General features: G+C 36.1%; 6 protein-coding genes across 6 annotated transcripts; 4 read left to right on the top strand and 2 right to left on the bottom strand.

Annotated features, from left to right (window-relative positions):
* The first annotated feature begins 6,855 nt into the window (after positions 1-6,855).
* On the top strand, positions 6,856-7,800 carry LOC122103937 (olfactory receptor 2G3). The gene has a single exon (XM_042674621.1). It carries the CDS (start codon positions 6,856-6,858, stop codon positions 7,798-7,800), a length of 945 nt encoding a protein of 314 aa, XP_042530555.1.
* Positions 7,801-12,870: 5,070 nt separating this feature from the next.
* On the top strand, positions 12,871-27,896 carry LOC122103936 (putative olfactory receptor 14L1). Its single transcript, XM_042674620.1, has 4 exons — positions 12,871-13,042; positions 16,016-16,962; positions 25,484-25,543; positions 27,783-27,896. Exons 1-4 carry the CDS (start codon positions 12,871-12,873, stop codon positions 27,894-27,896), a joined length of 1,293 nt encoding a protein of 430 aa, XP_042530554.1.
* Positions 27,897-27,976: 80 nt separating this feature from the next.
* On the top strand, positions 27,977-28,900 carry LOC122103935 (olfactory receptor 8U9-like). Its single transcript, XM_042674619.1, has one exon. The coding sequence runs from the start codon at positions 27,977-27,979 to the stop codon at positions 28,898-28,900; it is 924 nt and encodes a 307-aa protein (XP_042530553.1).
* A 7,310-nt stretch (positions 28,901-36,210) lies between these two features.
* Positions 36,211-37,134, bottom strand: LOC122103932 (olfactory receptor 14I1-like). The gene has a single exon (XM_042674617.1). The coding sequence runs from the start codon at positions 37,132-37,134 to the stop codon at positions 36,211-36,213; it is 924 nt and encodes a 307-aa protein (XP_042530551.1).
* Positions 37,135-44,019: 6,885 nt separating this feature from the next.
* LOC122103931 (olfactory receptor 14I1-like) lies at positions 44,020-45,000 on the bottom strand. Its single transcript, XM_042674616.1, has one exon. The coding sequence runs from the start codon at positions 44,998-45,000 to the stop codon at positions 44,020-44,022; it is 981 nt and encodes a 326-aa protein (XP_042530550.1).
* A 14,142-nt stretch (positions 45,001-59,142) lies between these two features.
* LOC122103930 (olfactory receptor 14I1-like) lies at positions 59,143-59,730 on the top strand. Its single transcript, XM_042674615.1, has one exon. It carries the CDS (start codon positions 59,143-59,145, stop codon positions 59,728-59,730), a length of 588 nt encoding a protein of 195 aa, XP_042530549.1.
* The last annotated feature ends 12,359 nt before the right edge of the window (positions 59,731-72,089 follow it).

Genomic DNA, 72,089 nt, shown 5'->3' with positions numbered 1-72,089 from the left:
GCCACTTCCGGCTTTTTTCTTTTTGTTTATGTGGTGCTGAGGAATCGAACCCAGGGCCTCAGGCATGCAAGGCAAGCATTCTACCACTGAGCCACCTTCCTAGCCCAGCCTTGATTTTCCATAGTTCTTATATTTCTACATTGTGCTTTTCATGTCACATGGATACAATGTTTGTTTAATATGGTGGTCTTAATGGCTAACTTTCTCAGCAGGTCTCAGTCCCCCACTACCATTCAGTATATGAAAGCCTACAGCCAGCATTATACTTAATGGTGAAAAACTAAAGCCATTTCCTCTAAACTCAGAGGAAACATAGCAACAATATCACCAATTCAAAAATAAATATAGTTAAAAAACAATTGTAAATGATATTACCCACATTATACTGCCACAAAGACAGATAGATAGAACAAGGCAAAAGCATCTGTGTCCAGAAAATTAATTCATGCAGCCCAGGGCCATCTGAGTGCTAATAGTGTGGCCTAAACCTATGATGTAGAAATAGTATTTTCTATAGCAAGTTATGCTGAAAGAACAGGATATCCATGTAGATAAGACTGAAACTAGATTCCTACCTTTCATTCTGTACACAAACCAACTTTATATTGGTCAAACACTTTTGTGCAAGAAGTTATATCTTGAAACTACTGGGGAGGGGGGTGGGGGTATAGGGGGGAGACAAACTACCAGAGAAAAAATAAGTAAATAAGTTGAGATGTAGGCATAAACAATGACTTTTTTCCTTTTTCTTTTTGTTTTTTAGGTCCAGTCGTGGGGTCTGAACTCTGGGCCTGGGCGCTGTCCCTCAGCTCTTCAACTCAAGGCTAGCACTCTACCACTTGAGCTACAGCGCCACTTCCGGCTTTTTTCTTTTTGCTTATGTGGTTCTGAGGAACCAAACCCAGGGCCTTAGGCATGCAAGGCAAGTGCTCTACCACTGAGCCACCTTCCAAGCCCCATAAACAATGACTTTTTGAACAGAGCCTGAGATTACATAAAATTAACTACTAAAAAGCTGGAAGTGGAAGCCGGGTGCTGGTGGCTCATGCCATAATCCTAGCTACTCAAGAGGCTGAGATCTGAGGATCACGGTTCAAAGCCAGCCTGGGCAGGAAAGTCTGTGAGACTCTTATCTCCAATAAACCACCAGAAAACTGGAAGTGGCGCTGTGGCTCAAGCGGTAGAGCGCTCGCCTTGAGCTGAAGAGCTGAGGGACAGCGCCCAGGCCCAGAGTTCAAGCCCCATGACCAACCAAAAAAAAAAAAAAAAAAAAAGGCTGGAAGTGGAGGTGTAGCTTAAATGGTACAGTACTAGGCTTGAAAAAAAAAAAGCTACAGGGCAGTATCCAGACCGTGAGTTCAAGTCTGGAGTTCAGCACCAAAAAACTCAACAAAACAAACAAATCCTACACCACCATTGCCACTACCACCAAAAAAACAAAAACACACACCAACCCCCTCTAAAAACAACAAAAAAGAAAATAAAACCCTAACTTCAAAGCCAAAAATGTAATGCATTAAATGCTATTAATTTTTCTGAAATATTTCTAAAATTTACTACATTCACATTTTGTTATTTCTGTGTTGTTATGATCTGATCTTTTTTGTTGACATTTTATTTAGGGACTTTTCACTCAGTATTTGCAATTGCTTTTGTTTAATTTCTGTGCTCTGTGTGACTTGATTTTTATTTATTTAAATGATACTTTTTATTAAATTTTATTTTCTGGCATTTTAATAAAATATTTTCCATAGGTATTGCTTAATTTTTACCATGTTTAATAAGTGTTAAGATTGAATATTGTTTTGATATTCTGATTTTTAGCCTATATTAGATATACAAAGGGATTTCACTATAATATTTCCATCCATGCATATAATTTACTTTGCTGTATTCATCTCACTAAATATAATAAATTCCAAGTTTCCCAGTTATCTAATCTTCTATTACTTTCAGTTTTCAGTAATAAGATGTAGTAAGTAAAAGTTCTATTATATATGCAAACTTTCATCAAGATTCAATAAGTAGTCATTATAAACCTTCTATCACCAGCACTTTTTATATTATTTGGGGCACATACTGTTAACATGTGTCTTTAATACGTACTAAATAACATATGGTCTCTATATAAAAACATATGCCTTTATATTATTTAGTGCTTCATAATTTGTTAGCATGTATATTTAATGTGGCTTGCGAAACATGGTTATATCTTTTCAAATGATTTCATTCCTGAGAAATAGGTTTAAAAGCCCAGAGTAAATAGTTTCCTAAAATTTTCTAAAGACTTTTTGAGCTCAGTTGTAACAAAGCTCAAACAAAGTATTTAAAAAATAAAAATAAGATACTGGGCATCATACTGGTAATTCTAGCTATTCAGAAGGCTGATATCTAAGGATTGGGGTGTGAAGCCAACCTGAGCAGGAAAGTCCATGAGATTCTTATCTCTAATTAACTACCAAAAAAGCTGTGACTTAAGTGGTAGAGTGCTAGCCTTGAGCAAAAATGATCAGGGATAGCATCTAGGCTCTGACTTCACGACTCAAGTCACACACACACACACACACACACAAACAAAAACAAAGTAAAATAAAAAATAAAAAACCCCACTCCTAACCAAAGAACAAAAATTGACAAAACATAGGAAGTAAGAAAGGGAAGGAACAGTTTAATAGTTTACAATGAACTGTCATATGGACTCATGAGAAAAAAACAACTTTTTCCCTGTGACAGTGGCTATACCTATAGGACTAGCTACTCAGAAAACTGAGATCTGAGGATTGAGGTTTGAAGCCAGGCAAAACAGTCTAACTGAAGAGACTCTCATCTCCAATCAACCAGCAAAAAGTTGAAAGTGGAGGTGTGGCTCAAGTGGAAAGTGCTGGCCTTGTGTAAAAAAGAATAAGACCCTCAGTACTAGCCCCAGTATGAAGAAAAAAATTGTTTCTTTTTAATAACTAACAAGTATGTGCCTTTGAGTAGAGACTGAAAAGTCTCAAGTGGATTTTAAAAATTAATGCTATTAATATCTGGCATATTACAACCATTTACATTTTCTCTTAATTTTGTGAAATATATTATGCAGAAAATATTTCTTTCAGCTCAGAAATTATCCCAAACTTCCCTGTGATTGTGAAGCTAAGATGTGAAAAAGTTGAGATATTTAGGTGTTAAATCTGTACATATAACTTGTGGGATACAGGAATAATGATGAAAAGGTCACTGAGAAGCAATAAATGACATAACTCCTTTCTTTTATAGACAATATGGTGTCCAAAGAAAGGGCTGAACTTTGAAAAGCTATATTTGAAGGAGAGACAGTACACATGTACACATGTATCTGGCCAAGTAAAGGAATCCACATCTAAATAACGTGATGAGCAATGAGTTAAATTAGGGAAAGGTGGATATTAAGAGATGAAATAGTGGAGCAAGAGAGCTTTCAAGAAAAAAGATGAGGTTACAAGACAGTAAATATAGGTCCCCCCAAAGAGTTGCATTATAAAATTACTTTGTATTAATGAAGAAATATGCTCATAGAGTGACCTTGGTGCAGGAAATGCAAAATAGAGTGAGGGATTAGCTATTAAAGATACGAAGAGACTTTCTTTATTATAAATGAGGGAAGGAGGAATTATATAACAGAAGTAATCTTGCTTTTGATGGTATGTAGTTTTATCAATGTTGGAAAACTCTGATGGATTCTATTTCCCTTATGAAGTAGGAAATCTCAGAGCCATATTCAAGAAAGAAGAACTACAAGTATTCTCCTTGGATTTGGCCCAGAAGTTAATCAGTTCTTCAGCTAATTGCCTTCTAGGGATATTGGTTTTCCCCAAAGAATTATTAGCCATGAACAAGTTATAACCTTTTCATGAGGTTGTAATTTTCATACAACTTTTACCTTCTTTCACAATTCTCATTATCATTAATATAGGATTTTTCTGGCTTGGCTCATGTTAGAAATATGAGTCTCAATATATGTTGTATTCCACTCAGCTGTATTTTTGTTCAGGAATTATTTAGACATGGGAACACAAAACTAGAAAATGTTACTTCACATTCCTTCTGAAGATATTAAAAAATGAACAAATTTAACTATCCCTGAAAGTAAGTAAAATTCATTCTGCTTAACCATAATCCAGTGTTCTTGTGTCTTGATGGGATATATAAAACTTAATGATGTAGAGGTGTTATAATTTCTTTCACAGTTGAGTTTGTTTTTATCACTGAAGTAATAGTGATGTTTGGTGAGACAGGTAAACTATTTGAGATTCAAGTTTTTCCTATCTGTGTATGAATGAGCCCTTTTTTGTTATTTTCCATAGAATAAATTGGCAACATATGAATAATTAATGCAATGTCAGCATATTTGAATTAGATATTTTTATAAGAACACTACAATTGAGGGTGAAGATGATTATGACACAGTTTAATTTATACACAGCTGCATAGATAGCTATATAGACAGATTTCATTATAAAGTAATACAAATGTGAAACTCAGTGGGTCCCTAAACAAATCAATGGTTTTAATCTCTCCAATCTCAGAAAGATTGGTGGGGAGGAACACTACAAGGGAGTTTACCATATGGCACCACTGCACACTTCTGAAATCTAAGCTAGCTAACACTGAGGCACAGGATCAACACAAGCTAACCAGAATGACTGAGGTTTTAAGTGATCAGAAATTGTTTATGGGTATCAGCAGGACTGCACTAATCAACACCTCCCAGTTTAGCCAGTCCATGGTAGTCTGGGCAATGCCAGTAAGTTTTAGTTTATTCAGAGTTAAAGTTAGAACAGTCTGAATATAGAATTATTCAAGACTTATAAAGACCACCAATTATCATTATGAGACTGCTTTAACACTTCCAGTAAAAATTTTAAAGGGGAAGACAAAAAAGAAGGAATCAATGGAAATAGAACCTAAAATCTGGAAATGTGTCTTAGTAGTAGAATGCTTGACTAGCATGCGTGAAGCCCTGGGTTCAATTCCTCAGTACCACATAAACAGAAAAAGCCAGAAGTGGTGTTGTGGTTCAAGTGATAGAACACTAGCCTTGAGCACAGAGAGGCTCAGGGATAGAGCCCAGGCCCTGAGTTCAAGCCCCAGGACCAAAAAGAAAAAGACAACAACAACACAAAAAACAGGTCTTACTTTTTGTGCTCCTCATGCTGTCATTGGATCATAGTGACTATGCTTGGTGTTACTCATGGTGATGATCATTGCTCTTTCTAAACCTTTCCATAGCCCCAAACAGAATGCCTTCAAAAAAGGGAAATTCAATTCTGTTGCTGACAAATGCATTCTTTGTTGTTAAAGTTATAAACCCACACAGAGGTCTATCACCTGGGAGCTGGACTGTCAGAGACTATGAGAGGCAGTTGTAGGTGGAAGGACCTGGAGGGCCTCTGGGCTGCCAACAACAATCGCTCTTTTGATTAGCAGGTGGTTATGCAGGTATTTGTGTCCACTATGATTCATCATGCTACACTCTTATGGTTATGTCCTTTTGAATAGATGTTACCTTTTGTAGTATTAAAAAATGGTTCATCTCTCCACTTGCCCCTGAATTTTGCTATCAATCCAAATACATTCTAAAACCAAAGCTTCAAGCTTATAGTTGAAAAAATAAAGGCAAATAGAAAGTTTAAATAAAAAGAAAAGAATCAACTACATTTAATTGAGTAAGAAACAAATGTCTTGCAAAGGGTAACTCTCTGTTGACTCTTTGAACACAATGGTCTCTAAGTCATTCTTGCTAGGGTAGTAGTGTGAAATTTCAGGAGCAGCAGGGAGCAGAATGTTCTTGGCTTGGTGTTGCCTGCTCATACATTAGACTAAGTACTTTATTTTCTTAGGTTGATCTCCCAGCCCGGCCTTAAATTTTAAGAGATAATCTTGGGTATTCTGAAATCATGGATCTTCTGTTTCCTCCAATGGATGGAATTACCACAAGACCAGTGTATCTGGGAAATAACAAGACCAGAGGAATATCTTGGTCCAACTGTATTTTTTTCCAAAGTGAGAGAAGTCTGGTTATTTGCCAAACTCTCCCTCAAACTTGTCACATGCACAAGGTTGGAGAGAACAGGGCTGCATGGCAACACAATGCAGGTCACTAAGGAGCTAGGTAATAGTTAAAAACCTATGTATGTTTTTATTTTCAGGCACAATCAGAGGCAGCTGGGAAGTCTGCTTGGCAGCCTCATGAGGAAGCTACTGTCCAGGAGACCTGCCACACAGCCAGTGTGTTCAACACCAAAGGCAGCTGCGATCAAGGACTTAGGAGCCTTAACCTGCTCATGTTCTTCCACAAATGGACATTTTTTTGTCTTAAGCTTCTCTATTCCTTATTCTCTTTATCTGATGTTTAGAGTCTCAAGGACTCCTTCATGTATGTATTCCAGGGTATTCTTTTCTTTATAATGTCTCCTGTAAGGATGCATGTGGGAGGGGTAAAATGGAGAGGAGTCTCTTTTCCCCATCTGTGACTAGGATCAGATTTTTTCCAACAGTTGAAATCAGTGGAGATATTGCTCTTGTTTATATTGAAAGATACTTATCTTTAGGCATAAGTCACTGCATTTCTTGGTATTATTGTAAATATGTACTTGGTTGTTTTTATTCATCACTCCTCCGACTGCTTTATAGTTGTAAATATTCTTGATTTCCATTTGGCTGGAATGTTGAAACATGAATCTGTGTCCCTAGTCAGTGATACACTGGGGTGAAAAAAATAGTTTGGATAAATCATCTTCCATGATCAGCTCAGCTCTTGTGTTTTGTTTTTCTGCAATAGACTACGTCAAAGGTACCTGTTCCGTTCCTCCTTTCATAGGTGCAGAAGGGATGGGATGGACCAATACGAGTTCGCTGGAGGGTTTCATCCTTCTAGGCTTCTCAGAGCACCCTCAGCTGGAGTCTGTGCTCTTCATATTTGTCCTTTTCTTCTACCTCCTAACCCTTGTGGGGAACTTCACCATCATGATCCTCTCTTATCTGGAGTCTTCTCTCCACACGCCAATGTACTTCTTTCTCAGCAACCTCTCCTTCCTGGACCTCTGTTTCACTACCAGCCTTGCTCCTCAAACTTTGGTTAATCTTCAAGGGCCAGAGAAGACCATCACGTATGGTGGTTGTGTGGTGCAGCTCTATGTTTCCCTAGCACTAGGCTCCACTGAATGCATCCTCTTGGCTGTCATGGCCTTGGATCGCTATGTGGCTGTCTGCAAGCCCCTCCACTATGTTGTCATCATGAATCCTCGGGTCTGCCAACAGCTGGCTTCCCTCTCCTGGCTCAGCGGATTGGCCAATTCTCTGATCCATGCTACTTTTACCTTGCAGTTGCCTCTCTGTGGCAACTGCAGGCTGGACCACTTCATTTGTGAAGTCCCAGCTCTCCTCAAGTTGGCTTGCGTGGACACTACTGTGAATGAGTTAGTGCTTTTCATTGTTAGTATCCTGTTCCTCATCATCCCACCCACCCTCATCCTCATCTCGTATGGCTTCATTACTCAGGCTGTGCTGAGGATCAAGTCAGTGGAGGCCAGGCACAAAGCCTTCAGTACCTGCTCCTCCCATCTCACAGTGGTGGTCATTTTCTATGGCACCATCATCTACATGTATCTGCAACCCAGCGACAGTTATGCCCAGGACCAAGGCAAGTTCATCTCTCTCTTCTACACCATGGTGACGCCCACCTTAAATCCCCTCATCTACACGTTAAGGAACAAGGATGTGAAAGAGGCACTGAAGAAACTTTTCTCAGGAAAATTGTGCACCTTACGGACGTGATATGCAAGGAAGTGATGATGAGGTTGGGGATCTCGGCTTCTAGTTAGCCCAATTCAGTTCTAAATTTCCCTTCAATTATGTTACCACACATTTGCTTTGCCTTCCTTGTAGATTTCTCCCTCTTATGTGTAACTAAGTGAACTGTATACATATTCATTTCAGGGAAGAATATGGGGCATGGAAAAGAGATGGACATGTGTGTAATTGTGATATTCATACAATGCCATGTTTTACAACCAATAGTTGCAAGGATGTAAAAATATTAAATTAATAAATGTTTTCCAGCTTTTTTCTAAGTTATATATATAACTTTTTTAAGTTTCAGAGAAATCCTTAGTTTTCTCTCAAAAGAGCAATGTGTATTTACCATATAATGCTACATTAGAAAACAAGGAAGTTGCATATACTTCCTTTATCAGTGAAGCTCATTGTTCTGATATATTGGTAAGGAAACTACTATATTAAATATTCTTTTTCATTAGTCATATCTTATTTTAAAAGACGTTTCAAACTGGGCAAGAAAGTGTATGTCTGTAATCCCAGTCCTCAGAAAGCTGAGGCAGACAGGATTAAGAGTTTGAGGTCAGCCTGGGCTACATATCAAGTTCAGGGTCAGCCTGAACTACATAGCTAGACCCTAGGTAAAAATGTACAAAAATTCAAAATCAAGAAAGGTAAAAGAAACTACATGCAAGGAACATATTACTTCTCAATCCTTAATAAGTACATCTCCCTTGTGGACAGAAGATACTGTACGCATGATGGGTACAAGCCTTTTGAAAGAAAAGACTTTTTAAAATTATTTTATATCTTTTGATTAGGTCAGTAGGAATGAAGAGAATTCAAAAGACATTCCTTCCTTTTAGAAATGTTGCTGTATTCTGATATAATTTACATAAAACAGGGGTTTATAATACACACAGGTGAATGAGTTGCCTTAAATATACATTTTCATGAAAAGACACCTACATTAAAGGTAATATGCATATACCTCTCTGTCTGTGTGTCATTGTATTGTAAGAACACAGTGAGATTTGTCCTTTTAGTGAATGTTGACATGTGAGCACAGTGCTGTCTGTCTTGGACATAGATTGCTCAACCACAGGACAAGTCCTTCATCTCATACAGCTAACCTCTGCTTATTGAAGAAAGACTCTGTCATCCATCCCCAACAATCAACATTCTTCTTTCAACCTTTGTATGATGACTAACTTGGATACATCATTTAAGAGAAATTATATGGTATTTTCTTTTTGGTATATATTTTGTGTCTGTTATTTTACTAACTTTCAGTTTTATCCGTATGGTCATAAACAGTGGGATTTTTGCCAGGCATAGTGTTTGGGTGACTATTTGGAATACAAGCTTTTGGGAGGCTGAGGTAGAAGGTTAACAAGTTCCAGAATAGTCTGGGCTTGGTAGGTCATCCCAGTCATTAAGAAAAGATATTAACTGCAATAATTACTTTTATTTTTTAAGGCAACACTTCATTCTGAAAACATATCACTTAACAACCTCTAGTGAAAAAACTACAAAGAACACAAGGTCCTGAGTTCATATCCACACGCACACATGAAATGAAGCAAGTTCTAAATGAGAAAATATCTGAAAAGCAACAAAATGACCACAAAGACCTCTCAATCCATGGAGGGTAAGGAATGCCACCAAATGACACAAGGAACTAAATCAGGATCAAGACATTCAAGTGACACAAGTTTTATGCCTGTAGTGTATGCCTGCAATCCCAGTCCTCAGAAAGCTGAGGCAGACAGGATTAAGAGTTTGAGGTCAGCCTGGGCTACATATCAAGTTCAGGATCAGCCCGAACTACATAGCTAGACTCTAGGTAAAAATGTACAAAAAAATTCAAAATCAAGAAAGGTAAAAGAAATAACATGCAAGGAACATATTATTTTTCAACCCTTATCTCCCTTGTGGACAGAAGTCATTGTATAGTTATTGGGTAAAAAGAAATTCCACTGACTGTTCTGATGACAAGAGTAATAGATGGTTTTATATTGAAAAAGATGTTTATCTTTCTGTCTTTGTTTTTCAGTTGTGATAAAGTCTGTGAATATTCTACTAGTTAAGAAGATTAGTATGAAAATATTAAGAATAAAAATTGTATCCCAGAATCTAATCTGTAGCTTAATTTACAGTGTAACTTTAACTATCTTTCCTTCTTTTCTTCCTACCTCCCTCCCTGACTCCCTCCCTCTCTCCCTCTTTCTCTCCTTCTCTTTTCTTTCTCTCTCTTTCTTTGTCTCTCTTTTTGTCCCTCTCTTTCTCTCTCTTTCTCCTTTCTTCCTTCCTTCCTTTCTTTTTCTCTTTCTTTCTTTCTTTCTTTCTTTCTTTCTTTCTTTCTTTCTTTCTTTCTTTCTTTCTTTCTTTCTTTCTTTCTTTCTTTCTCTTTCTTTCTTTCTTTCTTTCTTTCTCTCTCTCTCTCTCCCTCTCTCCCTCCCTCTCTTCCTCCCTTCCTTCCTTTCTTTCTTTCTTTCTTTCTTTCTTTCTTTCTTTCTTTCTTTCTTTCTTTCTTTCTTTCTTTCTTTCTTTCTTTCTTTCTTTCTTTCTTTCTCTTTCTCTCTCTCTCTCCCTCCCTCCCTCCCTCTCTCTCTCTTTCTTTCTTTCTTTCATTCCTTCTTTCTTTCTTCCTTGTCATGGGGCTTGAACTCTGGACCTGGGCACTGTCTTAGCTCTTCAGCTCAAGGCTAGCACTCTATCTCTTAAGCCACAGAACCACCTCCATTTTTCTTGTGGTTTATTGGAGATAACGGCATCATGGCCTTTCCTGCCTAGGCTGACTTTGAGCTGTGATCCTCAGACCTCAGCCACGTGAATAGCTAGAATTACAGGTGTGAGCCATTGGCACCCAGCTTGTATTTCATTTTTAGCACAGATTCTTTATCTAAACCTTTGGTTATGAGGAAGATTGTGCTATTCAATTAGTTTCATATTCTCTTATGAATTATAAAAGGAGATATCTCTTTCTTGCTATCCATTAGGATTAATTAACATTTTGCTTTATTTATTTCTCTCAAGGAAAGTATTTTGAACAGTAGGCATCTTATCCCCAGAGACTTCAGAATTGGGAAAAATTTCCCTCACTAGACTTCAGCTATTACCCATGTTGTTTACACATAAAATCAGCAGGACCATGGCAAGATGAAAATCAGATGTGGTCCTCACCAATTTTATATTTCTTAGGTGGGGGAAGATAGAAATATTTGCAGTTGTAACCTAAGGCTGAGGAGACACTTGGCAATTGGGTCTGATGCACATCAGAGTCTGAGCTTCCTTCTCAGATGAAAACCCCCAGGAGTTTGGAATTATAAATAACCAACATTTCTTCATGACCCAATTCAATAGAAATTGGTCCACATGCAGTAAGTACGATGCCATTTCTATAATTCCATGAACTAAAATTGAAAATAAATTTAATTTTTGAAATTTATTTTTTCCAGCCCTTTTATTCCTTAACATCTTAATAAAAGACTATTTCCCAAAGTTTAAAAAAAACCTTTGAAAAATAGAGTTTTGTATTATTTACACAGCAGGTCCCCAAATCAAATGAACACTGCCACCTTAGAAACACAGTAGGAAGGTGAGATGTAACTCACTGCCTTCAGATGCAAAGAGTGACAAATATGTTCGCATATTTCAACAGCCTTCGTTACGTATCCTGATGAACCATAAGGTACGCGAGAGGCTGGAAGACCAATGACAATTTGAACACCTTTGACTTTTTGTGATCTTATTTTCAGATTTAAAAGTTACTGCATTTTAAATTTCTTTACAACTTCACAAAGTAAAGCTAAGCTAGCTTTCTTCTCATTATTCTAGATGATCTATTGTGAACTATATGAATTGTTTCTCTGTCTACAACTCAAACATTCAAGCATACAATGAAGTTGTGTAAAATATATATGCCCACCGCTTTGCGAACAACCTAAATTCCACTTAGAGAAATGTCAACTCTTTAGTCTCCATGCTATTTCTAAAAAAAAAAACAAACCATAAAATAGACTGCCATTAAATGGTATAAGTCGATTATAAATTATTCAAGAAAGCTAAGATTAAATATTCTAAATCATGGGTTTATTTGTATTTACAAATACACTGGAAATTCTGTACATGCCCATGATCAAACTAATTTTCACTAGACAGGTGCTTTAACCAGCTAAGCCATGGCACCTCAAGCTTATTTTCTATGTACACTACTTCATTTTTGATGTGTGATTTGTTCTGACAAATCCCTTTTCAAGCTGAACACCAGGGAACAGTCTTCCAACCATAAGCATCTCTGATGAAAGCTATACAGCACCTCAATATCTGAGGACTGATAAATGCTGTTAGTATAATTGAAAACTGGAAAAAAGAAGCAGCCACCAAGATTAACTTAGCAGCAGTATTTATCTTTTTTTTTTTTTTTTTGTCAGTGGTGGGGCTTGAACTCTGGGCCTGGGCGCTGTCCCTCAGCTCTTCAGCTCAAAGCGACCACTTGAGCGACAGTTTCACTTCTGGTTTTCTGGTGGTTTATTGGAGATAAGAGTCTCATGGTCTTTCCTGCCCGGGATGGCTTTGAACCGTGATCCTCAGATGTTAGCCTCCTAAGTAGCTAGGATTACAGACGTGAGCCACCAGCACCCGGCTTGAATGTTGGTTTTAAACTAGTAGAAGTATATAGCAAGGATTGGAACCTAGTGTTTAAGGTGGTGAAAGTATTCAATATCTAACATAAAAAACCAGTGGCAATCAACATTACATCTCTTGAAATGATCATATAAGTTGGTGGTATTAGAATAAGGTCTGCATAGGGCAAGGTAACATATAAGATACTGATAAGTATTTTATCAGCAAGAGGATCGAGAGCATTTCCCAAAGCTGATTTTTGATTGGCCCAATCCATCAAACAAACCAGCCTAGCTAAAGCCAAAACTCCTAGGGTAACATTAAAATCTTCAAGTATCAAATAGCCCAAACCTGGGGCCAGGCCAGTTCTTGACATTGACAACATATTTGGGATTGTCCATGGATTTTCACACAAGCTGGTGCTCAGGTGCTGAATGGGCAATGGTCCACTCGCAGCCACGCAGGCGCCAGGCTAGCATGTCCCTGCAGAGGTGCCATGGCCCACTAGCAGCATGGAGCTCAGCAGACTGCGTGTCCAACATGCTGCTCCACCTCGCAGGCCCGGCGATCACAGAGAGGCATGGAGGCTGCGGCCTGTACGGATTCTCTAAATGTATTTATTTTTTAAAATATCTTTAAATACTTGTTACAGAGTTGTTTCCAGTTTAACCTGTAAACATATGTATACTGGATCTTAGTAAGTGTTACTCATTTGATATTTCATTTTTAACCAATGAATTGTATTTCTGACTTCTTCTATTTGGGCTCTGGGTGTATACATTGAATAAGATGAAGGTACAAGGAAGAAAAAGAGTGTTGTTTGACACGCATCTTAAATTACGATTCAATTTTTCAGTGGTAAAAGTTTTGATGTATTTATGAGTGGCATGTTGGATAAAAGCAATGTTTTGTGTATACCTTAAAGTGTTTGCACTGGTTTAAGTTAAAAACAATCTTGAATGGATGAAAGAGTTGAAATTGTGATGTACTGTACCTACAAACTGAGTTATTGTAAAAAATTATGGACACTGTAAAATTATTATAACAATTTCTCAATATATTTATAGGTCTTAGATACAATCTCTTTGCACAACTACTTGACAATAAATAAAAATTAAAAATTAAAACCAAAGGAGTCTGTACAGTATGTTCACAAATAAAATAAAATTAAATTAAAAAAAAGAAAATTAAAAATTAAAAAAATTGGTTGATCAGGCAGTTCCAATAACTTACCTCAATTCTTGCATGTTAGCCCTTGACAGTAGAGTTCTTGATATCTATCCTGATGATTCATGTCATAATATAGTTTATTAATTTGTTTTGAGTAAAACAATTGTCCCTTGATGAGTTGCAATGAAATTATTTTTCCTGTTCAAAGTAAGTGCTTCATGTCCGTCTAGCAATAGGTCAATAGGCTACATAGGCAGTGTAAATAAGCAAAAACTGTAATAAATACAAGATTTCCCCTTGCAGGACATTCAATTTACTCTTTGTTGGTTTTCTTTCTCAATTTCATTGTTGACCAGTTTAATAAGGGCAAGGAAACTAATGGTTGCCTAGAATGGAAATTGGCAGTGTAAAATATTACATACCAAGATATTTAAGGAATATTTTTATAGAATGTAAACATGTTGCTCTAACTAATGGTGGTACACTGCTGAGATTGTACAATTACTCAAGTTCCTAGAATTGCATGACATAAATTGATGGTATTTATGCTGTATAAGTTATTTCTCTACAAAATTGAAAAGGCAAATACATATTTCTGAGTTTGGATTACTACATTATACAAATTTAAACTCAGATCCAAGTTTATGGGATTAAATCAAAGCAAAGAAAGTATAAAAAAGAAAACAGACACTAGAAAAATTATTACAGCAATTTCTCTATCTAGATAATTTGGACATATAATAAATACTCGGTTAATTTAAAGTCAGTGTTGAAGATGTAGTCTGAATTCCAAATCCATAACTATATTCTAATAATATAATAAATATTTTATTAATGTCTTTATTAGTTGGATTCTAAAAGTGCTACTCCAAAAAACCATTGGGTAATATATATTTCAATATCTAGCTATCATCAGGTCTTTAAGTTTTCTGTGAGTGACAATACCAACAAAACCAATCTTACTCCCTGATGCAATCAACTGTGTCCCTGTGCCTCTTTGTGTTCAAGGCTAGCGCTCTACCACTTAAGCCACAGCTCCCTTAGGGATTTTTTCTTGTAGTTTATTGGTGGTGAGAGTCTCATGGACTTTCCTGCTTGGGATGGATTTGAATCATGATCCTCAGATCTCAGACTCCTGAGTAACTAGGATGAAAGTCTTGAGCCGCTGGCACCGGACACTTGACTTTTTGGTAGTTAATTGAAGATAAGAGTCACATAGACTTTCCTGCTGGGGGTTGGCTTTGAACTGTGATCCTCAGATCTCAGCTCCCAGAATAGCTAATATTACAGGTATAAGCATTCTGTGCCTGGCTCCTTTGTTCTTGTTAATCAGCCTCTTCTGATTATTAGGTTGACCATTAACTTGCATAAGTTTTATTTAAGAATTGTTCCTTATGAACCATTGAACCCAAGATCATGTCAATTTGTTACTACATGAAATATGTAGTTGATGTCACAGCATTTTTATGTTTGTGACTGATCTCACTGAATAGTTGTGAAATAAAAATGTTAATAGATTTTTAATAATGCTTTTTCTTTGCAATAAAACTGAGAGGAACTATTGCAAATGACTTGCCATTCTACAATTTCACATAGAAACTAACAATAAAATTCATAATAAATCTGTATAGAAAATACATATAAATAATATTGGTATTTTATTCAAGTTGGAGGCATCTTGGTGATGCTATATATTTTTGCTGTATATTATTAACTCTTGTATATGCAAGTATATCTTAGATACAAAGTCCTATATGTATCACTTAGATTTGTTTGAGAAAGCTTCCACATTTACATATGTACACTCTTGATTTAATTCAAGTAAGGAGATCAGTTCTTGCTGGCACCATATTGGCCACATGGTGGATTGTAGGGTCTGGCATCTTATCTTCATGATGGGGAAAGGAAAAGCCCCTGCCCATCACCTGCCTCCCAGGTGATAGGCATGCCTGGATCCCTGGAGAAAGGGGTGGGCATTTGGCTGATAGGTTACTGAATCTGTCAGTCCAGTGCCTGGCCTGGGAATTTCCTGTAGATCTCCTGCCTACTTCCAACCCTATTTGCCCGGACCAGCCCAGCTGCCAGGACACCATGCCATGTGTGTCTCTGTGATCTTATCCTATGTCCTGTCTCCTGGCTTGTCTCCAGTCATCATGGCATCCTAATTCTACCCTCCATTGGAGCTGAATTGCCTTGTTGGTATTGTTTTTGTATTTCTTTCCTTTCTAGTATGTTTCCTAGCTCTGTTATGTGTATTTGCATACTGCAGGCCTTTGTAACAACTGGTGGCCTGCAGCCTGTTAACTGTATAATAAAGACTCCAATATTCTACATTTTAAAATGTGGCTTCTGGGATGATTTACTGTACAATACATGATCAGATAGATAGGTGTAATTTACTCTCCTCTTTTCTTAGGTAGAAATGAAATGGCTACAAATGATGGGAACAGAACTGAAGCTGTTGAGTTCTTCCTTATGGGATTCTCAGACTCTTTGCAGGATCAGATCACACATGGCATTTTATTTTTGCTAGTTTATCTGGCAGCTCTTACAGGGAACCTGCTCATCATCGTGCTTACCACTGTGGATATCCACCTGCAAACGCCAATGTACTTCTTTTTAAGAAATTTGTCTTTCTTAGATTTTTGCTATATTTCTGTCACTGTTCCTAAATCAATTGTCAATTCCTTTACTCATAATACTTTCATCTCTTTCTTTGAATGTGCTCTGCAAGTATTCTTTTTCATGGACTTGGCTTCCACTGAGACGGCCATTCTTACAGTGATGTCCTACGACCGCTATGTGGCCATCTGCCGGCCCTTACACTATGAGGTCATCATGAACCAAGGTGCCTGTGTCAAGATGATGACCATGTCGTGGCTCAGTGGCGCCATCTCTGGGTTCTTACATGTGACATCTACTTTCTCCTTACCATTCTGTGGGTCCTATACAATTCATCATTTTTTCTGTGATATTCCACAGCTGCTAAGCCTCTTGGACTCCAAAGTGATAATCAGTGAGATTAGAGTCATGGTTTTTATAACCAGTCTTGTGATAATCTGCTTTGTTTCAATTACTGTCTCGTATGTGTACATTTTCTCCACCATCTTGAGGATTCCATCCAAGGTGGGTAGATCAAAAACATTTTCCACCTGCATTCCACACCTTGTGGTGGTGACACTCTTTCTAGTATCTGGTAGCATTGCCTATGTGAAGCCAATTTCAAATTCCCCTTCCTTTGCAGACCTTCTCCTGCCTGTGTTCTACACAGTTGTACCTCCCACCCTGAATCCCATCATCTACAGTCTGAGGAATAAGGACATGAAGGCAGCTCTCAAAAGGCAGCTTGCTAAAGCAAATTGGGTCAGGGACTCATATTCATGATATTTTCTTCTAGCCAGGCAGTTGGAAAGCTTCCTGAGCGTAGATTTCCAACATACTGATGAGCCCTTTCCTCATTGTTAATTGGAAATTTTCTGTAGTCTAGAAATACTATGTTGGCATAAATCCAATCCTTTATTACAGTAGAAAATAATTTGGGTTGTGCAAAATATTAGACCTTATGAACAAATATTCATCTTAGCTGTTAAGTACTTCAATGTTTTATTAAGTTTACATTTCCTCTTTAAGTATTTTAGAGTAAAATTATACTTACATTAATTTTTATTTGGTATACATGTACTAATCCAGTAAAATAAGATTTATATATATAATAAAAACAACCAAATAAAAATAAACCATTAAGTGAAGTAAGCCAGGCTCAAAGAAATAAGGTCCCATGTTTTCCCTTGTCTGAAATAAATAGTATATGTTTGAGACAAGCAGAAAAGTCAGATAAGTTCATGTTAGGTGAAATGAACTCCAAGATAAGGACTCAAGTGGTTTTTCTTTCTTGCTATTGTTTCTAATGTATTTATAAGATGATTATTTTGTTGCTTTGTATGCCCCTCCCCCACGGTATAATCCCTGTTTTCACTGTATTTGATGTTGGTATAATTTGGGGAGGGAAAGGGAAAAACAAATTGTTTAAATAGGGAAACAGGTGGACTCATTGCAATAATTAAATGTACAAGATGCTATGTCCAAAAACAAACTTTCCAACTTTGGTAGGGAGGGGAAATCAGTGTAGTCCTGGAGATGGGAGGGCCCGGATGGTAAGGGAAAAACAAAGGAGGAGACAAACAACAATGCTTGATAAGAAATGTACTCATTACCTTGCTCATGTAATTGTAACCCCTCTGTATGGTATTTTCACAATAAAAAACTTATTAATAAAAAAATAAACCAATTGTAGTATGTACTTAGTTGTTTTCCATCATTGGAAAGTGTGATCAAATAGGCTGGGACCAAATCTTCTAAGCTCAATTATTAAACTTACATAGGAGGAAAATTTTATCTTCAATAGTCTGATAAAGAATCAGGGTTTATACTTTTTGAACATGAAGGTTCAGGTGAAAGATACTTGTTTTGATTTTTAATAAACATAATATTGTGTTCAGATAAAATGTTCTCTATATTTCTCTGCACTTTATTTCTCTAGAAAAGAACTTCTGCAAGTTATTGAGTGTCACTCCTAAAATGCTTTAAGGTATATTCTGGGTATTCACTTATACAATACAGAATATCATTGTTTGAATATGTAAAAGTTTATCTGACTAGTGCCCTTATTCTATATTTTTAAACTTTGTTTTAAATTTTATTTCTAATAGACAAATAATTGTATATGTTTATGGAGTATAGTATAATGTTTTTATAGATACTTAACCATGTAGAGTGATTAAATCAAGCTAATTAACATTTCCATAGCTTCTGATATTTATTATTTCTTTCTAGTAAGAGTATTTGGAATTTTATTTTCTCTATTTTGAAAGATACTGTATTAAATAACCATGCTGTGAAGTGCAATAGGTCATCACAAGTTACTCTTATTACTTAAATGTTATAACCTTTAGAAAAATCTTATTTTCCTCTCCTTTCTCTGGTTATCAATTCTCTATACTTTTGTGTTTGAATTTTTATAATTCCATATATAAATGAGATTATCATTCTGTTCTCTATGCCTGGCTTATTTCTGCCACCAAAATGTCCTGTGGGCGTTATGTGGAAAAACGAACTTTACAACTTTGACTGTATACAGTGGTGGGGGAGGGTTAGAGGCGAGGGGGAGGTGATTGGAAGGGATGGGAAGGGGAAACAAAGGAGGAGGCAACAGTGCTTTATAAGAAATGTACTCATTACCTTGCCCATGTAATTGTAACCCTTCTGTATGGTATTTTCACAATAAAAAAAAAGTAAAAGAAAAAAAGAAAAAAATGCCCTGTGGGTTTGCATATTTGTGTCATAAATTTCAGAATCTCCCACTTCTTCAAACTAAGTCATATTGCACTGTACATGTATAGCACTTTATTTGTGCAACTCATTTATCAGTAGGCTCCATAGATTATTTCTGCATCTAAGTTATCATGCATAAAGTTGCAATCGACATGAAAATTCATAAATCTACTGATTTAAATTCCTTTGGGTACATACCCAGAGTGTGATTCCCACTTTTAGTTTTTTTGGCTTTATGACTTGTATACATGGTAACCATTTTCTCCATCTATTCTCAATGGCATTATCTTGTATCTTTTTGATACTAGCCACTAGAATAGATATGAAGTAATATAATATCTAATTGTGCTTTCAGTTTGGACTTTGATGATGAGATTAGAGATGGAAGAAATTGGTTCATATAGATATATTTATATATACCTATATAAATATAATAATAAATATAAATATAATAAATATAAATAAATAAAATAATAAATATATAAATATAATGAATATATAACATATATTTAGATATATATTAAATATATATATTTAATTTTATTTATAACTATAAGTAGTTGTATGAACAAGTTGCCATTCAACAAAGTAGAATATGAACACATACTTTCCTCTTCCATCCTTCCCAACCCTATCCATTCCCTCAATTCTCTCTGTAGAAATGCATTGAATTTTATCAGTATATTCCCCCTTCCTCTCTTCATTCATCTACCCTCCCCCTCTTGGTCTCAGCCCCCTACTTCTAGTACACAATTCCAGGCATTTCTTTTTGAACTGTTAGTCTTCCTAAAAAAATATTGCTTAAGGTATCCCCGAATCTACCGTATTTCTATTAATACACTTACTTACATTTGGATACTACACCACAATGTGTGTGTGTGTGTGTGTGTGTGTGTGTGTGTATAATTCTAACTTCCACATATGAAGAAAACATTTATCCTATGTCTCTCTGCGCTTGACTTACTTCACTTAACATGTTTTTTTCCAGGTGTTTCCAGTATTTTGTTTAACATGGTCTTTGCTTTTGTCTTTGTAATTTGTGTACATTTTAGGATAGTTTTCTGTGGAAAAATAGTAGTTGCACTGACCATGCTGCACATACCTTGAATCCCAGCACTTAGAATACCGGAAGTAGGAGGATAATGCATATTGAGACCAGGCTACACCATGATCTCATATCTCAATAGAAACAACAAAAACACAAGAAAAACAGCCTTGGATTTTGAGAGAGAAAACAGGCTAGTATAATTGAGTAGCATAAATATTTTAATCAATAAGAAGTGATCTTTTCTCTGAGTAATTATGCTTTGTAGTCTGCCTAATGAGACGAGTATAGTTAATCCTTGTTTTCAGTTCCATTTTACTTCTCCTTTCACTGTAAGCCTCTACTTGGCTTTGCCAGTGTATTTCTGGTAACTAGCAAATGGTTGAGCCTTGTTTTAAAACCTACTCTGGCATTCTGTGTCTTTTCTTTGGAAAATTGAAATCATTAACATTTAGAGTTAGGTTAGGTATGCCTTGGGATGTTGATTTGGAATAGGAATAGGAGTAGGAATAAAGGCATCAATTGAAAGGAACTTGGAAAGGCAATGTTTGCTTCTGCAGATTGGTGTGCAAGCAGCCCAAAATCTGACAAGCACACAGAGCAGTGGCCTGTTCCCCTTTTATCTCTAATGCACTGGGCCCCGCCCCTCTGCTCAGATTGGCTGAGCTTAGGTTCACAATCTGCAACAGCATGTTTTAACTAAGGTACAGATTTCTTAAGGCATAACAGGAATGGTATTTAATTAAAGTACAACCCATGGGAGCCAACCATCTGGCCAACGCAGGAGCTTTTCATAAAAATAACACAAATTGACAGAAAGAAAGCAATACTCCTTGATAGTAAAGATGGCTTTTCTCACATAATAAGCCTTCGTGTCTTCAATATTCAGAGTGGTTACCATTGAAAAGTATGCAGTAATGCATACAATTTTGACTTTTAAAAATTTGTTGTGTTTTATTCTTTCCTAAAGTTCATTTGTTTATCTACTCATCTGGTGATAATCACTTTTGCCTATTTTCCCAGTGTTTGCCTCTTCTTCCCCACATAGAATCCTTCCGGTATATACTGCAGTGTTGGCTTAGTGGTCACAAATTCCTTTTCTTTCTGTTTATCACAGAGGGTCTTATTTCTTTTTCAATTATGAAGGATAGCTTGTGTGTGTTGTAATGTAGATGGTTTTTATTTTTTTGTTTCAGGCCTGGCCCCATTGCTCATTTAAAATTTTTTTGTGTGTTTTATTATTGTAAAAATACTGTACGGAAGGGTTACAGTGACACCATTGCTCATTTTTATAACTATTTTGTGAACTGAGATTTCATTTCCTTCACTAATGTTGTTGTCCTTTACTGTATAGTTGTTGACTTTTGGACTCATGTTGTCTAGATTTTTCATATTTCTTGTGCTTGTCCATTAGGAGTGAATCTGTGTTCAAATTTTGGGGAAGTGTTCTTAGTGTTCAGGGCAGGCCTGTGTGGGGCAGAATTGGTGTGTAGTGTCTTATCATTGGACTAAGGGTTAGCTTAGTAGCTAAACTTTCACCTACGTGCTTAGGCATGTAAGTGATCTTCAGCCCCATTCAGAGACAGGAAAACCAACTGGAAAGCTTCTTGTAGCATCTAGTGTATGAGTTGATGTTGGAAGTTGGAGGTGGGGCCAGTACAGGTCAATGTCTGCTTCCATGCTTCTTTTTCCCTAGAAGTTTCTCATAGTCATTTATTGGAGTTCAGGGTGGGCCACAAAGCAGTTTTGAAGTCTGTGGACTAGACAGGATCCTACATGATGCATAGACCCCATGTCTGTATCTTTAGTATCACAAGCATTCCAGCTTAGGGGTATCCCTTGAATGTCCCAGATAGTAGGGGAGCAAATAGAGCATTGAGTCCTGATCTGGTGGTAGAGAACTGAGGGACTTAGGTAATCTGAGTGACCTGTCAAGCATTTCACTGCTCTGTTGGATGGAGAGGGATGGTGGAAATAACCTGATCCTCAAGTCCTGTACTTAACAGCTCTCATCTCCACATCTCAACAACCATCCACAGCTCACCTCCAGCTCTTGGAGGCTGGGCATCTGCCAGCATCTTGTATCCTTAGCTTTTCTTGTAATCTTCAGGCAGTAAGGCCACAAACCACTGCATTTCATTTTTGAACCTTCCTAGTGTATCTCAGGAGGAGCACATTAGTCTGCTTGTCCAAAGATACCTTCTGTGGCTATCTCCTGCCAGACACAATAGCCACCCTCAGCTGTGGTTGTTCCTTCAAGTCCTCCAGCTTAGTCCCAAACCCCAACTGGCAGTACCCTGCAGCCAGTTGGCTCCAGGAATTGGAGAACTCTGACAGCCAAGGGGTAATTGTTCTGTTTCCGTGGTGAACCTTGGACCATGGGACTTGTTCTTTGCCAGGGAGGATAGGGCAATTGGCTACCTCAAGCTTCACTGCCCATGGTTCCTGTTCCTTAAACTCAGCAAATCCACGTCAGACCCTCTTCTCCTCCAGGATAGCCTCGTGTGGTTGTGTTTTTAAAAAATTTTATTGTCAAGGTGATTAACTGGGGGGTTACAGTTACATAAGTAAGGTGACGGAGGTACATTTCTGTTACCTCTTTCTGGACACTGTCACTAGGCATCTCACGACTTCTTGAGTCAAGTTTGTTATTTGTTTTCAGATCTTTCAAGACCTCAGATTCAACATGGTGCCTTAGATTCAACATTAGGAGCAAAATAAAGTATCTCGTGATGTGCTATTTTGTAAACAAGGAGAGTTACTTTCCACCAACAGTGAGCATAGATCTTGTAGGAGATCTAGAATTGCCTCAATGTTGGTCTAGAGCTGTATCCTGTTTTCTAATTTACCTTCTCACCTTTCTATTTCCTCATGATTTTTGGTTCTCCCATTCCTCAATCGCAATTTGGTGCATCTATATGAGGGAGCAGATTCAGATACTTATTATTTCTGACATTTGTTACTTACAAGTATCTATACAGTGTGTGTGTGTGTGTGTGTGTGTGTGTGTGTGTGTGAATTACTGGGTCTTGAACTCAAGGGCCATGCTGCTGTCCTTTAGCTTCTTTGCTCAAGGCTGGCACTTTGCACTTGAGCCACAGGTATATTGTTGGCTTTTTGGTGGTTAATTGGAGATAAGAATCTCATGGACTTTCCCGCCTGGGTTGGTTTCAAACCATGAACCTCAGATCCTGGCTTGCCCATAAGTTCTTGAATCAAATTGATAGTTTTCAAAGCAAAGCTGATTCGATTTTCATTATACCTGAGTAACATATGCATAGTTTAATTTGAAAAGGCATATGATATTGACAACTTTGAGGCATTCAACACAAGAAAATAATCTTAAATTTCAATATGTTCACATCTTATTTAATTTTCTGCTTCTCTTTTTTTTCTTTTACAGTAGTAAAAGTTGTAAATCTGGGATTGATTGCTAGACTTCAAAATAAATCTGAAAGAAAGCATTTCAAAACTAATTGTGCTTTCACTTTGAATGTGAACACATCCAAGTCATTCCTTTATACCATGTCTTCTTTGATTACTTCCTTCAGGGATTTATAGTTTTCATTATAGAGGTGTTTCTCCTGTTGAAAGTTTATTCCTAGGTATTAATGGTTTGAATGGAGTTGTTTCTCTGATTTCAATTTCATCTTGTTCATTGTTCAGATACAAAAAAAGTGCTGAATTTTGTGTGTTATTATATATGTAGATATACAACAGAATATGTTGATATACATAGAACATATTTTAAGTTTAATTATTTATACAGGCATATAAAATTCATATTAAATTTATGTGTGTATGTTGTTTGGGTACAGGATTATCCTATGTAGCCATGTTGCCCTAGGATTCACTATCTTCCTATCACAGTTACAGTGCTGAGATTGCAGGAGTATGCCATCAGATCTGGCTTAGTTTATGTTTTGCAAACTATTTGGTAAGGAGACAAAGAGCAAATAGTATAATTTTTTGAGTCATGGGAGATTCACTGGAATTATTCAAGGCTTTGCCACTGTTAAACTTTGTGTGGTTTATTGGATTGGGACATATATCTTCGGAAAATAAAGAAAATAATGAAAACAGTTTGGATGTTCCCTTAAAATGTTACCTTATAGTCTAGCCACCCTATATAGAGGTGTTTATCCAGAAACTAAAAAGATTCCTTTTTAGTTTTTGTTAGTACTTGTGATTAAGCTGAAGGCCTTGAGATTCCTAAGGAAGTGCTCTACCACTTGAACCAAACCCTTTTCCCTTTTAGGTCTATTTTTCTTGTTTTGGTTTGTATACCAAATGGTTTTCCATTGGTCTTACACAGATTTTTCACTTTTGCCCAGATGGGCCTTGGATCATGATTACAAAATAGCAGAGATTTCAGGCTGAAATCAGGATCTTGAAGAGATTTTAGTATTCTCATGCTCATTGAATCATTTTTCACACTAGTCCTATTACCATTTTAGCATGCATACATATAACCTCATTTCTCATATTTATTTAAAAAACTCTTAAAGTAATAAAAATAATGAATCTTTGCAACAAAGTAATTATTTCTTATATAACTAGATATCTAGCATAAAATTCAGCATTAATTGTGTTGTGTAAGTTGGAATAATGAACACACTTTATGTTGAACTGGCTAATACTGGCAGAAAATAAAGTTAACAAAATTAGTACAGCTTGTGTCACAAAGTATTGTAAATATATTCAATTTTTTAAACTGTGAACAAATTGTAAACACATCAGTTCTTCATTTGGGAAAGCAGGAATCAAACTGTGACAAGTTAAAATGCACCTTCTTCAATCATTGGAAAAGTGCTCAAATAAGAACAAGCAATTCAGTTATGGTGGCAGCCTGATTTTAAATTCTATATTAGTATAATTTGACTTCTATTCTAACAATAAATAGGTATTTCATATGGATTTTTATGCACACATGGGTTGAATTACTAACTACTGGATATTTGGGGTGAACTAATTAGAGAAGGCCTTGTAGGAATTCTTTCAAAAATTAGGTCCAGGGAGAGCTACCCTAGCCACTCTGGCTGGTCTAAAGTCTAGGGAATAATCTCTAATCTCCCTTTTAGGATTATAATTTTTTTTAGCCCGTTACTAATTTAAATAACAGAGCTTAAATTATAGATGCTATTCATGTGTGTGAATGGTGGCTTAATCACACATTGCTGTTGCATATGAAGGAAAATATCAGAGTATTTTTAGGGTAATTAAACAGCTTCTTAGGATGAATCTTGGGATATTCATCTCAGACAAAGTTCTATCAATTTAAGAGAGGTCTGAGTGAGTTTATTTCAGCACTGATTTCTTTCTGCTTTTATATATGAATCTGTGCTTCCAGGTCTAACTACTGTCTCTAACTTTTGTTCATGATTTACTTTTATCGCTGGAAATGTTCTTGATCTGATCCACAGTCCCATCTCTATCCATCCTTCAATGTATTTTTCTCTTTTAAAAATATTCTGATTTTCTTATTCATTTTATTCTTTTTTCCCCTAGGTATATCTACAGATAAGTTTAGAACAACGATTAAATCACCTAGGTAACACTCCAGTTTTGGTAAAAAAAAAAAAACCCAAACATAGCTTTGAAAATTGCTTTACCTCTTCAAATGTTGACATTTTGTGAGGCAAAAGTTTAACAATATATGCTTAACAATACCTGCATTTATTTTCAGATTTTTGAGAAATATAATAGGTAAGTTCATTCCATAGCATACAGAATCCATTTTAGTGTGGATATTCATGTTATAATATTTTTAATTCAAATATCCATTTTAACTAATATTTTTAAAGATAATCTTGTAAGTTTTGATTAATACAGTTGATTTTCACTGTTTTTTATGCATGTGAGAGTGAAGAGAGATACAAAAGAGAAAGAGAAAGAAAAAGAAAAAACTAAGAATTCAATAGTTAAAGTTTATTTCTTTTACATATAGTTTTAATCTATAACAAAGTTCTACCTACTTGTTTAGTAATGCTGCCTTTGGGTAATATGTAAAGCTACAACAAAATAAACTAAAAAAGCTATAAAAGATATAGAACAAATATGGATAAGGTGGAGTTTAATCCAAGATGACAGCTACATTCAGTGGGCTACACATTCTAAACATATGTAGTCATTAATGAAAGCTACAATGAATGTTATATAATTTGTTGCACTCTTTGAAGAGTTTCTCCAAATGCCATAATTATTTGGCTATGTAGACAGAGTTTTTCATAAACATGCATGTTTTCTCCAGCTGTAGTCTGTAACCTTTCAATCAATGACAGTCCTTCCCATTCTTTATGTGGTAACTTAGAAATTTCCTTCATCAATATCTGTCTTCAAAAATTTTCATTGTTCTTTTAATTTGCATGGAATCTATATGCTACAATAACCTCTGAGACAAGTGTGTGTGTGTATGTGTGTGTGTGTGTGTGTGTGTGTATAGCAGTAGTTGTAGTAGTCATAGTAGTAGTAATGTGTATAGTAAATATTCTCATGTCCTTATTATAAAAGGAAATCTACATGCTGATAGGCATAGAAATTATTTACCCAACTATCTATAGTCCTGGGAGGGAAAGCTGGAATATATCCTTCCTTTACAGCTCTCCAGAATAATGAACCCTGCCCCACACTTGGTTTTTGGACTTCTGGCTTCCAAAACTGTAAGAAATATATTTGCATTTTTTAAACCAACCACTATGGGCTACTTTGTTATGAAAATCTTACCAAACTGATCCAGTGACATTTCCTAAAATTCATAATTTGTAGTACTTTACAAATCATATGGAGATTAGAAGAGTAGAAATTCTGTTAGTTTTTGACCATATAGTATCTTAGGAAAATATGATGATAAGGTCAGAGATGGGCTCAAATCTTAACTCCTAGGTACACAGCAGACAAAGATCAGTAGGATCACAATTCCTTAGCTTGTGCAAAAAGTTAGCAATACCCTATCTACACCAACAGGCAATGGCGATGAGGGAGGCAATGGAAAGCAGGATATAGTTCTTGATGCCAGCCCATCCAAAATGTTAGGGCTTATCTGGAAAATCACTAAAGCAATTAAGAGCAAGGAATTCAGTTTAAGTAGTAGAGCATCAGTATAGCAAGTATGAGGCCTTAAATTTAAGCCTAGTGATATATATAATTTTTTTCAAAATTAAAGTATGCTTAAATGATTTTTAACATTATTATTTTCTCATTTCCTGTAATAATCACTAATATTTTATATATAAAGACTGATAGATGCCAGACATGATAATACAAGTTTTCAAACCTAGCTACTAAAAGGTAGAGACAGAGGATGGTGAATTGGAGGCCAGCTTACGCAAAGTTAGTAAGATTATATTGCATAAACAATATATGAAAAAATGGAGCTGGTAGCTCACGCCTGAAGAGATATGAGGAGGCTGAGATCTGAAGACCCCAGTTTGGAGTCTTCCCCAGCCTGGGAGAACAAATCTATGACTCTTACCTCCAGTTAACCAGCAAAAAAACAAAAGTAGAGGTGTGGCAAGAAAGGGAAAAAGCCAAGCAAGACTGCAAGACCCTGAGTTCTAGCCCCACAATTGGCACAGATAAAGAAATGAATAGAGGAAGGAAAGAAGGACAAACAAACTAGGTGTGTGAGCATTCCGATGAAAATTAATACCTTAATCCATCTCCTAAGCAACATCAATACACCTTAGTGAATATAACATTTGATTTGTAGATAATTACCAAATGAATAAGACTATCCTTTGAATTCAGTATGATTACTATTCAAAAGAGTACATGCTTATTCATTGATCTAGAATCTGTTAACTCTCAGACAGTGAAGGAGCAGGAGAGAAAGCAAAGCAAAACAAGGGCCAAATGCATGAGAATGGTGAATTATGATTGGCATCAGAGCTACTTCCCTGCTCCTCTACGGACCACCTTGTGACTTTCTTTTACACTGCCTTTCTCAAATACCATCAGTCCTTTTGAATGCTATTGGCTTCGCTCTGCAATTTAGAAAGGAAAATGAAAAATGAGACCACTGTAACTGAATTTATTCTTAAGGGCTTCTCAGATATGCCCGAAATGAAGCTTATTAGCACCTTCTTTTTCCTTTTCATCTACCTCTTTGCTGTCTTGGGAAATATCTCCATCATTGCAGCTGTGACTCTAGACAGCCGCCTCCACACGCCCATGTACTTCTTTCTAAAAAATCTGTCCTTCTTGGACATGTGCTACACCTCGGTCACTGTCCCCAAGGCACTGGCCAATTCTCTAATGGGCTCTGAGGCCATTTCCTTTGGGGAGTGTGTGGCTCAGCTCTTTCTGTTTGTAATGATGTGTGCCTCTGAGTGCTTCTTGCTCACATCTATGGCATATGACCGCTGTTTAGCCATCCATAGACCTCTCCTCTATGGGGTCATTATGAGCAGGAAGCTGTGCACAGAGCTTGTCATGGTGGCCTGGCTGAGTGGAGCTCTCTATGCCATCTTCCACACTGCCAACACCTTCTCTCTCCTTTTCTGTGGGCCCAATGTCATTGACCACTTCTTCTGTGACAGCTCCCCCATCATGAGACTCTCCTGCAGTGACTCTCACATGAATGAGGAGGTTGGGTTTGCCGTGGGTGGCTGCATTATCCTCAGTGCTTTCACCCTCACCATCATCTCCTATGTTCTCATCATCTCTACCATTGCTCAGATTCACTCAGCCAGTGGTCGTCAGAAGGCATTCTCCACCTGCTCTTCTCACCTTGCTACCGTTGTTCTGTTTTACGTCACTGGAAGCTTTGCTTACCTGAGGCCCTCTTCCCAGTACTCTCCCACTCAAGGGCGGGTAGTATCCATCTTTTACTCTGTCCTCACACCCAGCTTGAATCCCCTTGTGTACTGTCTGAGGAACAGAGACATGCAGATGGCCCTGAAGAAAGTGTTTGTTCTATCCAAGTAGATGTATTTTCCTGTGTGGAGCACATGGCTCTGGATGGTGCCTGTACTAGTTTGTTTATGCAAATTGCTCTTTCAATGAAGAGACCACTATAGTGTACCTCCCATGTAACATTGCAATAAACTATAAATTGTCATCTATTGTGGAGTTTCTTTCACCAGTTAGGCATTTTCATCACTTCTGTTCCATAACTAGTTTGTCTTGGACAAAGATAAAGTGTGGAGCCATACTATCTAGTCTATTTGGATTTTCCTTGTAAATCTGACAGGCAAAGAAGAGCAATTTGTCTATCATCTCAGTATCTCTGTACAGACAGAGGAAAGGCACTCTTTTTATGTCCTACTTTAGAAAGGCCAAGATTTCTTGATGGCTGGTTCCTGGGGAAATATGTAGACACACTCATAACTTGAGAATGAAAACTTTCATTACTTAAAAGACATAATTAGTGTCCACAGCCAACATACACTTGTGTTTTGGATATTCACTGAACATTAAATGTACTCCTGCATAAACCAAGTTGCTGGGATGAAAATGTAGGAAAGCTTCCTAGTATATAGACATGAAAATGACAGAATTGGAATATTTTAAAGAGCCTGACAGAATTAGGATATTTTAAAGAGGTCAAACAAATATTACCATTGTTTAGGTAGATATAGATTTGTTACTATGCATACATTAAGTAAAGCATGTATTTAATTTTTTCACATTTGCAAAATAAAATTTACACATATTACAATGTTCAAGATTTTGAAGCTGTAGAAATGAGAGTTACTTTTTAAAAATTTTTTTTGTTGTGAAAATACTGTATAGAGAGGTTACAATTACATGGGCAAGATAGTGAGTACATTTCTTTTTTTTTAATTTTAATTTTAATTTTTTGTGAACATACTGTACAGAGGGGTTACAATTACATGGGCAAGATAATGAGTACATTTCTTATCAAGCATTGCAGCCTCCTCCTTTGTTTACCCTTGACATCCGTGAGTATATTTCTTATCACGCATTGTAGCCTCCTCCTTTGTTTCCCCTTCGCATCCTCCTCCACCCCCTCACTAAATCCTCTCTCCTCCCCCCCATCATAGTTGTAAAGTTCCTTTTTTGACATAACGACTTGTACATCTCATTGTTGCAATGGGTCCACCTGTATCCCTATTTAAACGATTTGTTTTTTCCCTTCCCCTCCACAAATTATACCAACATCAAATATAGTGAAAACAGGGGTTATACCGTGGGGGAGGGACATACAAAGCAGCAAAGAAATTATAAATATGTTAGAAATAATCGCATGAAAGAAAAAAAAACATTTAAATACATATCTTAGGGTTCATTTCCCTAACATCAACTTATCTGACCTTTTCTGCTTGACTCAGACATATACTAGTTATTGCAAATAAGAGAAACCAGGGGCTGGGAAGGTGGCTCAGTGGTAGAGCGCTCGCCTTGCATGCATGAGGCCCTGGGTTCGGTTCCCCAGCACCACATAAGCAAAAAGAAAAAGCCGGAAGTGGCGCTGTGGCTCAAGTGGTAGAGCACTAGCCTTGAGCTAAAAGAGCTGAGGGACAGCGCCCAGGCCCAGAGTTCAGGCCCCATGACTGGACCCCTCCCCCCCAAAAAAAAGAGAAACCATGGGACTTATGTTTCTTTGGGACTGGCTTACTTCACTTAATTTTTTCCAAGTCTTTCCATTTCCTAACAAATGGGGCAATGTCATTCTTTCTGATGGAGGCATACCAGTGACTATGTTTATTGCAGCATTATTTACCATAGCTAAGATATGGAACCAACCCAGATGCCCCTCAGTAAATGAATGGATTAAGAAAATGTGGTATATATACACAATGAGATTTACTTTTGCCTGCTTTTGATAAGACACATGTTACACACATGAAAATACATCAAGTTGTACATGTGCATATTTTGCTATTCAATTACACCTCAAAGGAATGGGCAAAAAGGATCTGACCTATCTTAAAAATAACAAAATTTTTCAGAAAAATTGAATTTAACAGACATGTCAGGAATACATTTATTTTTCAGAAAAGCACAATACACATTATAGTCTCAATTACAAATGGAACATTTTCTGTGATGAACAACATTAGGCCACAAAAGTCTTAATAAAGTAAAAAGAATTCAAACAATAAAAAGCATCCTTTCGGCTGGGTGCCGGGGACTCACACCTGTAATCCTAGCTGCTTAGGAGGCTGAGATCTGAGGATCAAGCCAGCTTGGTCAGGAAAGTCCAGGAGACTCTTATCTCTAATAAACCACCAGAAAACTGGAAATGGTGCTGTGTCTCGAGTGGTAGAGTGCTTGCCTTGAGCTCAAGAGCTCAGGAACAGTGTCCAGGCCCAAAGTTCAAGCCCCATGACCAAAAAAAAAATATCCCTTCAATAATAATAGAATGAAACTAGAAATACTGGAAATTCTGCCAATATATAAAAATTTAATAGCATTTAAAAATGAATCAAAGAGGAAATCATAAGGGACATGGCAAAATGTTGAGGTGAATTAGAAAGTAAATGAAATAAATCTAAAGCAATGGTTTTCAAATAAAGTAGGATTAAGAGGGAAAGTCATAGTTGTAAATGCTTATAAAAAAGAACAAAGATCTCAATTTAGCAACCTAATGTTTTAAATAAAACATTTCTAAAAAGAAGAGGAGATTCTATATAACTGGATTCTCAAATAGTTCAAAGGTATAATAACCAAAGTCATGTGGTACTAGCACAAATATGGGAACATAGGACAAGAATGCAATAAAGAACCCAGATAAATATCCTCCTGCATTTGGTCAAGTGATTTATTGAAGAATGTCAAGCCCACAATATGGGGAAAGAACCATCTAAAGTTCAAATTTGTTTTACTTTTTAAATTATAGTTGAAATTTATGGAAATTATAAAAAAGTTTTAAATATTGATCCACCTTGATGCGATATGCATGTGCAAAATACTAAATTGGTTATAATGTATTATACAGATAATCAGTCAAAACATGGATTTGAAACCTTAAACTTCTTGAACAAACGGAAAGCATGGGCAACATAAGCAAAAATTCACAAATGATATTACATTAGATTAAAAACTTCCTTTGCATAAAGGGAAATTATGAATGATGTTAAAAGACAAGTAACAGAACGGAGAACATATTTAGAAAATATTCAAAAACTGTGTGGTAATCAAAATATTTAAGGAGCTCTTTCAACTAAATAGATATAGAGAAATATGATGTAAAAAAAGGCAGATGATGAGAACAGACATGGTATCCAAACACATCACTATTTGCATCTTTTAGTGCGGGTATTAATAAATTTACATGTGTTTATATGTAAATAATTCATATAATTTATACAATATATGCTATATATTGCATGTTTATATTAATAGATATTATATAGCATATTATAATTGTACATATACTATAAATATTATATAATAATTACACACACATGAATATATAATTAATTAAGATATGTTACTAATTATATACCAATACACATAATTAATTATAAAATTATATATTATATATTACATGTTGTATAATATATATATTAGGTAGGTCCCAGAGGTCATGCCTGTAATCCTAGCTACTCAGAAGGCTGAGATTTGAGGATCATGGTTCAAAAAGTCCCTGTGAGATACTTATCTCCAATTTACCACTCAAAACAGTGGAGCTGTGGCTCAAGTGGTAGAATGTTAGCCTTGAGCACAGAGGGGCTCAGGGACATTGCTCAGGCCCTGAATTCAAGTCCCATGACCATCACTACCACCAACAAATATATATATATATATATAATATGTTAATTATTAATCAACACAATTATATATTAATATATGAAGCATTCATATGGTAATATAGAGATGTCATAATTATATCAACATAATTACATTAATATATTAATACACTGATACAAGTATATTCATAAAACATATGTATAATTATATGTTAACATAATTAATTATATAACATATACTATTGCATATTGATATAATTATAATTACATATGAATTATATTCTAGTTTAATATGCATCTATTATACAATAATATAATTAATTGATTAATTGCAATATATTATAAAGAAATAATTTATAATAGCATGTATCATAGAAATATTTTGACAGAATAGACTAGACATTTGTCAAAAAGATATAATTCTTTGCACCTTTTAGTATGGGTATTAATAAATATAAATGTGTATATATAAGTATATGTAAGTTGACCAAAGGATTTTTTCCAAGCAAAAGAAAAACAGATTGTTTGATAGGTGTTTGATAGACTCATCTTTTTTGATAATGATTTGATTGGAGGCAGATACAAAGTTAATATTTAAAGATGAAAGCACATAAAGAGTAGAAAAGAACTTTATCTTGGGTTAGCATAAATGTCAAAAACCAGATAAAAATATAGAACATGTAGTTCAAAGAATTTCCTGCATTGAATTAAAATTTCTCTCTTCAACAAAGGACAATAGGCAAATGGAAAATATAAGTAGAAAAACAGGAGATCGTTTTTCTAGTTCCAAACTTACAAAGAATAAATACAATCAGAAACATCAGATTGGAACAGAATATTTTTTAATATCAATGAGAAAATTCTCACATTTGTCAATTATAAGAAACTCAATTTAGTAGTAACCGACAAATGCAGGTTACATATAATAAGATACAATTTAATGGACATAAGATGCCAAGAATTGGAAAGCTGGGGCTGCCTAAGCTATGGCAAAGATCGGGTGTAAGTTCCATGTTGCTCATTGTGAGAGTATAAATAACTGAAGTTATTTTTAAAGATAATATTTTTACATATAACTGCTGTATTTGTATGTGTGTAATACATGTGTATCTACTTATATAATGCTGATTTAATAAAATTTTTCATTAAGTAAATTTGATGATATATTTTAATTGGTTTCACTCTTAGCCATTTTATTGCCCATCTATAACCTAATAGCATTCCTCAAATATACTCCCTAAAATTTACTTTAAAAGTCTCTCTTTGCAAATAAGGGAAACCACGGGACCTATGTTTCTTTGGGCAAATATCATTTTATCTGATTATGTGCACCTAACTATTGAGCCTTGGTGATCTTCTTCTAAGAATATCCTCCTTGGTCTCACAGTGTGAATGTATAATGTTCTGAATAATTTGACATGTCCAAGTATATGTTTTGTCTTTTACCATTAGTGTGTTTACTTATAGACTTATAGTCACATTCTAGTTACAGCAAATGAGGGAAACCATGCAACTATGCTTTCTGCAGGTCTGGCTTACTTTGCTTAATATAAGTATTTTTCCCCAAGATCTCCAAGAAATGGAAACTAGAGCCTTTTCATTGTTTTGCTTTCCCCCCTTCCTTCATCACTGTTTTTTATTTCTACACCTTTTGTCTCATATGTAAGTTTAGCTGCTGGGGGAAGGTGTGGAGAGCATAGAAGTGGTGGGACACAAAGCAAGCAAAGGCATCAGTAATGCGCACTAGATAATATGTTGAAAATGACCTTTAGAACTTGTTTGGGGGGGCGTTCAGTAGTGAAAAACTGGGAGGCAACATGAGAACAGGCGATACTGTTCCAAAAGAAATATACTCATTACCTGACTTTTATAACGGTAACCTCTCTGTATATCATCTTTACAATAACAATAAAACATTTTATTTTTTTGTCCTGTCTTTTTTGGTACTGGGGATCGAACCCAGGACGTTGCACTTGCTAGGCAAGCGCTTTGCCACTGAGCTACATCCCAGCCCAATAAAACATTTTAATAAACTGTGATTTGGAAGGTTTGGAAGGATAAGGTTATCCATGACTTAGAGAATAAATAAATGAAATGTAGTATGTAGATAAAATGAAATGGTTAAAAGAAATGACAATATTCACTTTTAAGAGACTTTCAGTGTTCTGTTTGAGTTAGACAAAAGAAATAAAACACATTAGCTTTCAGTTATGGTAATATTTATTAGAAGGAATCAATAACATAAATCTATGTATGCACATAGCTATATTCCATATGGATTGAGCTTTATGTAACAATTATATTTGATGTAGAGTGCTTGTGAATTTTGTCCATGGTCCCAAATCTTGACTGTCATAGTTATTAGTGTTTAATGACTACAGGAACCAATGAATATGTACGCAGAAGATTGAATTTATTATGTATAATCTGTAGACATAATGAAGTTGAAAAATCTTTTATGAGTATAAATTCCTTTATTGAAATGTAGATCTGCAAATGTGTATCAAGTCAGCATTATTCAAACTATAATTGCATATTGGGTTCTGAGAGTCAGGTGAGTAAAATTTCTTTTTTCTTTCTGGTAGGACTCATACTGTGTCTAATCAAATCTGATTCTTTCCCTACCTGCCTTTATTATTAGATTCCACCATCCTGACTTTAGGATGCCTTTTATCTCCCCTGTCATATCCTCCTCTCCATATTCCAGTATAGGGACTTCAGTAGCTGAATTCCACCACCTTGATTTCATTATGATTATTCAGAGTCTATCTGCATGATTTATGCTCATCTTAAAAGTGTTACAGCTCCATATCTGTTTCTTTTAGGTGTTATGTATTATTTATATTAGTTTTTAAAATGATCATAGGACAGATATCTGTGTACATGTGTATACATCAGTTCTCTGCTTTCTTTGAGCTAATCACTTTGGCTAGAGCGCACTTCTGTAATAGAGTTTATTTTATGCCTGGGATGGATAAGAATGAATTTGTTCATAGCAGTGTTTCCCTGTGATTATCTAATATAACTGCATTTTGTATATCATTGAAATAATGTGTAGAAATAATAAATAAAAGGTCATACATATGATAATATGTGTAACATATACACACATAAATTACTGTTTAATCCAAATATAAGCACTAAAGAACAATACTTTAATTATGTTTTAAAAAGAAGTTACTGCAAAAAGTTGTATAAATATATATGAGGATAAATTTAGACTACAATGTAAAAAAAAGAAAGAAGTTAGTGCATATCTTTAAAGTTAGATACAATTGAACTTTCATCCTGTGTATATATCTAGTTAGTGTACATGGGGAACAAATATTTATCTTTCAAGACCTTTTCTTAATTAAAACATATGATCCTAAAAAGGTGGGTAGAAGACATAAAACTCATTTATTCAAACTAGATTCTGTTTACATGATTAACTATGACTAATTTATTTATTTTCTGTTTTATCTGTCAAAGTGACCAAATGACTCTCTCTCATTTTGTAGTAATTCAATGTAAAATTGTTCTTTCTACATTGATTCCTGATGTACTAACTTGGAATCAAATAGCAAAAGTTCTCCCTATTTAGAAAGATCTATTAAACATTCTTCCCACAGCACTTTTAATCTCTCTGTTTCTCAGACTAAAGATGATGGGGTTAATGAAAGGGGGTACCATAGTGTAAAACATGGCTGTGAGAAGGGACTGAATGGTGGATGTATGAGAGACAGGGCTCAAACAAGCAAACAGTGAAGAAATCACAAATAGAATAAAAGTAGCTATCTGGGGTGAGCAGGTTGACAGGGCTTTGTTTCGGGCTTCTGATGAACACATCTGGAGCACCGTTGAAAAGATATTTACATATGACATGACTAAAATGATAGTAAAGAATAAAACAATGCAAGCACTCACACCTAGGGCTACAAACTCAGAAAACTGCACAGCCTGGGAGGAGATGCTCATGACTTGAGGTACATCACAGAAATATTGGTGGATCACATTGGACTTGGTGAAAGGAAGTCTGAATATGGTGCCTGTGTGGAGAGCAGAATAGAGTAGGCCACTGGCCCATGAGCCACCTGCTGCCTGCATGCACCGACGAGAGGTCATGGTGAGCCCGTAGTGCAAAGGGTGGCAAATGGCCACATAGCGGTCATAGGACATGACCACTAGGAAAAACAACTCTGTGGATCCAAAGAAGATGAATAGGAAAGTTTGTGTGGCACATGCTGGGAGAGAAATCCATTTCTTTCCTGTCAGAGAATTGATGACTGAATTGGGAACGGTAACAGAAATATAACCAAAATCTATCAAGGATAAATTGCCTATGAAGAAAAACATTGGAAAGTGAAGTCGTGGGTCCAGCACAATGATGACAATGGTCAGAAGATTCCCAGCTAGGGCTCCCACATAAATCATTAAGAATAGCAAACCTTGCAAGATGTGAAGATCTCGGGAGCTTGTGATATCCATGAGGAGAAATTCTGTGATGATCGTGATATTGTCCATGTCTGCTAGTATGCTGTGGTCCATGGATCACGATGACACTGAAAACAAAACAGAGTGAAAGCAGTACTACCCTATATTGAAATAAAAACTAGACTCAAGTCCGTTTGTTGAGTAAAGATGGGTAGACCCCATATACAACTGTAATTGAATGTAATATTCTTGTGAAGAATCAAGTGGTAGCATGTGTGGCTGAATGGTAGGCTTAGTGGGCTAGCTCAGTGTGTGCAAGTTCTCAGGACTGCAAAAAATTATAGAAAAAAGAATCATGAGATAGGGAAACATGAAAATGCTAATGACAATGAATGTCATCGGTATGCCTTGGAAAATTTCGAGCATTTTCCAATGAGAAATTACAAATAATTTTCACAAAGGAATGCACAGGATCAAAACCAGACATACCTGAAGGTGGAGATCTAATACTGCTCTGTATATCAGGATCTTCCACAAAGGTATAGCACTACGGGAGCAATAAATCTACGTTTAATTCTCTTCACATAACATGACACAGAGAGGCCTTTTGCAGAGCACTATTTTTATTCACTGAATAAGGAAGTATGATTTGGTCTTCACTCTTTGCTTTGTGATTTCTTTTTGAGGGCATTATTGTCCCTGGATCTCTAAAAAACCTTATGGGATTTGGTCATCAAGGTCTTCTGAAGATCTGAGAGTCCTTCCATGACTTGTCTCCACAGACTTCTTTTGACCAACCCACTGAGACTAATTACATTGATGATAGTTATTATTATTATTCTATTGTTATTATAGAAGTGATCTACAGTGAGCTTCACTGCTGTACATTTTACCCTTTACCTTTGAGTTCTGTCCCCTCCCCCAACACTGAAGATGTTCATTTGAATATCATATATGTACATTTGAATACCACATGTATAACTTAAAGAAGACAGAACCATCAAAAACTAAAAACTGAAAAAATGAAAGAAATATTGTTAATGTGATATATAATACTAGTGGATTTCTTTTTTTTCCCCTTTGTGCTGGTCCTGGGGCATGAACTCAAAGCATGGGCACTGTCCCTGAGCTTTTGTGCTCAAGGCTAGTGCTTTACCACTGAACAAAAACCTACTTCCAGATTTTTTAAAATATGTTTTTATTATAAAGATACTGTCCAGAGGGGTTACAGTTACATGAGTAAGGTAATGAGTACATTTCCTATCAAGCATTGTTACCCCTCCTTTGTTTTTCCCCTACTACCCTCCCCTTCCCACCTCTCCAATTCCTCACTCCCCCCTCCCCTCTCCCCAAGTTGTAAAGTTCGTTTTCAACATAGTGTCTTGTATGTCTCATTGTTACAATGGGTCAACCTGTATCCTTGTTTCAGCATTTTGTTATTTCCCTTCCCCTCCCCAAATTAGAAAGAAGGTATATATACAAGATTCAGGGCACCAGACCCAAATACAGTGACAACAAGGGTTATACCATTGGGGAAGAACATACGAAAGAAACAAAAAAATCACATAGTATATTAAAATAACAGCAACAAAATAAAATCCTCTTGTGTCCATAAAGTGTATGGAAAAAGTCCAGACTTTTTCTGGTTAATTGGAGACAAAAGTCTCACAGACTTTCCTGCCCAAGTTGTCTTTGAACCAAGATAGTCAGATCTCAGTTGCCTGAGTAGCTAGAATTACAGGTATGAGCCACTGGTGCCTGGCACCAGTTTTGAGACTTCCTCGTATGACAGGGATAATTTCTAATATACCATTAACTTTCCTTTTTTCCTTTAAATATTTGGGAGAATTTGCACCGTACTCAGGTCAAAGTCTATTTTAAGCTTAAATAAAAAAGAATATTTCATCACATGCAAAACTTGAAACAGAATAATATGGAAATGCATTAGTTGAGTTTTTCCCAAAGACTTCTAAATTTGTTTGATTCTAAACCACTTTGTGGCAATCTGTGGTTTTATGAGAATACTTCACAAAATGATCTCCAATAAAATGGTGCAGCCTTCACTTAAATAATTAAAAAAGAACTTCAATGCCATTGTCTCCACACTGAAGTCACAGATTTTCTTTAGACAATCTTCTCTTAGTGAGGTAAAAATAGCCCGAAATCATCCTTATTAGTCTCCTCTTGAGTCCGAAAATCATATCGGCTCCAACAATGTCCCAAATTCACTCTCTGAACATGATAATTATTATTCATTCTGCTTCTATCAACAGACATATAGTAATTTGAGGACTCTAGCAATTCTAAGGTATTTCTCAATTTCAGAAAGGTTTCCATGTATAAGGTGGGTGCTTTAGAATTTAAGAACATACAATATTTTTTTTAATTTTTTTTTTAATTTAATTTTATTTTATTTGAGAACATACTGTACAGAGGGGTTACAATTACATGGGCAGGATAATGCATACATTTCTTACCAAGCATTGCAGTCTCCTCCTTTGTTTACCCTTCACCTCCCTTCCCAGCCTCCCCCCTCTCCCCCAATCAATCATACCCCCTCTCCTCCCCCCCCCCCCACCGATATTGTAAAGCTGGTTTTGACATGACATTTTGTACTTCTCATTGTTGCAACAGGTCCACCTGAATCCTTAAACAACTTGTTTGTCCCCGTCTCCTCCACATGTTATACTGACATCAAATATAGTGAAAGCGGGGTTTACACTGTGGGGGAGGGACATACAAAGCAACAAAGAAATAATCTTATAAATGTGAAGAACATACAATATTTTTGAAACACTTTATAAATGTCTTTTTAATGAATTTTTTCCTTTTATTAATTGCATTTATCTTTTGTTTATGTGGCACCAAGGACTTAAACCCAGGGCTTCATGCAAGCACTCTACCATTAAGCTACATTCCCTACCCCTTACTTTATAAAATTTTTTAAAAATATTCTCAGAGGCGTTTTCTTATCCTTCTCAAGCTGTATATTATGGGGTTCACAGCTTGAGACAGACAAGTATTGGAAAACCCAGACAGAAAGTGATCCAGAATTGTCTGAAAAACAGAGTATGTCTTTAGGTATAGGCTGCAAAAGCTATTGAAATGAAGGCACATACAACAAGTGGGTGGGGGCTATATGTGGAGGCAGTTTGGACTTACTCTCCAAAGAGATGCTAAGGACCTCAGAGAAGATTTAGGAATCGACAATAGTGGTGAAGAAAGCCAGTGAGGTGTAAAATTGAAGTGAAAGATCATGTATCTTCTTCTACATTTCCTTTTTTAAGACCTAGATTCCCCAGGAGGGAAGCAATTGGAGACCAGATTCTAAATGTGGATATGAACTTGAAACCAAGGGAATGCAGAATTCCACTTAAGCTCCCGAGAGTGTTTTCCCACAGAAGCAGTTTGTGGCTGGATTTTTAGCTGATGGAGCTCTACAGTTACAGGTATACATGTGTTTATCTTAAGTGACATAGTAGAGCAAGAGCACAGGTCCTGAGTTCAAGCCCAGGCACCAGCACATGTGTACATACACAAGAAGGAAAGAAAAAGAACATCGATTTGAAGATAAAATTATCAACACTCAAAGTATTCTCATTGTGGTCTATTCAGTTCTGATAGAAACTTAGTTATTCAAAGTTCAGCTTTCTAACAGGAATATATAGCTTAGGCTCTATTTAAGCACAGGAATGGTATGTTTTGCTTTACTTATTGACATTAACTCATATTGTTTTGTTTTCATTCATCTCATTGCTTTCATTCATGTATAAAATATATAAATTTAGTCAGTATACTAAAATTGGGTCATTGTGGTATAAATGTTTTAGGTATTCCTTTCAACTAGATGGCCTTCCTTAAATTAACCTTTTTTTCTCCTTTCTTTCTTTCTCTCTCTCTCTCTCTCTCCCTCCCTTCCTTCCTTCCTTCCTTCCTTCCTTCCTTCCTTCCTTCCTTCCTTCCTTCCTTCCTTCCTTCCTTCCTTCCTTTCTTTCTTTCTTTCTTTCTTTCTTTCTTTCTTTCTTTTCTTTTCTTTCTTTCTTTTTTCTTTCTTTTTCCTTTCTTTCTTTCTTTCACAAACTTCTGTAGTCAAAGGAGTTACTTTAGCCCACATTTTGTTCCAAGAATGAAGGTCTCCCCCCTTTCTGTTTCTCTCTTCTCTTCTTTTCTTTTTCTTCCTTTCCATCTTTTTTCTTTCTTTCCTTTCATTTTCTTTCCTTTTTTCCTCCTTTCTTTTTTCTTTCCTCTTTCTTTTTTCTTTCTTGTTGCTTCCTTTCTTCTTTCTTTCATTCTTCTTTCTGTCTTTTTTCTTTCTTTGTTTTGGTATTCTTTCTTTCCTCCCTCCTTCTTGCTCTCCTCCCTCCCTCCCTCCCTCCCTCCCTCCCTCCCTCTCTTTCTTTCTTTCCCCTTCTCTCTTTTCTCCTGATGTTTATTTCCTCAGATGGGTGAACTCTTCTCAGGTCAATTACACAGTATAGGAACTATAAAGATTCTATTAAACATTTAAAGAAAAATTACCACCAAGAACTCTGAAACTAATTTAGAATATTTTATTATAAGGCATAGTTCCAAATGCATTTTATAAATACAGTATACTTTGATATAAAACCAAATAAGAATATTTTTCTTTTCTTCTTTTGGTGATATTTTACTTTAGTTTTCTTTTTGTAAAGTTTCAATGTTTTTTTTATTATCAAGGTGATGTACGGAGGGGTTACAAGGTGATGTCAAATTTGTTACCCTCTCCCGCATTATTCTCCTACTGTCCCTCGTCCTGACCCCACTTCCAAATTTTACAGATCATTTCCAACATATTGTCTTGTGTATATCGCTGTTGTGTTGGTTCCCCCCCTTGTCCTTTGTCTCATCATTCTGTTGTTTTCCTTCCCTTCCCCAATTCAAATAAACATGTTATAAAACCAGGGTATCAGAATCAAATACAGCAACAACAGGGGATGTACCATAGGGGAAAGAACATAAAAAAGAATCAACATAATCACACATGACATTCAAAAACAGCAACAACAACAAAGAAAAACCTCTTGTGTCCATGTCTTGGAGTTTATTTTGCTTAGTGTCATCTTATATGTCCTATGTACATAGCTATTGAGCGATTCTGCTCATCTGCTAAGATTATCCTAGACATAGATTAATTATTGCAATTAATGGAAACCATGGGACCTGTGTTTCTTTAGGTCTGGCTTACTTCACTTTATATGATTTTTCCCCAAATTTTTCCATTTCCTTACAAATGGGACAGTGTTATTCTTTCTGAAGGAAGCATAGAATTGCATCATATATCTATATCTATATATATATATATATATCACAGAATATTTTTAAAGAAGAAAGCTAGGCACAGTGACTTACACTTGTAATCTTAGCTATTCAGGAATCTGATATATAAGGGTTGCAATTCTAAAGCAGGAAAGTTCATGAGACTCTTACATACAGTTAAACAAACACTGGAAAGCTACAAGTGGAACTGTGGCTCAAGTAGTATAATGCCAACCTTGAGGAACAAAGCTAAGGGACAGAACTGAGGCCCTAAAGTCAAGTCCCAATACACACACACACACACACACATGAAAGATCAAAGTCAACTAAATAAACTCCATGTATGAGAAGACCCCCACTGCAATCATACCCAGTACTCAAAATATAAAAGCATTTCCTCAAAGACCTAGAAATGAACAAGGATATATCACTATCTCCTCCTGTTTAACATAGGACTGAAATTACACAAGGTCACTTAAAGAAAACAATATCAGAAACCATCCAAACAAGAAAAAGAAGTGAGGCCTAGTACAAAGGTTCACACCTGTAATCTCAGCACTCAAGAGGCTGAGGAAGAATGTCCAGTTTGATGGTCCACTGTTGGCTTCATAGTAACTGAGGCAAGACTGAGTTAGGTGCATAAATAAGTAAGTGAATAATTAACAATCATTAGGAGAGAAATGAAATTGTTTGCTGATGATATGATGTTACATATAAAAAATCCTCAAATCTGACGAAAAATGGTAGGAAGTGATAAATATTACACAATTTCAGGACATAGGCAAATATTAGTAAATGGTTTTTTGCTAAACACAACTATCTTAAAAACAATTCTAGCATAGATACTATTAAAGATGAAAATTTGACACAGAGAGTGAAGGATCTTCATACTGAAAGCTATTATGACCAATTTAAAGATTATTTTGAAGCATAGAGAACAACAATTAGGACCAAGTAAATGAATCTAAGAGTTGGAAATCTGTTGACTAAAGGGCAATCAAATGAAATATTTTGAGCCAAAAGGAATGAATGAAAAAATAATATAGACATTAGAGATTTTAAGACAACCACTCAGATTCATCTGGGGTAGAAATATCCAAGGCAAGAAAATTGTCCTAAAAGAATATGTATCTGGGAAGGTAGGAAAAATGATGTGTGGCCTCTCCTTGTATCTTATTGAATTTTTTTTTCAGGTAAGGGATAGGTTTATTTAGCATATTGACACTTACTGAAATTTTAACAAATCAATTTCAAAGTTTGGAAATGTATAGGAAAATTTGTTCAGTCCTTTCATGGCAAAGGAATCTGTAGTAATTACATAGCTTAGTAAGAAAAAAGGGAGAAACATTTATAGTTTACTATTGTAAGTGTAGGCAGCAAGATATGCAATTAAAATAAGGAACTAACAAGGATAAATTCGAATTTAACTATATATTTGCATATATATGCATACACACATATATCTCAAATATAAGGAAGGCTTCTTCCAAATAGAATTGTGAAGCTTTTGTTATTGTTGTTGTTGTTGTTTTTTGGTCCTGAGGCTTGAATTCAGGGCCTGGGCACTGTCACTGAGCTTCTTTTTGCTTAAGGCTAGCACTTGAGCCACAGTGCAACTTCCAGCTTTTTGTGTGTATGTGGTACTGAGGAATCCAATCCAGGGCTTCATGCATTCTAGGCAAGCACTCTGCCACTAGGTTACATCCCCAAGTCCTGTGAAGCACTTTTTAGTGACAAAAAATCCTTGATTAGGAACTGAGATGATCTAGTGAGCATTTTGTCTAGAGCAGAGTTAATCTCCCTGTTCCGGAGACTGTAAATGATGGGGTTCATGAAAGGGGGCACCATGGTATAGAACATGGATGTTAGAAGATTTTTAAGGGATGCTTTCTCCTCAATAGGACCTAAGACAGCTACAGAGCCAGAAATTATAAACAAAAGGAGGATGAACAGCTGTGGGGAGCATGTGGATAGGGCTTTGTTCCGAGCTTCCACTGAATGCATCTTCAACACAGATGTAAATATATTAACATATGATATAATCATAATGAGAAAACATCCTAAGACAAGGCACAAACTAACAGCAATGATTACAAATTCAGAAAACTGAACCTCTGAAGATGATATTCTCAAAATTTGAGGTATTTCACAGAAAAATTGTTGGATCACATTAGTCTTCGTGAAAGGAAGACTGAACATGGCACAGGTGTGGACAGCAGAACAGACCAGACCAGAGGCCCAGGAGCCACCTGCTGCCTGGGCACACATCCTCGGGGTGACAATGAGTCCGTAGTGCAGAGGGCGGCAGATGGCAACATAGTGATCATAGGCCATGACCACAAGGAAGGCAAACTCCGCAGTGGCAAAAAGTAGGTAGAAAAACATCTGAGCAGCACATTCTCTCAGGGTGATGGTCATGCTGCCTGTCATGGAATTCACAATGGATTTGGGAGCAATAACTGAGATGCTACAGAGGTCTATGAGAGACAAATTACTTATAAAAAAGTACATTGGAGAATGGAGGTGGTTGTCTGTCACAATTAGAAAAATAGTCATAAGATTCCCAATTAATGCTCCCAGATAAATGACTAAGAACAGTAGACTTTGCAAAAGTTGGAGTTCTCTGGAGGTGCAGACATCCATGAGGAGGAATTCTGTGAAGAGGGTGAGGTTGTCCATGTCTGCCTATGTGTTGCAGGCTCTGTGTGTGAAAGTGACAAGAAGAATTTAGACAATTCATGACAGCTACAAATAAGATGCAGACATTCACATCACTGTAGGGCTTCCAATTAAGAGCTCATGATAGAGTAAATTGATAAAGTATCTTGAAGTTCAGAGGATATATATTTTTTCCTCACCAAACCTGCTGAAGTATTGCCTTGTTTTTCAATACATGAAATATCCTTTTAAATTCAGCATATGACTATTTTCTCATTTCCTCCAATTTTGAATGGCTATCCCAGTCTCTGAGTTTCCATTTCTGCCTCTGGTGTTTGAAAACAAAGGAGGAGGTAATAATGCTCAATAGGAAATATACTAGTTAACTTACTCATGTAACTGTAACCCCTCTGTACAGTATCTTTAATAATAAAAAATACAAAAATAGAAAATTTAACTGGTGTTCCTTATATCCTAAGTACCAGAATTGAAAAATGATTTTGGCGTGTTCCCTTCTGTGTTTGATGCTTAACATGTGCTTTTAAAACAATTTCATAATGGATGTGAACTCCAAAATGATAATAATTTTAAACTAAATGAAATCATAACAATCATGTTAGGCTACACAATTTTCTCATTTAATTGTTCTTAAAGACGTATTTGTGGACTTTTTATTTCCCCCTTTAAAATATCACCCATAAGAAAGATTTTTTCAGTATAGAAAATTCCATTATGTATTGCTAATGTATAGCCAGTTTCCTTGCTGTACTTTTTCATCTGTGTACAGTATCTAAAACTGTCTCTTTTAAATACTACAATGAAACCATCCTCCATCCAAACAAATTATAAATTCCTTATGCTTAATCCATCTGATGCTTGTTTTCTTAAACTACATCATAATAGCCTAATGTATATTCCCGTGAAAAATACAGTCCATTCTTGTCCCTCTCTTTTTTCAGTGATATTTAGCAATTGATTATTTTTGCTAGTATCAAAACCTTTTCATAACCCAAATCAAAATACAACTAGAGTAGCCTTTGTATGTACATACAAGGGGTATTATGAAGAAATCAATCGGTTTTTATTTCTATTTTTTTCTATAATGAATACGGTTCTGAACACTATTTATCATTAAATGATATGGCTATATATTTATATCTATCGACATTATAAATAACATTATAAATTTAATGCACAGATCTATAATCAAAACTTGTTCATAGTAAGAGCCATAACAGTTAGATATTAGAAGTCTTAACCTTTTGCTTTACTACTTGACAGATCAATTTTGCTTACGAGGCTGATTTCCATGAAATGCCATGTTAACTTTCTTCGGCTTGTATAACATTTAAGGACATTAAAAATACTCATTAAAAACACGAGAATGACTCTTCTATGAACATATATAAATCAGTTGGAGCTATAGTAAGTAGTATGTTTAAATTTGAAGTGTATCACAGCTATTTCTTCATTTCATTTGTTAGTATTATTAGGGAAATATATGTTAACAAATATAAAATTACCTGAGAACTGAAGAGTACTAAGTCTAACTTCACTAGCATGAGTATTGCTTTTGCAGAATTTAAAGAAACCTGAAAAATCCTCAATCTTCTTGCTTTCTTCAGCAAGTAAAGTTTTTTTTAATCACTTATCATTTGTTTAACATCATATAGACCACCTGATTTCTGAAATACTTATTTGGATGTTGATTTCTAATAAGAACTTATATAGCTCTTACTGCTGACATTCTCTGGAGATCTACTGACTTCAACACTCATGGTGACCAAATTTCTTCCAATTTGTAATTGATGAGAAATCTTGGTCACTTCATTGAGATTAATTAAATTTACATATTTGACACTATAATGGAAATATTTAGGAATTTGTCTTAATAGTATGTCAATAAACTTCCCAATTCATGTGTGATTATGCAATTAATTTATGAATATCTTTATAAATCTACAAAAGTTTGGAATTATGTAATCAAATATGTTATAGTCAGAAGAGCTGCTTTATACTATATGCCAGTATTTTCTACATGACTAATACACAATATTACAAAATCATTCAGTGACACACACATATCAATATGGCTTCAGTTTCCAAATTTTGAATAATTTTAAGAGGTAATAAATTGTTCAATGATAGTATAAAATCAAAGAACCCTTTTGACAATTGTATGAAATCACTAGCAAAAATGTTCCTTCCATTCTCTAAAAATATATATATTCTCTAAAATATAACATATAAAAGTACATATTCTCCCTAACATCACCTTATCTGACCTTTTCTGCTTGACTCAGACATATACTAGATATTGCAAATAAGGGAAACCATGGAACCTATGTTTCTTTGGGCCCTCCTTACTTCACTTAATATAATTTTTTCCAAGTCTTTCCATTACCTAACAAATGGGGCAACGTCATTCTTTCTGATGGAGGCATAGAATTCCATTGTGTATATATACCACATTTTCTTGATCCATTCATATACTGAGGGGCATCTGGGTTGGTTCCATATTTTAGCTATAGGAAATAGTGCTGCAATAAACATAGTCGTGCTGGTAGCTTTACATATTCAAATGTTTTTTTTCTTTCATGCGATTGTTTCTAACACATTTGTAAGATTATTTCTTTGTTGCTTTGTATGTCCCTCCCCCACAGTATAACCCCTGCTTTCACAGTATTTGATGTCTTTATAATTTGTGGAGTGGAAGGGGAAAAACAAATCGTCTAAATAGGGATACAGGTGGACTCATTTTAACAAGGAGATGTACAAGTCCTTATGTCGAAAATGAACTTTACAACTTTGGTCCGGGGCGGGGAGGTGGGGAGCGGGGAGGATTGGATGCGGGGGCGGGGGGCGGATGGGAAGGGATGGGAAGGGGAAACAAAGGAGGAGGCTACAATGCTTGATAAGAAATGTACTCATTATCTTGCCCATGTAATTGTAACCTCTCTGTACAGTATTTTCACAATAAAAAAATAAAAAAATATATATTCTCTAAAAATCTATACAAGATAAAAATTTTCTTATATTAAAAATGATCCAAAATATTGCAACACAACTAATAAAGAACATGATATGCAAAATCACTTAATTCGTGCTAAGCCTGAAATTAGGGAGACTTTTAAAATAAAAAGCAGTTTTAGGGGATGGTGTGTTTTGTATATAATTTTGATTGGAAGAATGGGTTACAGGATTGCATAGATTTGTCATATCTTATTACATGATATGAATTTAAATTTTGTGAGTTTAGATGTTTGACATCTTGGCCAAAGATTATATTCAAATAAACCTTCCCCTTTTTCTGTGAATTTGTCTTAAGTTTTTATATTAAAAATAAATGGTGCAGATTTCTAATCAATCCTGGTTTATTTCACTCAACATTTGAAGATTTCCTTCTTTCTTACAACCATACAGTGTCTCAATGGGTATTAATGTCTTATTGTTTTTAATCCATTCATGTTTTTCACAGGGGAAAGGTTGAGGAGGTTCTTTAGAGAAAGATTCTCACTCACTATTCTGTTTCCTATTCTTCTAAGTTCTTTACTCAGTTCAATTAAAAAAAAACTTTGATTATAGCCATTCTAACTGGGGTGAGTTGGAATCTCAATGTTGTTTTGATTTGCAATTCTTTTATGGCTAAGGAGGTTGAGCATTTCTTCATGTGTCTATTGGCCATCCTTCTCTTTCTCTTTAAGTCTTTAGCCCACTTGTTTATTGGGCAGTTGTTTCTTTGAGGATTTGTTGTTGGGGGATTTAATTTTTTGAGTTCCAGGTATATTTTAGATATGAGACCCTTGTCGGTTGTATGGCTAGTGAAGATCTTCTCCCAATCTGTGGGCTTTCTATTGATCTTGCTAGCTACGTCCTTTGCCATGCAGAAGCTCTGCAATTTCATGCAATCCCATTTGTCCAATCTTTCTTGGATTTGTTGTGTTTCTGGGTCTCTATTAAGAAAATTTCGGCCTGTTCCAAGGAGACCTAGGGTTTCTCCTATTCTGTCCTGTAATGTTTTCAGGGTGTCTGCTTTGATTCTGATGTCTTTGATATATTTGGAGGTGATTCTAGTAGCTGGTGATATATAAGGATCTAGCTTTAGTTTCCTACAAGTGATTAACCGATTTTGCCAGCACCATTTACTGAAGAGGCTGTCTTTCTTCCATTCTATTTTTTTAGCTCCCTTATGGAAGATTAGATGGCTATAGGTCTGTGGGTTTATGTCTGGTTTTTCAATTCTATTCCATTTGTCCTAAGGTCTGTTCTTGTGCCAGTACCAAGCTGTTTTGATTACTATGGCTTTGTAGTAGCAAATTTGGTATTGATATTCCTCCAGCACTGTTCTTTCTGTTAAGGATTGTTTTTGCTATTCAGGGCTTTTTATTGTTCCATATGAATTTTTGGATTGCCTCTTCTATTTCCTATAATCAAGAACGCTAATAACAACAGATGCTGGAGGGGATGTGGACAGAAGGGAACCCTACTGCATTGTTGGTGGGAGTGTAAACTTGTTCAACCACTTTGAAAAGTAGTATAGAGGTTCCTCAAAAGACTCCAGATAGAGCTCCCCTATGACCCAGCAATCCCACTTTTAGGCTATTATAGGGTGCTTCTCTGGGTAAGAGGTTATTGAGAATGCCCTGTAAAGAGGGGAGACATTTCTCATGCACAACTACTTGCCATTTCTATGCACATTCAAAGAGAAAGAGGAGAGGCATGCACTTAATATAAAAAAGTTCAGGTATTTCCCAGGACACATTAGTGTAGTTATATATGAATAGATACATATAACACATACATTTAGGTATATATACCTATATATGCATATATACACACATATGTATTTTATTGTGCAATATATATGTATGTTACATATGTGTAATATTTTATCTACCAATATCACAAAATAGTATGCATCGCATTTTGTCTTCACAGTGACTCAAACGGTGCCCTGTTGGCACACATGTAGCAGAGGTTGAAAATGATATTAACCTACATGCATCGTGAGGCTGTGGAAAAGTATGTTACTTTTCAAAGTAATATCTCTTGGGAGAGCAGTACTTCCTTTCTTGCACCACTGTGAAAATAGTTTGACAGAACAAAGAAGCTGAGATAAGGTATGAGCTACATGAGGACGTAGACACAGGTACAGAAACTACTGTATACAGAATCTGGACATGGACAATGAAGGATACAGCAGGCTTCTCTATCAAGACATGAGTCACAAAGGGAGGAAAATGGTGAAAAATTTAACACAGGACTCAGTATCAGAAAATGGCCAGACACTTCTCATTGTGGACTGCTTTTGAAGGAGCGTAATTATCATTGTTCTGATTTTCCCAAGGAAATTTTTTTTTTGGTTGGTTGTGGGACTTAAACTGAGGGCCTGGCTGCTGTGTCTGAGCTTTTCACTCAAGGCTAGTGCTATACCACCTGAGCCACAGCGTCACTTCTGGCCTTTTCTTAATAGTTTATTAGAGATAAGAACCTCATGGACTTTCCTGCGTGGGCTTGCTTTGAACCTTGATCCTCAGATCTCAGCTTCCTGAGTAGCTAGAATTATAGGTATGAGCCATCAGCGCCCAGCAAAGGGAATGTTTTGATTGAAAAAAACATTAAAATATACAGTTCATATTAGGTCTATAAGAGAAACACAGTGACAGACAAGAAGAGCAGATGTTCTGAATCTTTCCCAGATCATCTTATTCTTAATAAATCTTGTCCTTAAATAATCTCTGTAATGTTTAGCCACAGAGCTTTGGCCTGGCTGTCTTAAGAGGGGAAAAATATCCAACTTGGTGTCTCTGGAGCTGTCTTCTCTCACCTAAACTGAAAGGGGAAGAGATACAGAGCATGAGGAGGAGAGGGTTCTGTCAAAGCAAACATGTCCAGTTTCACTTCTCAGACACCAACTAGTTCTACAGCTCATTCCATGTCCAATACTAACTACTTGGTGTTCATTTGAGATGGCACAAGTTCAGTTCTCACTCCCGAAGACTTTCTCCACTTCAGAAATGAGCCATAAATGGGGTGCCTGGTTACTCATTTTGCAGATAGGTATCATATCTATTTAAGGATTTCCAGAACAAGTTGTCACATCCTAGAATCTCAGTAGCACTTGTCTTAGAGGTAGAACTGTGTTTTACTTAGTATTATCACTTTGCGATAAGGCAATCAACTCACAGAAGTCAATGAAAGTGTGGCAAAGGGCAAACTAGTAGGAGAGAGATTGGGTCTCCATGTCCTATCAGTGGCCAAAACCCTCTGAGCATCTGCAGATGATCACAAACTCAAAGGCTTGTTGAATATGGTTGCTGAAAGGCTTTAGTACCGTTTCTTTGTATAGGCACAAGTGACTAAACTACAGGTGAGTAGTAAATAACTAGTCCTCCATTCCTCAACACTTCTGTGCAAATGGGGATCAAGTTGTACTTTTTAAGCTCATTTGAAGGCTTCTATGAGAGCAAACTCCTGAGGCTAAGTAGAGGCTGGCCAAGAGCCATATTGTTAAAATAAAAGACAATAGCACCTCTATCACTCAAGAAAGTTCAAGACATTAGAAGCTTAGAAACTAAATTAAAAAAAAAAATGACAGCCATGGCCCAGATGCAGAGACCTAAGAGCTTGGCAGAAGATAGTTTAACATTCCATGTCTATGGAAAATGCTCAATTAGGGCCACAAAAGGCAAAAAGAAAGTTTGTAAATACAGAAAGTAACAAAGAACAACAAATAGGTTTTAGCTTAGAAAGGTTAACATCAGTCTATATTAATAACTGCTTAAATGTCAATGATTCGAGTATACGCAAATTACAGCTTCTCATAAGTTAGAGAAAACAAACATGTACAAGAAATTTACTCCAATATAGAACACAAATAGACTAAAGGGAAGGGACAGCTGTATTAACTGATTGGAGGAAAAATTGTGAAAGTACATACTACCTAAAGTAGTGGAATCACTGCCTGGTCATTTTAATTTATAAGCAATTTTGTAAATAAGGTATATCTTGCCAATAAAACCCCAAAGTACTTAAGAAAGATTGGACTCATTACCTTGCTTATGTAACTGTAACTCCTCTGTACAGCATTTTTACAATAAAAAATGTACAAAACATTGAAAAAAAAAGAAATGTTGACTTAAATGTCCTAAATCAAACACATCTTCTTGGGATAGAATGTCCTCAAACAAAGTCTACTTGTGTTCATGGAGAAGGTGAGTATTGGGAAGAAATCATTTCTGCAAACATTATGTATTGTGACAAGCTGTGTGTTCCTGCGGCATCCTGTCAAGGAGTATGAAGTCCCTACAAAGCACAGGCAAACTGCAACCAATCGGTCTCTCAGATGTGGAGCAAAACACTCAGCCCATATGTTGCTGTAACGCAAATAGAAGTTTTTCTAATAATATCAGAGATTAGGCATGGAGCAGTAATAGGCTGAACCTAAATCATCCTTCGTGTGTTCCCCTTCTTCCTGAGTTTTTCATATTTTGGGAAACGGCAATAGGGTTGAGTGGGAAAGCTGTGCGTATCATCATTCCCTTATCCTCTATCTATTACAAAATGTTTAATGCTTGAATGGCTCATTTCCCTTCAAGTGAGGCAATATTAAATATCATAACTGGGTCTTCATGCAGTCTTATTTCAAGACAATTTGTAACTTCTACTATAAAGTTTTAGGTTTGTATACTAGGTTTGTTTATTGTATGACCAACCTAAAATATTTTACAACAACAAATATATAACTATGAAAATTATAGGCGTGAGGCACATTAATTTACACTCTTTTCTATTAGTTTCCTTCTCAAGAACTTAGGAGCAGAATATTTAACTGTTTGTCTCCCCCTCACACAAGTGTAACTATAAATTGTGCTCTATTGTTGAGAAAATATGAATTTTAGCTACTTAGTAAACTTTTGGAATGCTAAACTAAAGCCTATTTTGTGTATTTTCAGAAGCCAACAATATTATTTTGAAAACCTTTTTTCATATAACCTTTTGTCATATCCTTACAAATCATTGAATGAATTTTGAATTTCCAATTAAATCACATTATGGAAAATATGTCATATGCACAATTCCTTACATATTAATGGATATAACCACAGAGAAATGATTCAAATATTGAAAACTAAAAAGAAATTGTTGAAACTAATTGTATTTAGAAAAAGTATCAGTCCCTGCTGATTGGCAGGATTAAATTTATCACAATGTCCTTATTAATCAAAGTATCAATAGATTGAACACCATTCCTATAAAAATTTAAATGTTAGTTTTCATGGGAATAGAAAAAAATAAGCTTTGTACTGACATACACACAAAATACATTGGCAATCCCAAGTAATGCCGAGGGGAAAGAAAGGAATTTGACACATGACATTACCCAATTTCAAACTATTGCAAAGTTAAGAGCAATCAAAACACAACATTTAAAAATATGGAGAGCTCAGACATAAATACAATCAGCAAGAGTGGTTTTTGAAAAAGTGTCAGGAACACAGAATGGAGAATGGACAACTTATTTAAGGTATCAGAAGGATCAGAAATATGCCTCGTGCCTATAATTCCTTCAACTGGGGAGACAGTCACTGGAGGCTCAACGTTCAAGGCCAGCCTGGGTAAAATGTTAGTGACTTGCCATCTCAACAAACAAGCTAGGCATGATGGTTCACATTTTGATAAAAGCTATGTCATAGGCATAGGCATAAGTAGATTGCAGTCTAAGGCACTCCTAAGCCAATAAAAACCCTTATCCTAATACTAAGCTAAAAGTAAAAAGCACTGAAGAGCATCTCAAATGGTAGAGTGCCAGGCCCTCAAGTATAAGACCCAGAACCTCACCAACCAAAAATTCCCAGAAGAATAAAGTTAGCCTTTGTTACATGCAACATGCAGAAAAAAATGAATTCAAATTTAAAGATGTGAACGTAAGACTTCAAACTGTGAAACTGCTTGGGAGAAACCCAGGGAAATTGCCCCCAGCAGTTACACGGACAAGGATATCTTAGCTATGACCCCTTTTTTTAGTGACAACTTTTTAACCTTTTAAAAATTACTATAAAATGATGTACAGAGGAGTTATAGTTATACAACTCACCGACAAGTTGCCTTGTTCATTTTTCCACATAGTATCTAGTGAGTACCACTGCTGTATTTGTTGACCCTTTGTCCCTCCATATCTGTGCCCGCCTTAGCCTCCCAAAGAAAGATAAATGAACAAACAGAAAACAACAACAAAGGAAAACCTATTTTTTCATTTCCTGGAGTTCATTTTGATAAATATTTTATATAATCAAATACATATAGACATTGTACTTTTGTGTTAACTCCCCTAAGAGTAATCTCCTCTGGTCTCACTGCATGTGAAGGCCTCGAGTCCTTATTATTTATCATGTCCCAGTGTATTTTAGATCTAGCTCCTGCATATGAGAGAAAGCATGTTCCATTTGTCTCCTTGAGCTTAGCCTATCTCATAAACAGGATTTGTTCTGGGCCCATCCATTTCCTTGGAAATGGCACAGTATTATTCTATTGGTTGTATAAAATTCCATTGTATTTAGGTACCATGGTTTTTGGATCCACTCATGTATTGTAGGGCATCTGGACTGTTTCCACAAGTTGGCTATTTTGAATACTGCAGCAATGAACATGGATGTGCAAGTGTGTCCACAGTATCCTAGCATATGATGTTTTGGCCAGATGCCCAAGAGTGGTATGGCTGAGGGAAGATCGATGTTTAGTTTTTTGAGGAACCTCCAGACTGCTGTCCAGAGTGGTTGTACTAGTTTACATCCCACCAACAATGAAGTAGGGCTCCTTTTTCCCCAACATCACTGCCAGCATTTGCTGTTGTTCAAGTTCATGATGTTGGTCAATCTAATTCGGGTGAAATAGAATGTCAGGGTTGTTTTGATTTGCATTGCTTTATGGCCAGGGATGATGAGCATTTCCTCGTGTGTTTCTGGGCTATTCTTACCTCTTCTGAGAAGTCTCTCCTTAGCACCCTTGTCCATTCAGTGATTGGTTCATTGGCTTTGAGAGGAGTTAGTTTCTTGAGCTCCTTGTATGTTTTGGATACGAAGCCTTTCGTGTGTTTTGGGTAAAGATCTCTTCCCAGTCTTTTGGCTGTCTTTCTAGTTTAATAACTATTTCCTTTGCTGTGAAGAAACATTTTCTGTTGATGTAATCTCATTTTTCCAGTCCCTATCCTATCTGCTGTGGCCCTGGGGACTCTTCAAAAGTTTCTGAAGATTGCCAGAAGTTCTGGTGTTTTTCTTACCTTCCCCCCCTTTGCAGTAATTTCAAAGTTCTAGGTGTGACATTAAGGTCTTTAATCCAACTTGAGTTGATATTAGTGCATGATGACAATCAGGGAATCACTTTCATTTTTCTGCATATGGATGCCCAGTTTTCCCAACACTAATTATTGAAGAGGCTATCTTTTTTTTTTTAACCATATATCTTTGGCTTCCTTATCAAATATTGGATAACTGTAAGCATATGGTTTTATTTCTGTGTCTTCCAGCTTGTTCCACTGATCTTTGGGTCTACATGTACTGTATGACATCATGTATTTGCTGCCTGGCATATATTGGTTTAGAGTTAGGCAACTTTTCCAAGTATTTCAGTTTAATTATAAAATGCTTTTTTTTTTTTTTTTGGTCGTGGGGCTTGAATTCTGGGCCTGGGCTCTGTCCATCAGTTCTTTAGCTCAAGGCTAAGCTCTACCACTTGAGCTACAGTGCCACTTCCATAAAATGCTTTTTATCACTGCAAATTTTATTTGTTTGGGTTTTTAAAACTGTATTTTACTTTTTGTTTTGATTGAACCTAGGACATTTCACTTGGTAGACAAGTGTGCTACTGAGCTACATCCCAGCCCTTAAATGTAAATTTTAAAACTATAATATTAATAAATTAATTTTAGAGTTAGACATTAAGTGGAAAGTTTGTGATGCACAAAGCATTTTTGAATAATTTTTATTTCATCACATAAATTATCTCCCACAAACTCAGAAATTTAATTAATCTCGATGGTATGGCCATTGCTTGTTTACCAGTTAACAGTTATATAAAACTGGCCTCTTTGGAGGTTGAAATCTAGAGGTCATGTCTCTAGAGAGCATCAGAAGTTTGACCACATAAGTTCCTATTAAAAACCTCCATATTTATAAATAATTCAGAACCAGAAATACTCATACAATACGTGGAATGGACTAAGAAATAACTTTTTGTATTTTATTTCCTGAAGAAAGAAGCAGTATCAAGGATTAATCAAGTTTCTTTAAATTCTACAAAGTAATATTCATGTTAGTGAAGTTACACTCATATCCTCACTTCTCAGGTATCTTTGAATTTATTAACTTATATATTTCTCTCACTAAAGTAATAAATAATTCATATAAGTACCTAAAATATACTTCAAGTTTTCAAGTATGCTTAATGATTTATGGCATATTTATAGGACAAACTGATAGTTTCAGATTTGAGTTTTTATTTTGGGTCATTGTTCTTTTTAAAAATTACACTTTTATTATCTTTAAGTAGTTGTACAAAAGATTTACCGTTTAACAATTCAGTTTATAAGTACAATGGTAATTGTTCTTAAAACTCTGGATATCTGTTTATATATAAGCCAAATTAGAAGTTTGAAGCTATCAAGATTGAAATATTCCCTTGAAACTGAGCAACAGGTCCAATGAAGTATTTCTTGAGCTGGATCTGAAAGGCTAACTAAGAAACCCAGAAGCAAAAGAAAATTGCAGTGACATTTCATCAAAACAAACTGAGTTTGTTTACCCTTTGTCCCACCTTTACTGTGTGCCCCCTTTACCCTCTGTATTGTGAGTGTCAAAACTCAACTTTATTTTACCATGTATGTTGATCAAAATAAAAAAGTCCCTTTAATACCAAGTGGACAAAAAGAAACAGCAAATTAAAATTTCTAATATGTCCATTATTATGGACAATTACTGATAATTGATGGATTTATGAAGCATTGCCATCTCCATGTATTGCTATCTTATTTTAATGATAAGGAATTGGACGTCACACTCATTCTGGTGTATTTTTAAACTGAGAACCAAATAACTTGATAATGTCACTGAGAAAATAAAGGAGGATCATGAGTGAACCTTGAACTTTTTCTTCTGAACAAGAATATTCATTAGGTTGTCAGTCTGAGAATACAATTGTCATGTGAATTTAGTATGGGGACATTAAGATTTCTTTAAATTTAAATGGTCATATGTACATAGCTTTTGACCTTTTCTGCTTGTCCTAGACTTACACTAGTTATTGCAAATAAGGAAAACCATGGGGCCTATGTTTCTTTGGGCTGGCTGACTTCACTTAATATAATTTTTACCAAGTCTTTCCATTTCCTAACAAATGGGGAAATGTCATTCTTTCTGATGGAGGCACAGAATTCCATTGTGTATATATACCACATTTTCTTGATCCATTCATCTACTGAGGGGCATCTGGGTTGCTTCCATATCTCAGCTATGGCAAATAATGCTGCAATAAACATAGCTGTGCTGGTAGCTTTGGTACAGCCTTGATTGTGATCATTTGAGTAAATGCCCAAAAGTGGGATTGCTGGGCCATAAGGGAGCTCTATGTGGAGTCTTATGAGGAACCTCCATATGCACCCCAGGATAGGGACACAACTGTTTTTTTTTCCTTGCTATTGTTTTTAATGTATGTATAATGTAGTATGCGATTTTTTTTGTTTCTTTTATATGTTCTTCCCCCACGGTATAACCCGTTTTCACTGAATTTAATTCCGGTGCCCTGCATCTTGTATATATATTTTTGTAATTTGGGGAGGAGAAGGGAAATAATAAAATGATGAAATAAGGATACAAGTTGACCCATTGTAACAATGAGATATGCAAAACACTATGTTGAAAATACACTTTACAACTTCGGCAGGGTAGGGGAGAAGGGGAGGAGATGTGGAGGTGGGAGGGAAGGGATGATAGGGGAAAACAAAGGAGGAGGTAACGATGCTCTATAAGAATTGTACTCATTACCTTACTCATGTAACTGTAATACAGTATTTTTACAATAAGAAACTTTTAAAAAAGATCCAGAGCTAATGTGGAATTTTCATTAAGAAAATCAAAATTGTAGTTTATTTTAATGTAACAATTTGATCAAGTAGCATTGCTTTTGACAATTAAAATATTCTCTCTGCACAGTAAGTTCAAGTCATGTATAAAAATTAGGCTAATAAATCACATATGATTCAAAGGATTCAAAGAAAATAAATCAATGTAAAATATTTTGCAAAACATACTGGAAGGTAATATAAATATGTCAGGGTAATCAAACCATTTTACTATTCCAAGAGAGAAAATTTTTAAATTTCAAATAAATACTATACAAAATACTAATGGAATGCAAATGATATTTTTACATAATATTAAGACTTTAATAATATTATTACCAGTTACATATTTAATGCAAATGAAACAATACTGAGACTATATAGTTATGTGTCACAAGAATTGCAGTTTGATTTATTAAAGTTGTCATGGAAACACTTTCTAAAACAATCAGACACAGGAAGGGACACTCAAATTCACTCTTGATTCCTAGATCTTACCTAATGAGTAGCATCTTTCTAATTTTTAGACCCAGAAAGATGACAATAGAGAATCTATCTTACTTAGAGTGCCTGACATAATTGTTGTAAATAGAAGGAAATGGCGAATTAATCCTACTATGAGTCTATATACATTTACTGGAATACAGTTTATCCACTTATTCTATCCTGAGATACTAATGAGAAGCATACACTGATACAATGTCTGCATTTTGTTTGTAGTGTTAAGAATTGTCTGCATTCTTCTTGTCATCATTTTAACACAGGGTTACCACACCACCTAGTCAGACATGAACAATATCACCTTCTTCACAGAGTTCCTCCTCATGGATATCTCCAGCTCCCAGAAGCTATGAGTTTTACAAAGTCTGGTGTTTTTAGCAATTTATCTAGCAACATTAACTGGGAATCTAATAACCATTACTGTAATTGTGACAGACACTCATCTTCATTCTCCAATGTACTTTTTTATGAGCAATTTATCCCTCGTAGACCTCTGTAGCATCTCAGTTACTGTTCCCAAATCCATTGTGAATTCCATGACAGGCAGCATGACCATCACCCTGAGAGAATGTGCTGCTCAGATTTTTTTCTACCTACTTTTTGCCACTGCGGAGTTTGCCTTCCTTGTGGTCATGGCCTTTGATCGCTATATTGCCATCTGCCACCCTCTGCACTACGGACTCATTGTCACGCGGAAGATGTGTGCCCAAGCAGCAGGTGGCTCCTGGGCCTCTGGTCTGGTCTATTCTGCTGTCCACACCTGTGCCATATTCAGACTTCCATTTACGAAGACCAATGTGATCCAGCAATTTTTCTGTGATATACCTCAAGTTTTGAGAATAACATCTTCAGAGGTTCAATTTTCTGAATTTATAATCATTGCTGTTAGTTTGTGCCTTGTCTTAGGATGTTTTTTCATTATGATTATATCATATGTTAATATATTTACATCTGTGTTGAAGATGCATTCAGTGGAAGCCCGGAATAAAGCCTTATCCACATGTTCCCCACAATTGTTCATCCTCCTTTTGTTTGCAATTTCTGGCTCTGTAGCTGTCTTAGGTCCCATTGAGGAGAAAGCATCCCTTAAAAATCTGCTGACAGACATGTTCTATACCATAGTGCCCCCTTCATGAACCCCATCATCTAGAGCCTCCGGAACAGGGAGATTAACTCTGCTGTAAGCAGAATGCTCACTAGATCATCTCAGTTCCTAATTAAAGATTTTCTAAAAATCACTTAACAATTATTTGAAGGCTGTCTTACTTGCTGTTGAAATACTTGCTGAAATTTGAACTGATACCTGTGAGCCATCCCTTTTTAATGTGTGTTTAGAATTTGGTGTGTAGATGTGTTATAGTTATTTTTTAAGACGTTAGTTTGTAAATTTGTGATAGCAAATAGACATGTATTCTTTGCTTTCCTTAGTTCTCCTTAGTTCACCTCAGAAAAGCCTGAGTAACATTACCAAAAAATTTAAAAATATGTGTGATGATTGTAGAAACCTAAAGCTAGATCCTTATATATCACCATGCACCAGAATCAACTCCAAATGGATCAAAGACCTCACAGTCAAAGCAGACACTCTGAAAACATTACAGGATGGAATAGGAAAAACCCTAGGTCTCCTTGGAACAGGTCACAATTTTCTTAATAGAGACCCGGAAACACAACAAATCAAAGAAAGGTTGGACAAATGGGATTGCATGAAATTTCAGAGCTTCTGCATGGCAAAGGATATAGCTAGGAAGATCAATAGAAAGCTCATAGATTGGGAGAAGATCTTCACTATCCATACAATGGACAAGGGTCTCATATCTAAAATATACCTGGAACTCAAAAACTTAAATTCCCCAAGAACAAATCCTCAAAGAAACAACTGCCTAATAAACAAATGGGCTAAAGACTTAAAGAGAAACTTCTTGGAAGAGGAAAGGATGGCCAATAGACACATGAAGAAATGCTCAACCTCTCTAGCCATAAAAGAAATGCAAATCAAAACAACATTGAGATATCACCTCACTCCAGTTAGAACAGCAAAAATCAAGAACTCTAACAACAACAGATGCTGGAGGGGATGTGGACAGAAGGGAATCTTACTGCATTGTTGGTGGGAGTGTAAACTTGTTCAACCACTTTGGAAAGCAGTATGGAGGTTCCTCACGACTCCACATAGAGCTCCCCTATGACCCAGCAATCCCACTTTTGGGCATTTACCCAAATGATCACAAACAAGACCATACTAAGGCTACCTGCACAACTATGTTTCTTGCAGCATTATTTACCATAGCTAAGATATGAAACCAACCCAGATGCCCCTCAGTACATGAATGGATAAAAAAAATGTGGTATATATACACAATGGAATTCTATGCCTCCATCAGAAAGAATGACATTGCCCTATTTGTTGGAAAAAATTATATTAAGTGAAGTAAGCCAGGCCCAAAGAAATATAGGTCCCATCGTTTCCTTTATTTGCAATAACTAGTATATGTCAGAGACAAACAGAAACTATAAGACAAGTTAATGTTAAGTGAAATGAACCCCAAGATAAGGATTCACATGTTTATTTTTCTTGCGATTGTTTCTCACATATTTATAAGATGTTTTCCTTGTTGCTTTTTATGTACCTCCCTCAGGGTATAAGCTATGCTTTCACTGTATTTGATGTTGATATAATTTGTGGAGGGGAAGGGAAAAAACAAACTGTTTAAATAGGGTTACAGGTGGACCCATTACAACAATGAGATGTACAAGACATTGTGTCAAAAAACGAACTTTACATCTTTGGCACGGTGGGGGGGGGGTTGGGAGTGGGTGTGGGGGTGGTAGGGGTTGTGGGGGTGGGAGGCAAAGAAGGGAAGGGATGGTATGGGGAGACAAAGGAGGAGCCAACAATGTTTGATAAGAAATGTACTCACTATCTTGCGCATGTAAGTGTAACCCCTCTGTATGGTATTTTTACAATAATAAAAAAATAAAAATATGCATGATGATTTTAGGCTGAAAACAAAGGAGGCATTTAAATGAGAAGATGTCCATGCACTTTTATGTTAACAGGTGTCCCTTCCTTTAGAAGAAATTCTGGGCGTTGGATTTTATCACCTTGAGGGAACCTTGTTGTGTTAGAGAACTCTACTGTTTACATTGCATTTTATGCTTTCTCTCTTCATACAGGAGTGTATGGTATAGAGATTACAGTAGGTAGACAGCAAAGCAACTGAGAAAATTTGTAAGGATGCTTAGTTGGAATCCCCCCCAGATCCTTGGAGCACAGTTCCCTCAGGCTCCTGAACCTCCTATAGCTTCACTCAGGACATTATCCTCCAATACCAACTATGTATTGGAAGTTTTTGATTTCTGCCTGGTTTCCAGATGAAAAGATATGTGTTATGCTTGATTCTTTCAAACTTGCTGAGTGTCAAAGATGAAATTAGACCACAGTGTGGAGAAGAATGCAGAGAGGAAACTATACTAATATAGGTATAGTACTGGTATTTATCTAGACGGTAACAGATAATGAATGTATTGTGAGATACATCATGTGATACATACAAATTGTTTTGTTTTCTTAGTTTCCAAAGCTGAGCTTTAATCCTGATGACTGAAAAATGCACAGAGCTCTTGGCTCTTAAGTAAGCTCATGCTGTCTGCCTTTTAGAATTCCTGTCTTGAAATGGCTTAGAATTTGTAACGTGATGCTCATGGAGCATCAGTGTAGAACTGATGTCACAACAGTCAAGTCATGAAGTGATGGCCACACTATATCAGCACCTTAATCCAATATAGCAGTAAATAGAGTATGTATATTCTGAGCCTGAGCCTCACATCACCCAGTAGTAGCAATGCTAGTGAAGTTCTGTAGTCTAGTCGTCTTTCTCTGAAAATGTTCCTTTTTTGTGCCATTCTGAGGCTTGAACCAAGTGCCTGGGTATCGTCCCTAACCATTTTATCCCTAGCAGATGGTCTCCACTGCTACAGCTATAGCTCCACTTCTGGCTTTTTGCAGTCAGTTGGAAAAAAAGAGTCTCAAAGACTTTCCTGTTCAGGCTGGTTTTGAACTTGGATACTCAGATCTCAGCCTGCTGAGTAGCTAGAATTACAGGTGTGAGCCATGAGCACCTGGCCTTTGTGTATTCTTTATTAATGTATGATCATGAGTTAAGTATTGTTTTCAGTCATGAAAGTCAAGTTACTTCTAGGAATTGTCTTCTTGGATTTCTTGAGGTTATTCCTTTACTAACTTTTAGTTGAAAAATAACAGCTGTGTATATTTGTGACATATGATGTGATGTTTGATATGTTTAGAAGTAAAATGTTTACAATGTCACTAAGAAGTATATTGCATTTACAAACAAAAATGGATAAAATGTTAAACAGTTTTGAAATATTTCATGCATTGTTTATTACAGTCACTTATTAGTGCAATAGATTAGTAAACTAATTATTCCTATGTGACAGAAATATTTTATCTTTAACATCTCCATTATCAATTCACTGTTCAAGAAGATGTGTACTCATTGCCTGACTTATGTAATTATAACCCCTCTGTATATCATCTGTAAAATAAAAATTTAAAGAGAAGAATTCAGCATCTGGATTTATGAGATCATGAGTAATTTGTTCCCAAGTATGTGGCTTGGATCAGGTAGCATAATGTCCTTTAGGCCCATTCATGTTTCAGCAAATTACAAGTTGTTATATCCAAGTCCTAAAACTGAAGAATATTCCATTGGGGTTAGGTACTAGATTTTCCTAGTGATGGACACTGAGATTTGCTTTCACACCTCTGCTATTTCAAGCAATACTGCAATGATCATGAGAGTGCACATAAGGCTTCAGTACACTGATTCCCATTTCTTTGATAAATGCCCAGAAATGGAAGTACTGGATATCAAAGGACTCTTGTTTTTTAGTGTTTATCAGGAATATCCAGTTTTCCATACTGACTAAATACCCAGTTACACTATCAACTGTACACATAGGTTCATTTTTCTTCATACCACAGCAACAAATGTCAACTTTCTTCACTGTAAAATAATCATTCTAACAGGTGTAAATTTTAGTTTTAGTTTGCTACTCTGGAGGATGAGTGATGATCCATTTCATATATCTCCTTGCTGTATTTTGCTATCATCAAGCAATTTCACTCAATATAGTTTTGGCATAGAACTTGAAATCAGGTAGTATGATGCCTTCAGCTTTGTTACTGTTTTTTAAGACAGATTTGAATATGGGCATCTTTTTGGTTACACAGGAATATTAGGACTTATTTTCCAAGTGCATGCAAAATAACATGGAGATTTTAATAGTTATTGCAGTGAATCTTTGGGTAATGTAAATGTTTTGATGGTGTTAAATCTTCCAATACGGAAGATGGATAGCTTTTTCTATTTATATAATCCATAACTTCTTTCATCAATGTTTTCAGTATTCAAATCTTTTACCTTGTATGTTAAATGCACATATCCCAGGAGAGGTCTTCTTGGAACTGGTGGTATTGTCTTCATTTCCACTTGCTCCCTTATTCTCAGAAACCAATTCCTACCTTCTGTTCACAAAACATTGCCAATTTGTCTTTATTCTGAATTTCAAATGCACAGTTTATTTTCCACAAAACATTTACTAGTGTTTAAAAAGTATTTATTTTTGTAATCCTGTTTATCCAGTCTTTCTTTGATTTGATGTGTTTCTGGATCTTTATTTAGGAAGTATCAACCTGTGCCAAGGAGCCCTAGTGTTTCCCCTATTTCTTCCTGTAATATTTTCAGGATATCCAATCTTACATTGAGATCATTGATCCATTTGGAACTGATTCTAGTGCAGGGTTATATGTAAGGATCTACACTTAGTTTTCTACATGTGTGTGGCCAATTCTGTCAGCACCAGTTCTGGAAGAGGATCTCTTTCTTCTGTCTTTTGTTTTTGGCTCCCTTATCAAGATTAAGTTGCCATAGGTCTGTGGGTTCATTTCTGGGTCTTCAATTCTATTCCATTGGTCCTCAGGCCTGTTCATGTGCCAGTATCAAGCTGTTTTTATAAATAACTACAGCTTTAGAATAGAATTTGAAGTTTGGTATTGATATTCTTCCAGCACTGTTCTTTCTGTTATGGATTGTTTTTGCTATTAAGGATTTTCTATTATCCTATATAAATTTTTGGATTGCTTCTTCTATTTCTCTCAAGAATATTGTTGGGATTTTGATGATATTGCATTAAACTGCAGAATCTCTGCATGGCAAAGATTTTCACTAACTATAAAACAGACAAGGGCCTCATATTAAAAATATACTTAGAACTCAAAAATTAAATCCCCCAAAAGCAAATCCTCAAAGAAACAACCACTTAATAAGTGGGCTAAAGACTTAAAGAGAGACTTCTCTGAAGAAAAAATAAGAATGTCCAATAGACACATGAGGAAATGTTCAACATCTCTGACCATAAAAGAAATGCAAATCAAAACAACATTGAGATCCCACCTCATCCCAGTTAGAATGGCCATTATCAAGAAAACTAATAATAGCAGATGATGGTGAGGATTTGGACAAAGGGAATGCTACTACACTCTTTGTGGGAATGTAAACTTGTTCAACCACTCTGGAAAGCAGTGTTGAAGTTCCTCAAAAGACTAAACATAGAGTTTTCCTATGACTCAGCAATCCCACTCCTGGGCTTTTACCCAAATGATCAAAAACAAGACCACACTAAACTACCAGTAGAGTTATGTTCATTGCAGCATAACTAAGATATGGAATCAATCCAGATGCCTCTCAGTAGATGAATAGATCAAGAAAATGTTTTACATACACAGTGGAGTTCTATGCTTCCATCAGGAAGAATGACATTGTCCCCATTCATTAGGAAATTGAAAGACTTGGAAAAAATTATATTAAACGAAGAATGCAGACCCAAAGAAACACAGGCTGTATGGTTTCCCTTATTTATAATAACTAGACTAGGTCTCTTAACAGAGGATCACAATAGCTCAATAGCTAGATGCATATTATCATACAAAATGAACTCCAAGAAGTGGTAACAGAGGTTTTATTATTTTATTTTATTTTTTTGTGAACACACTGTACAGAGGGGTTACAGTTACATGGGCAAGATAATGTGTACATTTCTTATCAAGCATTGCAGCCTCCTCCTTTGTTTACCCTTCACATCCCTTCCCAGCCTCCCCCCCCAATCCTCCCTGCCTTCCCCCACCCCCGCCATCAACGTTGTAAAGCTCGTTTTGACATGACAACTTGTACTTCTCATTGTTGCAACAGGTCCACCTGTATCCTTAAACAACTTGTTTTTCCCCATCTCCTCCACAAGTTATACTGACATCAAATATAGTGAAAGCAGGGGTTATACTGTGGGGGAGGGACATACAAAGCAACAAAGAGATAATCTTATAAATGCGTTAGAAACAAATGCATGAAAGAAAAAAACATTAAAATACATATCTAAGGGTTCATTTTCCTAACATCACATTATCTGACCTTTTCTGCTTGACTCATACATATACTAGATATTGCAAATAAGGGAAACTATGGGACCTATGTTTCTATGGGCCTGGCTTACTTCACTTAATATAATTTTTTCCAAGTTTTTCTATTTCCTAACAAATGGGGCAATGTCATTCTTTCTGATGGAGGTATAGAATTCCATTGTGTATATATACCACATTTTCTTGATCCATTCATCTACTGAGGGGCATCTGGGCTGGTTCCATATCTTAGCTATGGTAAATAATGCTGCAATAAACATAGTTGTGCTGGTAGCTTTAGTGTAGTCTTGTTTGTAAACATTTGGGTAAATGCCCAAAAGTGGGATTGCTGGGTCATAGGGGAGCTCTATGTGAAGTCTTTTCAGGAACCTCCATACTGCTTTCCAAAGTGGTTGAACAAGTTTACACTCTTACCAACAATGCAGTAAGGTTCCCTTCTGTCCACATCCCCTCCAGCATCTGTTGTTGTTAGAGTTCTTGACTTTTGCCATTCTAACTGGAGTGAGGTGGTATATCAATGTTGTTTTGATTTGCATTTCTTTTATGGCTAGGGAGCTCGAACATTTCTTCAAGTGTCTATTGGCCATCCTTCTTTCTTCTTCAGAGAAGTTTCTCTTTAAGTCTTTAGCCCACTTATTTATTGGGGAATTGTTTCTTTGAGGATTTGTTGTTGGGGATTTAATTTTTTGAGTTCCATATTTTAGATATGAGACCCTTGTCTGTTTTATGGCTAGTGAAGATCTTCTCCCAATCCGTGGGCTTTCTATTGATCTTGCTAGCTATGTCCTTTGCCCTGCAGAAGCTCTGCAACTTTATGCAATCCCATTTGTCTAACCTTTCTTTGATTTGTTGTGTTTCCGGGTCTCTATTCAGAAAATTTCGGCCTGAGCCAAGGAGACCTAGGGTTTCTCCTATTCCATCCTGTAGTGTTTTCAGAGTGTGTTGCAACAGAGGTTTTATAATGTACTGTTTGCAGTTATTTCTTTTTCCCTTTTACTTTATGCCCTGTTGTCATTGTATTTGATGTTGGTACACTTTGTGTTGTATATAATTTTATCTGATTTGTGGAAGGAAAAGGGAATCAAAGAAATGGAGGAAGAAAGGGTGAACCAATGCAACAGTGGCACTCACTAGCAGCATGTTGGAACTGAACTTTACAACTTGGGAGCAAGGGGAGTCAGCATGGTGGGGAAAGCAAGAAAAAATGAGAAAGGGGGTAACATTGTTCAAAAAGAAATGTACTCATTACCTTGCTTATGTAATTGTAACACCTCTGTCCATCACCTTTACAATAAAAAATATTTATTTTTGTTTGAGAATGCTTATAACTGAAGTAACCCAAATACCATTTTATAGTATCAAATTAATTTCATAAAAATATTTTGCAAATGTGAAACCCTTAATGTAGAGCTTTTTAAATTTTTTTGTGTACTAACTTGTAGATGTTCTTTTCATTATTATTATAAAGGTGATATACAAAGGGGTCACAGTTACATCAGTCAGATAATGAGTACATTTCTTTTTTAATATTTTTTGCTCTACTTCAGCTAGATTCCAATTCCTCTTTTCAGGTTTATACAATTAACTTTTATTTAGCACTTTCACTACAGAAAACATGGGTAAGAAATAAAGAATGAAGTAACCACAGCCCCAAGCAGTTCAGTTGGACACTGTTATCTAATCTTCCATGGCTGAACACCAATAATCTCTTTCAGGTAACTGAGATCATATGGTATATGTTATGCTTTTCCAAAGGTTATTAATTCACTAACTCAAAATCCCAATATTTTGATAACCAAGAATAAACTATACCAGTTCATGTTGGGGAAAAAATTGCAATCCCAACTTCCTGGGGACACACATTTCACTGAAGACAAACATGGCAACAGGCTTCTAGACAGAAGTATTGGCAGAGTTACAACTAAAATACTGCATTTCTTTTATGCTCAATTTAAAATGAGAAGAAAGTAAGATAAACTAAATATTTTCTTTTTTTTTTAAATTTAATTTAATTTTATTTGTGAACATACTGTACAGAGGAGTTACAGTTACATGGGCAGGATAATGCGTACATTTCTTACCAAGCATTGCAGTCTCCTCCTTTGTTTACCCTTCACATCCCTTCCCAGCCTCCCCCCTCCCCCCCTAATCCCAATCCTTCTCCTTCCCCTCCTTCCCCCCCTTCCCCCCCCCCCCCCGCACCAACGTTGTAAAGCTCGTTTTGGACATGACAACTTGTACTTCTCATTGTTGCAACAGGTCCACCTGTATCCTTAAAAAACTGGTTTTTCCCCATCTCCTCCACAAGTTATACTGACATCAAATATAGTGAAAGCAGGGGTTATACTGTGGGGGAGGGACATACAAAGCAACAAAGAGATAATCTTATAAATGTGTTAGAAACACATGCATGAAAGAAAAAAACATTAAAATACACATCTAAGGGTTCATTTTCCTGACATCACATTATCTGACCTTTTCTGCTTGACTCATACATATACTAGATATCACAAATAAGGGAAACCATGGGACCTACGTTTCTTTGGGCCTGGCTTACTTCACTTAATATAATTTTTTCCAAGTTTTTCCATTTCCTAACAAATGGGGCAATGTCATTCTTTCTGATGGAGGCATAGAATTCCATTGTGTATATATACCACATTTTCTTGATTCATTCATCTACTGAGGGGCATCTGGGTTGGTTCCATATCTTAGCTATGGTAAATAATGCTGCAATAAACATAGTTGTGCTGGTAGCTTTAGTGTGGTCTTGTTTGTAAACATTAGGGTAAATGCCCAAAAGTGGGATTGCTGGGTCATAGGGGAGCTCTATGTGAAGTCTTTTGAGGAACCTCCATACTGCTTTCCAAAGTGGTTGAACAAGTTTACATTCCCACCAACAATGAAGTAAGGTTCCTTTCTGTCCACATCCCCTCCAGCATCTGTTGTTGTTAGAGTTCTTGAATTTTGCCATTCTAACTGGAGTGAGGTGATATCTCAATGTTGTTTTGATTTGCATTTCTTTTATGGCTAGGGAGCTCGAACATTTCTTCATGTGTCTATTGGCCATCCTTCTTTCTTCTTCAGAGAAGTTTCTCTTTAAGTCTTTCGCCCACTTATTTATTGGGCAGTTGTTTCTTTGAGGATTTGTTGTTGGGGGGTTTAATTTTTTGAGTTCCAAGTATATTTTAGATATGAGACCCTTGTCCGTTGTATGGCTAGTAAAGATCTTCTCCCAATCCGTGGGCTTTCTATTGATCTTGCTAGCTGTGTCATTTGCCCTGCAGAAGCTCTGCAACTTTATGCAATCCCATTTGTCCAACCTTTCTTTGATTTGTTGTGTTTCCAGGTCTCTATTCAGAAAATTTCGGCCTGAGCCAAGGAGACCTAGGGTTTCTCCTATTCCATCCTGTAATGTTTTCAGAGTGTCTGCTTTGACTTCAAGGTCTTTGATCCATTTGGAGTTGATTCTGGTGCAGGGTGATATATAAGGATCTAGCTTAAGTTTTCTACATGTAGTTAACCAATTTTGCCAGCACCATTTACTGAAGAGGTTGTCTTTCTTCCATTCTATTGTTTTAGCTCCCTTATCGAAGATTAGATGGCTGTAGGTCTGTAGGTCCATTTCTGGGTTTTCAATTCTATTCCATTGGTCCTGAGGTCTGTTCTTATGCCAATACCAAGCTGTTTTGATTACTATGGCTTTATAGTAGAGTTTGAAGTTTGGTATTGGTATTCCTCCAGCAGTGTTCTTTCCGTTGAGGAGCGTTTTTGCTATTCGGGGTCTTTTATTGTTCCATATGAATTTTTGGATTGCCTCTTCTATTTCCTTGAAGAATGAGGTTGGAATTTGGATAGGTATTGCGTTGAATTTGTAGATAGCCTTGGGAAGTATTGCCATTTTCACGATGTTAATCTTTCCAATCCAGGAGCATGGGAGGTTTTGCCATTTTTTAAGTTCTGTGTTGATTTCCTTTTTCAAGATTTTAAAGTTTTCATCATAGAGGTCCTTCCTTCTTTAGTTAAGTTAATTCCTAGGTATTTTATTTTTTGTGGGGCTATTACAAATGGAGTTGCTTTCCTAATTTCAGCCACACTTTTCTCATTGTTGGCATACAGAAAAGCCATTGATTTTTGGGGGTTAATTTTATAACCTGCTACTTTGCCAAAGTTTTGAATCAGCTTGAGTAATTTGGGAGTGGAGTCTATGGGATTCTTTAAATACAAGATCATGTCATCTGCAAAGAGGGAGAGTTTTATTTCTTCTTTCCCTATTTGGATCCCCTTTATGTCTGCATCTTGTCTTATTGCTGTAGCTAGGCATTCTAATACTAGATTGAAGAGAAGTGGAGAGAGTGGGCATCCTTGTCTTGTTCCTGAGTTAAGAGGAAATGGCTTTAGTTTTTCACCATTGAGTATAATGCTGGCTGTAGGTTTGTCATATACAGCCTTTATTGTATTGAGGAATGTTCCATGGATTCCTAATTTTTCCAAAACCTTCATCATAAAGGGGTGTTGGATCTTGTCGAATGCTTTTTCTGCATCTATTGAGATAACCATGTGGTTCTTATTCTTGCTCCTGTTGATTTGATGAATAATATTAATTGATTTGTGTATATTGAACCAGCTTTGCATCCCTGAAATGAATCCTGTTTGATCGTGGTGTATGATTTTTTGGATGAATTGTTGAAGTCGATTGGCCAAAATTTTGTTGAGAAGTTTTGCATCAATGTTCATCAAAGAAATGGGTCTATAGTTCTCTTTCTTTGATGAGTCCCTGCCTGGTTTTGGGATGAGGGTTATGATGGCTTCATAGAATGTGTTCGGTAGAGAGCTTTCTCTTTCAATTTCATTGAAGAGTTGGAGGAGTATTGGTGTGAGCTCTGCTTTGAAGGCCTTGTAAAATTCCGCTGTAAAACCATCTGGTCCTGGACTTTTCTTAGCTGGGAGGTCTCTTATTGCTGTTTCTATTTCAATGCTTGATATGGGCCTGTTAAGCTGGTTTAACTCATCTTGGTTTAGTTTTGGCATGTCAATATTTGCTAGGAAAAGGTCCATTTCTGTCAAGTTCTCAAACTTATTAGCATAAAGTTTTGAGAAGTATTCCCTTATAATGTTCTGAATCTTGGTTGTTTCCGTGGTGATGTTTCCATTCTCATCTCTGAGTTTATTAATTTGGGTGTGTTCTCTTCTTTTTCTGATAAGATTTGCTAAGGGTCTGTCAGTTTTGTTAAGTTTTTCGAAGAACCACCTCTTTGTTTTGTTGATTCTTTCTATAGTTTTTTTGGATTCTAATTCATTTAATTCTGATTTAATTTTGATTATTTCTTTCCATCTACTGGATTGGGGTTTATCTTGCTGCTCTTTTTCAAGGAGGTTTAGATGTGTCATTAAATTGCTAGTTTCAGATCTCTCCAATTTGTTGATGTAGGAGCTCAGAGCTATAAACTTGCCTCTGAGTACTGCCTTTGCTGTGTCCCAGAGGAGCTGGTAATTTGTGTGTTCATTTTTGTTGAATAGCATGAACATTTGAATTTCCTTTCTAATCTCTTCCATGACCCACTCTTGATTCAGCAGTGTGTTGTTCAGCCTCCATGTGATACCGGACTTTCTTTGGTGGCTTTTGGTGTTGAGTTCTAATTTTATTCCCTTGTGGTCAGAGAGAATGCAAAGTATAACTTCAATGTTTCTGAATTTAGACAAGTTTGCTTTGTGGCCTAAAATGTGGTCTATTTTAGAAAACGTTCCATGTGCTGCTGAGAAAAACGTGTATTCAGATGCTGCTGGGTGAAATGTTCGGTAGATGTCTGTTAAGTCTAGTTGATCGATGCAGCTGTTTAGATCTGCGGTTTCTCTGTTGAGTTTTTGCTGAGTTGATCTACCTAGTGTGGAGAGTGGTGTGTTAAAATCCCCAACAATTAATGTCTTTGGATCTATATGGGATTTGAGGGAAAGTGATGTTTCTTTGATAAATTTGGGTGCTCCATTGTTTGGTGA

The sequence above is a fragment of the Dipodomys spectabilis genome, unplaced genomic scaffold (assembly GCF_019054845.1).
Source record: "Dipodomys spectabilis isolate Male_0828 unplaced genomic scaffold, ASM1905484v1 ptg000019l, whole genome shotgun sequence".
In the NCBI taxonomy this organism is placed as follows: Eukaryota; Metazoa; Chordata; class Mammalia; order Rodentia; family Heteromyidae; genus Dipodomys; species Dipodomys spectabilis.
Note: the sequence above shows the minus strand (reverse complement) of the source record. Positions and strands in the feature narration are given on the sequence as shown.

What these genes read in the sequence shown, in the direction of transcription:
- LOC122103937 (XM_042674621.1), top strand. Translation starts at nt 6,856, where the DNA reads ATGGGATGGACCAATACGAGTTCGCTGGAGGGTTTCATCCTTCTAGGC.
- LOC122103936 (XM_042674620.1), top strand. Translation starts at nt 12,871, where the DNA reads ATGGTCCACTCGCAGCCACGCAGGCGCCAGGCTAGCATGTCCCTGCAG. An exon ending in CCTGTACGGATTCTCTAAAT is followed by an intron (nt 13,043 to 16,015) that starts GTATTTATTTTT and finishes CTCTTTTCTTAG; the next exon opens with GTAGAAATGAAATGGCTACA. An exon ending in TAGGTAACACTCCAGTTTTG is followed by an intron (nt 25,544 to 27,782) that starts GTAAAAAAAAAA and finishes GTTAACTCTCAG; the next exon opens with ACAGTGAAGGAGCAGGAGAG.
- LOC122103935 (XM_042674619.1), top strand. Translation starts at nt 27,977, where the DNA reads ATGAAAAATGAGACCACTGTAACTGAATTTATTCTTAAGGGCTTCTCA.
- LOC122103932 (XM_042674617.1), bottom strand. Translation starts at nt 37,134, where the DNA reads ATGGACAATATCACGATCATCACAGAATTTCTCCTCATGGATATCACA.
- LOC122103931 (XM_042674616.1), bottom strand. Translation starts at nt 45,000, where the DNA reads ATGGACAACCTCACCCTCTTCACAGAATTCCTCCTCATGGATGTCTGC.
- LOC122103930 (XM_042674615.1), top strand. Translation starts at nt 59,143, where the DNA reads ATGACCATCACCCTGAGAGAATGTGCTGCTCAGATTTTTTTCTACCTA.